Source organism: Sabethes cyaneus, chromosome 1, assembly GCF_943734655.1.
Source record: "Sabethes cyaneus chromosome 1, idSabCyanKW18_F2, whole genome shotgun sequence".
NCBI classification, from domain to species: domain Eukaryota; kingdom Metazoa; phylum Arthropoda; class Insecta; order Diptera; family Culicidae; genus Sabethes; species Sabethes cyaneus.
The window spans coordinates 128513212-128581368 of record NC_071353.1 but is presented as its reverse complement, the minus strand read 5'-3'; the positions used below and the strand labels follow the sequence as shown (position 1 = coordinate 128581368).

General features: G+C 41.6%; 1 protein-coding gene across 1 annotated transcript; it reads left to right on the top strand.

The window, feature by feature from the left end:
- Positions 1-20427: 20427 nt before the first annotated feature.
- On the top strand, positions 20428-40598 carry LOC128746220 (SET domain-containing protein SmydA-8). The gene is made up of 7 exons (XM_053843268.1): positions 20428-20568; positions 30317-30508; positions 30602-31118; positions 31305-31489; positions 31559-31841; positions 40029-40249; positions 40497-40598. The coding sequence occupies exons 1-7, from the start codon at positions 20428-20430 to the stop codon at positions 40596-40598; spliced, it is 1641 nt and encodes a 546-aa protein (XP_053699243.1).
- The last annotated feature ends 27559 nt before the right edge of the window (positions 40599-68157 follow it).

The following is a 68157-nucleotide window of genomic DNA, read 5'->3' as shown; positions in this document are numbered from 1 at the left end:
CTTGGCCGTCTACTTCAACACAACACAAGATCTTTCCGACACGATGTGATTCGTAAAATTTTCTGAAGGCGAATCCTTTTGGAAATACGTTGCCCATGGATACCTTTTTTGTGGTGAGCTGCATTTGATGTTGAGGCAAAATGCCATCCACATTTGGTGCAAGCGATGCAATACTCGTGGATTCATCCAGGCTAGGCAGTCAACATCTAAGTGTACTAACGCAGGCTTAATCTTTTTAACAAGATTTATGCCAGATATGGGCTCTCGTAATGCTCGGTTCATGTATTTAGGTCAACATATGCCTCAGAAGATAAAATTTTATTTAAGGTGTAATTCGATTCTGCCAATTTCAAAAGAAGTTTTTTTTGTTTGAAACAAAAATTCTGTCCATGAAAATTAATTCGCTGTGTTCAGATTGGCAAGAAGAATGCAATATTTACGTGTTTATAAACAGAATCCCGCTTTTGGGCCTAAAAACTGCTTCCGAAATTGGGCTCTCCGACGAAAAGCTAATGACTGCTAATTTCCCGTTAAGCTCAAAAACAATCACTGATCAATGGTCAATGTTTTTAATTTCTATTTTTTGTAGGAAAAAAAACTTGTCCACGTGGACATTTTCCAGACCCCCTCCCCCCTTCCGTGGACAAGCGTGGACATTTTTATACCCCCCACCCCCTCTAAGCTGTCCACGTGGTATATGGATGGCCCCTAAGTTCTGTGCCTCCGGAGCACACTTGTTGTACACAGAAGAAACCTCAAAGTTACCACCATCGTTAGCACTAATTCGGCATAGATTTTAACACCGCCATGGTTCGAGTGAACGACAAATATCACATTTTTTCAAACAGTGCGACTGTTGGTTCTGGCCTGGTTCCAGTACACAACCACTGTACACTTCCCGGTTGGCCACTTTTTCACCAAATGAAATCTAAAACTGCCCAATCGCTCTGACGGACACTTTTTTCATTCTTATATCTGGCACTGTCTTTTCCCTAACCCACTGACACTAATCACTTCGAGTGACGACCACTTTCTGTTCATTATATCGTGTTGCGGAAAAACAATTATTGAAACGGGATATTCTTTGCCAGGCATGCCGTACAAGAATATACCATTTTATCACACCATTGACCGGTCTTAGCTTTACTCCGTCTGCTGCACTGCACGAAACAGATTACTGCCTGATCATGATGCCTTCGAATCAAAACAAAATACGACGCGCACACTGGACTGGTGTGCCCTGTACCGTTACACACTTAAATTTTTTTTACCGAACTCTAAGCAGCCGAACCTTCGGTAAAATTCGATGGCGCCAATCGACGTTTACGGATCATTAGTATCAATAATGTTTGGCATCATAAAAATTTTTTACCGAACGTTCTGCTGCTCAGAGTTCGGTAAAATTTACGATAATATACCGAACTCGGTACTTTTTTTTAAGTGTGTATCAACTTCTGCGTTGCGACTTGCGAACAGTTGTTTTCCTTTTCACCCGGAACAAGTAGTCTGCTTCGTCCTTCGTGTACCAAACAAGTTCGTTTTACTGACTGTTTGTCCTAGGAATGTCCAGCTCAGAGAAAGAGCGTTTAACCAAAAACATTCCATGAAAGAAGACTGGTATCTCTTCCTCGCGCCCATAATGACAAGAAACAGAAGCAACAGCGCACCCCTCCCGACAAAAGTTGAAGCTGTGTATACATGTATTGGTGGGGAAAGATGTGTGCGAGCTTGGCAATGCCTTGCATGCGTGTTTATATACACCTTTATTTTGATTTACACACACTAGTATGTGTTAGTTCAACTTTAACTCGGCAAATAGCGTTGCTGTTACTGAATCTCGACTATTGGCAGAGGTGCCAGTCTTCTTGATGGTATGGTTTTTTGTTTTACTGAACAGTTATTGAAAAAAAAACAACACGGTTCTTCAGCAGGCGTACCCGAGTGTGACACCAGAGAGAACTGACATCCATTCAGGAACAAATGTTTTGGTAATTCATGGAAAAAATTTCAATTTAATAACGCCTAACCATTAAAGTTTCCGAACTAAATCATTCTTTTCCAAACTAAAATGATTTGCACACTGACTTCAGGTTGCCATTGGCGCTAGTATATATGAACTTTTTACTTGGATCTATGTTCTGTGTGTCGCAACATCACCCTGCAACCGTTCGAAAGTCCTATTACGTATTTTATTGTGTAAAACGGTGAAAAGTCCCAGCTCCAGTTCCAGTTCCAGTTCCAGTTCCAGTTCCAGTTCCAGTTCCAGTCCCAGTCCCAGTCCCAGTCCCAGTCCCAGTCCCAGTCCCAGTCCCAGTCCCAGTCCCAGTCCCAGTCCCAGTCCCAGTCCCAGTCCCAGTCCCAGTCCCAGTCCCAGTCCCAGTCCCAGTCCCAGTCCCAGTCCCAGTCCCAGTCCCAGTCCCAGTCCCAGTCCCAGTCCCAGTCCCAGTCCCAGTCCCAGTCCCAGTCCCAGTCCCAGTCCCAGTCCCAGTCCCAGTCCCAGTCCCAGTCCCAGTCCCAGTCCCAGTCCCAGTCCCAGTCCCAGTCCCAGTCCCAGTCCCAGTCCCAGTCCCAGTCCCAGTCCCAGTCCCAGTCCCAGTCCCAGTCCCAGTCCCAGTCCCAGTCCCAGTCCCAGTCCCAGTCCCAGTCCCAGTCCCAGTCCCAGTCCCAGTCCCAGTCCCAGTCCCAGTCCCAGTCCCAGTCCCAGTCCCAGTCCCAGTCCCAGTCCCAGTCCCAGTCCCAGTCCCAGTCCCAGTCCCAGTCCCAGTCCCAGTCCCAGTCCCAGTCCCAGTCCCAGTCCCAGTCCCAGTCCCAGTCCCAGTCCCAGTCTCAGTCCCAGTCCCAGTCCTAGTCCCATACCCAGTCTCATTCCCAGTCATAGTCCTAACCTCAATTTCAGTGTCAGTGTTAGTCGACGTAGTAGCACTGCAGAAAGTATGCTCCAATCAACGGCTCAACGTTCAGGTCATATCGTTTACTAAAACTGCAACAAATACTACACTGGGTACAGCGTCTTATCCAGCAACTCCTATCCTCCACGTGGTACCAACCGGAATACGAGCAACCTTAGCTGAGATCGAGTAACCAACCACGGTTGGAACGTCACAGGGAAGGAGGCACAGTGTTGTCTCAACACTGGAAGAAGCCAGTCCCATCACGAGACTCGGTGGCGTAAGCCGTAGTACGGCTACCTATCTTAACTCACCTCACTAAAAAGAGTCAAGAAAATTCTACTCGGAACATTCGGCATGGAGAAAGGCGACGAAATAAGGACATGGAATGGAAACTTGCTACCTAAAATTGAAGATCGCCAGATTTCGTTGGTGGCAAAAAGAAGGTCAGTTAGTTCCCCGAAAGTTTGGTATCGTGTCACTGTAGGAGATCTGCCGCAAAGGCGAGAAGATGTGGAGGATTCGTGGTGGTAAAGCCCAATTTTACCAGAGCGGTGGACCGACCAACGAGCTGGCAACGGGCTTCGTTGTAATGGGCAAAATGCAGGATTGCGTAATGGACTGGAAACCGTTCAACGAGAGGATGTTGAGGATAAAAGACCGTTTCCTTAATTACACCATCATAAACGTGCATTGTTCACACGAAGTAAACTCGACGACGTGAGGGAGCGTTCTATGCGCTGCTGGAGGCAACGTACGTCAGCTGCTCACCACGGGGCATCAAGACCGTCATCGGGGATATGAACGCCCAGGTCGGATGGAATGCGAAGTATAGACCGGTGATCGGGTCCCATAGCCTGCACACCGACACGAACGATAATGACCAGCGATGTAGCCACTTTGCAGCTTCCCGTGGTTGGGTAATCAGAATCACTTTCTTTCCCCACAAAGATATTCACAGCCACCTGGAGATCACCTGACCAACGAACATCGAATATATTCTCATCGAGGGCCGATTTTTCTCAAACTTCACCAACGTACGTTCGCTACGGGGTGCGGAAATCGACTCGGACTGTTACCTAGTAGCGGTACAATTGTGCTCAAAACTATCGACGGTTATACCTCGCGACAAAGCCACACTTTTCAGTTAAACATTCGGCAATTAGACAACCCACGAGTTGCAGAAAACTGCACGCACGTACTGGATGAAGCTCTGCCTATCTGTAAAGCTGTAGAGCTAGTTGCTTCGACCCTCGAAACCCGATGGAGTATGATACGCTCGGCCGTCAACGGGGCCGCAACCGCGGTGCTAGGTGAGGAAACCTCGAGCGCACGAAATGATTGATTTGACGAGCAATGCTAACAAGCGATAGGAAGAAAAAAGAGCTCTGAAAAACTATCTAAGCATATCCACGAGAAAGAATTTGGTCAAGTATCGACGAGCGCGGAATGAGTTGATCACGATTTTGAAGAGGAAAAAGCACCAGAAGGAGTCCAGAGATCGTGAGTAGCTGAAACAACTATTCCGAGCTATTGATACGCGCAAGTTTTACGAGAAGATGAACCAAACGCTCAAGGCCTAAACCTGATATGTATGTGTAAGGACAAGGGAGGGGATCTAATCACAAACGAGCACGGGGTGGTCGACAGGTGGAAGCAGTTCTTCTATGAGCACCTCAACAGCGATATAGCAGAAGGAGACGCAACGGAAGTTAACCTCGGAGTGCCTACAAACGACAGTAGCGTGCCGGCTCCCGATCCCGAAGAGATCAGGCGAAAAATCGGTCTACTGAAAAATAATAGTGCCGTCGGAAAAGACCGACTCCCGGCAGAACTCTACAAAAATGATCAAGAACCGCTATTAATTTAATTTCAAGAATTTGGCACGAGGAAAAATTAGCGGAGGAGTGGATGGAAGGTGTAGTCTGTCCCATCTACAAACAGGGCGATCGGCTAGATTGCTGTAACTACCGCGGCATTACGCTGGTCAACGCTGCCTACAAGATGCTGTCTCAGATTTTGTTGCATCGTCTATCCCGAATGGCTAGAGAATTCGGTTGCGGCGAGGGAATGTACTGTCCTGTATGTTATTAAATATCGCTATTGAATCTGGCGTGCGGGCATCGAAACGAGAGGTACGATCTTTAACAAGACTGCTAGCCTTTGCAGACGACCTAGACATCATTACTAGAAACCTTGGGACGACGAAGGCAATTTACGCCAGATTAAAAACTAGGAGGCTAGGAAGATAGGGTTACAAATCAATGCCTCGAAAACCAAATATATGGCAAGGCGAGGCTCCAGAGAAAGCAATCTTTGCCTTCCTCGGATAGTGACTATTGACAGCGATGAACGGCAAGTGGTTGATAAACTGTATATTTGGGATCTCTGGTCACCGCCGGCAATAATACAAGTAAGGAGATTCAATTATGTATTCAAACTGGAAATCGAGCCTACAGCCTACTTTTTCCTCCGCAAGATGCTTCGATCAAGGAGCATTCGTTGCCGCACAAAGCTGACGATGTACAAAACGCTAATCAGACCGGTGGTCCTCCATGGATTTAAGACTGTAACTTTGCTTACGGAAGACATACGTGCATTGGCCGTATTTGAACGAAAGGTATTGCGGACTATTTTTGGCGGAGTACAAACGGCGGAGAGTGGCGCAGGCGTATGAACCACGAGTTGCAGGCACCGCTTAAAGAGATTCCCATCGTACATCTGGCAAAAGGCACCTGGATACTAGGGTGGGCCGGCCGCGTCGCAAGGATGCCGGACGACTGTGCTGTGAAATCCGTTCTCTTCAACAACCCCATCGGCACCAGGAATAGAAGGGGCTCAACGTGCCAGATGGCTCGACCAAGTTGAAATCGACAGCACATCAAACGAAGAAGTTATGGCAGCCCCTACGCTGAAGCAGCTGTAGAACAATAAATCGGCTGAAAAGGACGGCATCTGAGTGGTGCTTATTAAGGCCAAGCCAGCGCACAAGAGAGAGAAAAAAGACGAGGCAAAATTTTAAATGAGAGTGCGCTTTTATTAGATGGTTTTGAATACACAACTGTAGTGACATATCATATCTGGTTATTTAGGAAATATTTAAGATTTTCAAAATGCTAACTTTCTCGATCGCATCAACGCTGTTTGATGTTTGCGCTGCTTCGATCTTAAGATGAGCCCAGAAAAGCTGACCAGTTGTTTGCATTCAGCCTTACAATTGATCTCGAGATTCGACACTCGTCTAACAAGCCAGTCATCGCATGTTCGAAATTCGACTGGTAGAGGCGTAAAGTAAGTAAATAAGATCGTAGCACTAGTCCTGTACAGCTGACTGCAAAAACTGTCGTATAAAAATAGAAGGCCAAATTTCAAAATCGTAAGATATTGCGAAAAATCCACCTTCTTAGAGTCCCACGTGAAAATTATTAGCGTGGTTGTTTTCTGCGTCTCACACACACATTTGCAATTTAGCAATTTGACGTCTCAGTTTACCTCCAATTTGACACTTCTGATACACCTCTTTGTTTGGCAAGCATCTTCAATGTATTGTTGAGTACAGTATATGTAACGTCCAAATATAAATTTGCGTAGAAAGGCGACAAACTGCACTGTGAAAACTATCTTGCGTTCATCATTCTCAATGCCGCCTACAAAGTGCTCTCTCGAATCATTTTCCTCCAAGTATCAACAACTGTGAACAGATTTGTGGAAATTCATCAAATTTATCTTCGTTAAACGATGAACAATAATGTGGGATCAAATCTTGAGGCAGCGGCAGGTCATCCAAAAATGAATAAAGAGTTCCAAATCACTACTTGTTCGTTGACTTCAATAAGCTGCATGAATATGACACTATCAACCGAAAAGAGCTATAGAAAATCACGGCTTCCCTAGGAAGCTGATTAAACTGATTACCTGTCTTCATCAAGGTGACGTTCTCTCATGTCTACTATTCAGTGACGTACAGAAGAACAGAATATGAAGGCGAAGGATGTACCATGAGCTCGCGCAGTTCTGCGGGAAACCCAGTATTCATAAGGTGGCTAAAGATAAACGAATACGGTGGGCAGGACATGTTGCAAGAATGCCGGAGAATTACCGTGGGAATATGGTGTTCGCTTCGAATACGGCTGGCCTAGGATAGTCAGAATTACAACAAGCAAGATGGTTAGATCAGGTTGAGCGAGATCTGACGGTTCAACGGCACGATGTTCAAGAACTTAGTAAACAGTAGTCACCAACCGAATTGGAGGTTTTCTGTTCATTAATCTATATTGTAAGATGGAAAGCCAATTAAATATATAAACATCGAAGGATTGTAGGTCCAGCACTCAAAGTCTAAGACGTTATTTGCAACAATCTTGACTATGTCTTCGGTTCTTATACTGGAGGGAATTCGGGAAAGATGTAATCAGAACAGTTCTTTTGGGTGAGACACGGTTAACATAGCCCCTCTATATCATGAATCGAACCTTTTTCACAAGTTTTTTCGTTCTTTCAGAACGTACATCAAACCGATTGTAAGCACACGTCAAAAGTCCAGAAATGGCAATGAAAAAAAAAAGATTTTAAACTGAGTTTAAAATTGTTACTTGTTTGATTGACATTTTTAATTCACCACATTCCTCAAAAAATTTGAAAACTGAATGTAAATATAAGCGGCCGTCAAAACAATTCTCTTCAACCCAATTATAATTAGCTAAGCTAATTTACCGATTGTCTCGGTGCAAAATTTTGTGCAGCGTACTCATCCAGCGCCGTTGCGAGAAAAGTGAAATTTCTATTCTGTACAACAAAACAAAATAACAAAGCTGAGCTACGTACATTGTGGTTTTCTGATAGACATAACGTTTACATCAAACAAATAAAACCGCTACGGCGGTCAAGTGAAATGTTTTCTTCTCTTCAAGTACCTTGCAAATACTGTCCATCCATCCATCCATCCATATCGAACGCCAGTCAGCGTGCTGGACATTTCGAGGTTGATAGGAGAGTTCTACTTTCATGACGAAAATAACGATGAAATCATTAACTAGAGCTTATACACTCTTGAACGGACGTTGCTGGATTGGATTGGGTCAAACACCCCCTCATAGTCATTATAATTTATAGTGCTATGCATTCCACAATTTATGCGTGAAAAACAGGTGGCAGCTTCTTGGCCATAAATTAACGCTTGAACTTCGTTCACCACCGTTGGCACATTAAATGTGGTTTTTACTAACACGTGTTGACTGGCATTGATTCTGAATTTGATTTTGGATTTATTTACTGGGTTGAATTTGCGGCAAATGGTCAGTAGAGGGTTTTAACGTCGATATCATTGAAATGCACAAGTTACATCAAAATAAATTGCACAATTCCTGTGCGTTCTGCTGCTGCCCGGAAGCCAAAACAGCAAAACAAACCCATCATCATGTTAAAAATATCAAAGCCATGCGGAAAACAAGCGGGTAGAGAGTACATGAAACTGCTGTAGGTACTTTTGATATAGACATTATCATCACATTCGTTAACGCAGTCATGAACAAGATAAATAGCCAGATTCCAACTGAAAAAAAGTGTTTTTATATCCCGTTCGGCGAGATACTATAGCGCTATTCAGTCTCGAAAACACTCGACCATCATCGTTGTCGACCCTTTCTGAACGTTCAATTATGCTAGCAAGAAGTGATGCACACCACCCAGATGGCCTTGAAAATAATTGTCCAACTTGTCAGGAAAGTGAAAGCAGCAATTTAGCAAAGCGCACTCCTTTTCACCGTTTTTCCACCGCCGGCCGACAGTGCGCGCGACCACCGGCCACCGGCAAATGTTTGGCGTGTTTTTATGTGAATCGAGGGGCCAACGGATAGTGTGTTGTTGTTTATTCATCCTCATACATAAAACTTTTTGGCGAAGGTGAAAGAAAATAAGTTAATTTTAAAAGATTCGTTTCTTTGCAGTTTTCTTTTCGCCATCGACCAGTATTGCTTAGTATTTACAGCGACGCCGTTGTCGTTGTACCCAGGGCTTGAAAAGGGATCGCAAGTTGACTGTGACTGTGAAAGCACACCCTTTCTGCATTCAACTTGTGCTTCCAAAACGATCATTTGACTGTTTTTTGAATGTAGCCAATCTGCCGATTGCGAGACTGCAGCCTGCAATCCATATGTGGCCTCTCAAGAGAATCCAACAGTCGTTCTCCCGCTTTGCGTTCATATTGAAGAGTGTAAACTGCAAACTAGCTGGGAGCATAAGATGACGTATTTCTTCTTTTTGTCTCCAAATCGGCTATCTACAGTAAAAATTTGTCGCTCGGAATCGGTCCGACGCTAGTCAAATGTTTGTTTGTCTCGGACGGTGTCCGACTGACTTTTTCCATGCACATGGAAAATATGGGAGAGGCCAGGGAGAGTCAGTAGGATCAGGGCCGGCGCTAGCCAATTTGTCACTCTACGCAAATTCTCAAAATGGCGCCTCCAAAATAAACGAAAAACAACCAGCGGTGATGTGTGCAGACATTTTACTACCTACACAATCGAAAACGCACAGTCGCCTAGCGTCTTTCTGCATAACCACTTACGAGGCAAGCAATTCATGAGCAGCCAGCTGCCCGTGAGGGCTAGCGGCACACTGGGACATAGATTTTGCATTCCTTTTTGTTTTCTTCTTCATCTAACGCCCTCGATTCTACACGCGAGTGGGAGTGCGAGTCCTCGCGAATGATCGGTATCAGTTCCTCAGACTGCAATCACGTGCGAGAGCGACGACCGTGGCTAAATACACACTCGCAAAAGTCATTGCAGTGCATGAATAAACAAGCGCGGGAGTCCGAAAGGAATGCTTATGCCGGCGTGTTCATTAGAACAAGTACGCGTGTGCGAGAAAATTAGCCCACACAAGTACGGGCTTTGCAATGCTGGTCACAATCAACTGCCATTTCATTTGAATAATTGTCGGTTTCTTGAAACCCATTATTAGAATGATAAACCTTCAAAAACGAAAAAGTTCGGTTCATATTTCCTGTTACTTCAGAAACTTCGTCCTCATACCTTGCTACTTCATCGAAGATGAATCTGCTGATTACGGATTCTGAAGAGATTCGAAAATCTCTCCCGAAAAATTTCTAAATAATTTAATATCATTAATGCCACTTTCCCACCACGTCTATCTGAGTGTTTTGATTGTTGTGTTTTGTTGCGAATCTGGAGGAGGCGAAGCGCAAACGGAAAGCAAAGAATGAGCCATGCACTGCAGGCACTACTTAGAATGATTCTCAAAGTACAATTGTCGCAAGTTGGAAGAGTACGATGGGTCGCTCTCGGTCACGTTGCAAGAATACCGGATGACCGTGTAGTGAATCTGTTGTCTTCTAGACCTTCATCAGCCTTAAGGGACCCATACACGTACGCATATGTTGGGTTGGAAACGAATAAAATGTTGGCAGATCATTCAGGTCGAGCAACAAGCCCAACATCTTCTTTTGCTAACTTGGTTCGTGGCGCTCATACACAGGCAAAAGTGTTGACCGAACATGAATTCACCAACATTTTCGGCCAATATGTTCGTACGTGTATGAGGGCCTTTAGGAATAAAGAGACCCAACTTATTAGACTCAGGCCAGGTTGAAGCCGATTTGCTTGTGTCGAGATAGTATAATCAATATATATAGCATGCCAGTGTCGCTGCAGTGCGCGTGGTAAACATCACACATGGTCAGATAATGTATTTACATTATATTCGCAAATATGTGTGTGCCTGAGATTCATCAAAAGGGGAATCTCATTGCCAAACTTTGACAACCAGCTTAAAATTTCAAATATGGTTACCAAGTAAAGTGATTGGAAACTTCGCTTGCTTTTTGAAAAAATCGGTGCAAAAGAGCGCAGTTGTGGGATTCTATTCATCCGAACGTAAAGAAAAAGAACGTTTAAAACCATTTCACTGGCATAAAAACACAGCGGAGAACGCACTGATGACAGCACCAACCAGCGCACAGATAAAGAACAGATAAATAACAATGAGCAACTTTGACAATGAAGTTCCCGATTCACAGACTTGATACAAATTGTTAGCATCAAGTTTACCACAATGAGTCCTATAGAAAAACAGCGACACTGGCATTCTATATATATTGATTCTACTGTCGAGATGCTCAACGAATTGGCGGCAAATAACCCAGGACCCAATACAGCGGAGAGTAACTCTAGATACACCACTTGCCATTCCGATTTTATGCTGCTAAAGGAGAAGGAAGAAAGTTTTATATTACCCACTTATTTATTTAATGCTAGTTTTTTTTAATGTAGACGAAATAGTGCCCCCTCGAGCGCGCTCCAAGCAGCTGCTTGTTTTGCTTAAAGGAAGCGCTGGCCCTGACCCAAGTAACACACTTGGTTTTAAATAAGAATTGACAACGGATTTAAAACAAATCGAATTGCTAACCTTTCGTTTCCACATACTTAATTACGACCGGATTAACACTGAAACAGCGCAAGAAACGAGCTAAAATATAACATGTTTGTGAAATATTCCAAAGTGACGCCTATGCATGGTTATTGTACTACCAACTAAAAAGCTTAATCGCGCTGTTGACAGGAATTTTTTTTTCTGATATTTCCCTGAAGTTATATTTACATTTACAAGCAAATAATGACAGACATTTTTCGCAAAATAAAATGGCTAAAGTTATATTTCGGTAATTCATCAATCACTCAAAGCAACATTGTAGCCTTCAAATAACCCAAACTAAAGTGCAATTTTAAATTTATCGTGAACTTTGCCATTCTACTTCCGAAAAATTGATGCGCTCAAGATTTACTTTTATAAGCAAAAGTTGAGTGGAATCGAAATAAATATCATTTTTTGATAATCTCACAAAACATGCTAATCTCTTTGATAACCGGTGGGATATTTTATATTAATTATGTTATATGTCCCTTGTATATATAAAATCATTCTACGACACAAAAATAATGATCTATTACATTATATTTTGGCGCTGTAATCGGCCATGTTTATACAAGATTGCGTTCAAATGAGCACACCGATAACCGAAAAATTCGAAACCAATAAAAAGCTTTACTGTATGCATTTTGTTTTGCGTTAACTTACAACTGATTCACAGTTAATTTTTATTTGTGAAAGAACTTAAATTGCGCTCAAAAAATACCCAGAATACTCATAAATTGGAGCATTTAAGCTCAATAAAATATTGCAATGTTGCGAAAATGTGTCAAAGTTATGGATCTGTGCTGTACGCATTGTCATCGCTTCGCCGCTGTTCAATGCCGGCAATTCGCCACTACGAAGTTGCTGATATTGGTTTGATTTTTGTGTGAGAAAAAAAGAGAAGGAAGTATTTTTGCTTTTGTTTTCACTTAAGTTTTGACAATTCGGCATGGAGTTTCGTGTGAGTGCGATCAGGCTTAGAAATCTCTTTTACTTTCGTAGTCGCGAATACTCAGTTGTAAATGTTCAATAAAAACTTAGCTTTACAACCGAAATGCAACTTTAACCTGTCATTCTGGCTGAAAACATCGGCGTTAGAAATAAAACATTTTTATAACATCTTGTTTTCCATGAAACTTATTTATAATTTAAATGCAACTGTTTTCTGAATATTTTTCTAAAAAACATGTTGCAAGTGTTACTTGGGGAGTAGGATCGTATCACTATAGCCCCGTAATTATCAGGTACTCTAGCACACCTAACTCCTGAAGTCAGAAGCAAGGTTAGTTAACAGAGGATTTCTGATGTTCAAATTTCACCCCCGCTGGGTTAACCTTGACGATCACCGAAATTTTCAAAGCGGAAACTGTTGAATGTGTGAACAACGTCGATGGTTGCTAACCAATCGTTCCGCGCACTTCTGTTCTACAAACTGTGAAAACTAGATCACCTATTTTAACTCACCTTGGTCAGAAGTATGTCAACTAAAAAACAGAAGCTTAAATTCAGACTGTGGAGTCTAAATCCAGTCTAAAACCAAATGAGCCCAACTTCAAGTAAAATTTCGAGTTTCATTTCAATTCTAATTTCAAGTCCTTTCATGTCCGATTTAGCATAGCATAGCATAGCATAGTTTGACCGCCCGTGAGTTGCTCGCGATTGATCTAAAAAAGCAAAGCCATGGGTTTATACCGTCTTTAGACAATATCCTTCTTTATCGACAGACTTCGCCGCCGGCTGTTAGAGTACAGGAAAATTACGGGGCCAGTGCAACTATCCTATTGACTCTAACAAGCAAGCCCCGCCTAGCCGAGATTCGAACATACGACGACTAGCTTGTTAGACCAGCATCGTACCTCGAAGCTAACTGGGCGGGTCGCGATTGATCTAGATCAGCTAAGATTGCACAAAGAACCATCAGAATGATGCTTGGGAGTAGCAGATCATGCTCAGTGTGCATTTTCTGGTGATCTAATTCTTTGCGATGATCAATAGCAAGCCGGCCACGCCCATACAGGTCAATTTGGGAGGGAAAGGAATGTTAGTCCGACACTTGCTGCTAGTAGAGACCGAGGAATCCTCTGCATCATCCAGAAGTGTCACAGGAAGGAGTTGTTGTTAGTAGAAAGGAATTGATCTGGATCCACCGAGGCAGGTGGTGCGATCACTGTCCTTCGAGCTCGCGTACGATTTGAGGACGTTTTTGGTTACGTGGCCAACAGGTTGTGGAGATCCGACATACCGATATAAGAAAAAACTATGAGAAATCAGTTTACTGCACTGAAGGTTATGTGCTATCAACGTAGTCGATTCGTTCGAAATCGTGCGCGGTCAGTTATTAAATACCGATAGACCTTTGTTACTGGGCACGAAAGCTGTCCAAACGTGTCTATTTGCCAATTAATCAAAAACATTGACTGCGCGAGATATCATTTGGGCATCCTTTGATCATAGAACTTGCTTAAAAGCTCTGACTACTCCCCAAGCTGTATAAAAGGTATTAAGCTTTTGATATTGGGATAATGGGAATATTGATAATGGGAAATAAACAAACAAATAAACAAATATTTGATAATCATATGATAGAAATAACGCGCGATGTTCCTAGGTAAGCTAAGCGATTTAACGATTAAAATGCACGTTTATAAGATTTCAATAAAAGTTGCGGATTGTCAAGTCCTTTCATGTCTGATTTCAAGTAAAACTCTAAATTCAATTTTAAGTCTAATTTCGAGTCTAATTATTTTCCAATTTCGAGCTCAATTTCAAGTTCTAGGTAGGGTAAGGAACGAGTTAAGCAGTGTCACCTGTTTTAATCAGTTGAAAACAAATGAGCCAAAAATGCACTTTTTTATTCATATTTTCCAAATCTTTTGATAAGAACATCATCATGAATCACTTAACCATAGTTTTAATATTCATAAGCATAATTTACTGTGTTTCCGACAGGAAATATGATAAATTCAAAATTGTTGTCCAAAAAAGTTTTGTTACTAACCGAAAATCTTGTTATTTTATAACAAAACTGAAAATAAATTCAGAATTGATGGGACCTGTTCAGCAGTAGTAGCAACGGCAGTGAAACTCGTAAACTATCGTGTTGCCAAAAGACTGACTCGATTCTGGAAATAAGAATTATAGGTTTGAAATTAACTAAAACCACCAATGGTGAAAACGTGGATCAATACTTTCAAGAGAAATGTAATTAATTAATTAATTAATTAATTAATTAATTAATTACAAACATAATTAATTTTTCTTTATTAAAAACAAGAGAAAAGATAGCTTTTTCCAAAATTTCCGACGATTTTCTCAGTGATTTAATGAAGCAACGATGTGTTTCAATGTTATTTGCTTTGACAACACTGTTTTGCAGTCGGACCGTGTGCGCTGCGATGTTTGCCTCTTTTATTCTGCCACCATCCTTATGAACAGCGAGTGAGACGTCAAACTCGCAGTTTCCCATAAGAACGGTGCGGTGAGTGTATGCCCCGATAAACAATTTAGACAGAAAGCATTTTACGCATCTACCGACCAAAAATATCAAATCTATTAATGCAGATGCCGATTAGTACAGTCAAAATATTCTGCACATAACTAATAGTAAATTTCCATATGAAATTACATATGATTATCATGAGCCGCATATAAACACAATCCTCCCAGAAATATACATACAAATTATACGCGTATGAATAGTATGTGCAATTATACACATAAAAATTGTGCGCATATGAATTTTTCGCTTGCACATAAATGATAACTGTTTGGCACATAAAGATCATTTACTGGGCATATTGCAAAAATCTATATTTGGGACACACAGAAACTATACGAAAATTTTTCTCAGTGTAGGTTGCGGATAGGAACGCGAACTTACTGAATAGGGGGAAAAGTTCAAGGGATTTTTATGGGGGTGAAAATATGTTCGGTTTGATCAAAATTAGTTCCATCGCTCCAACTTTTAAAGCGAAAAATCAAAAGTTTAGCTCAACATTAGTGTCTTCCAATGGTAACAGCTTGAAGAACTAAAAGTAGCAAGAAGATTGGTATGTTGATATCCCCCCACGGTGCTCCAAATAGTGTTTTTATAAAAAAAAATTCTCCATGAAATCTGAGTACACCAGCCGGTTTGTAGCACTTACCACTACATTTGGGTGAAATTTAAAAAAAATCGTAGGCACGGTTTTGGAGATATGCCCTTTTAAAATGAAAAGAGCATAAATCATAAGAAAATTGACGCAATAGCTATACAAATACGCTTGTTTAGTGCGCACAAGAGTACCAAATATTTTAATATTTTTGAGATGTGCTGCATGCAATATAACGGAAATATGAATGACTTAATGAGTTTTGAATAATAATAATAAATTATTATGTAAAGTCGCTTGCCACTCACTAAAGAAGGCTACAAGCCGTTTTGGCTAGGACTTGTAGCCTTCTTTAGTGAGTGGCAAGCTTTAGACATAAAATATTGTAGTACTAAAAGAAGTTTTCCAATTTTTTCTTGTGTATTAATGAATTTTGCTTTAATTAACTGCATATTTGTGAATATATATAGAGTAAAGAGGGGCAAAAGTGTGATTCAATGGTTTATCAGTGCAGATTGCGCGTAATTTGACAACATTAGTATGAATAGTCGAATACTGCAGTAGCTATCTCATGAGACAGCTTGAATTTATCGTAAACATTTATTGTTTATGAAGCATAATTGCTGCATTAAGTGTAAATGTTACTTTGGAGCGGTTTTGATGTAATATTTCGTTATATGGCAAATACGGCTCCTGTTGATATGAAGGCTATTGCTCAGTGGCGACTCGTGGTGGTTTAGCTTACCTGTTCAACCAGCGAAAAATACAAATTAATAAGCAGCTTTTTTATTATCGAAATTCTATATTTTATTCATAAAACAAACATTAGGGGTATTCACGTAGCGCTTGCTATGTTGCGTAAACGGTGTATTTCGTGTATATGCTGCCGCAATTCGTATAGCAGTTCCGGTTTCTATGGAAGCGGCAGAGTAGCGGCAGTATAAATACGCAATACTCCGTATACGCAAGCGCTACGTGAATACCCCTATTATTTAAATAACAACGGAATACGGCGGTTTACTTTACCAGCAAACTCGTCTCTGAATTTTAACTACGAACCTAAGACTTTCCGTTCAATTTACCTATTGAACCAAATTCAAGAACAACCACCACACGCACCACAAGCAATATGCGTAAGTTGTTCAATGCTAAAGATGAACGAGTTAATGAGAAAATTTGGCGAATAATGCATGCCATTCCCTTCGTACCAATACATTGTTCCTGGTGCTAATCTCTAAAGTAACGTTCAAGCGTCGTATTGAACGTTTTGCTCATTAGCTGCGTGACTAGATAAAATGGAATCAAAGCGCTGGCCATAGGGATATGTGGTAGTAAGTTGTTCAATGCTGAAGATGAACGAGTAATGAGACAATAATGCGCCCGCGCTTTCGAGTAAAAGCTGTTTCACATTCTCTTTTTATCTCCTTCGTACCCAGAATCAACACCAGGAATAATGTGTTGGTAATTGGTATATGCTTGTGCATTGAGATCAAAGCAACGTTCAAACGTCGTGTTGAGCGGTTTGCTCAGCAGCTTCGTAAACTAAACTAATAATTTACCGAATTATTCGTATTGCATATGCGTCGGTTCAAACGAAATCATGAACTAGTGATGAAAAAAAATTTGACGTATTTGATCACTCAAATACCTTTTTTAAAAATGCGGTGAGAGAAATTCTCAAAATATATTTCTATTTCCATAATTTGATCAAACCCCTTAAAACGTCTTGTAGGGCAAAAATGCGATTCATGGACAAGTTTTTTTTTATTAGATTATAGTCACTTTAACCAGCTTGGGTCATTCGTGACTTCTGCGGGGTTGGGATTTGAACCCAGGTCCTCGGCGTGAATGCTAATCACTACGTCGGGACTAACTCCTCATGGACAAGTAAATAATGCTTTGGTAATTATGAATTGGATTCAAACGAACTTTTGCCACGCTAGTGGGCATTTTTATTTTTCGTAAAACTTTCCTACGATTTTCTTCGTGATTATCCATTAGAGTAAGGTGGGGCATAAGTGCGACATTTGAAGTTGTCTTCAATTTTCATGAAATGAAGCACAACAGTAAACTATATTTAATATTGATGTAACAACTCAACATCTTCACATTCAGCTATAAATCATCTGGAGCAACAGTATTAAAATTCATCATTTTTCTGATCAGGTGCCGAATCGCACTTTTCCAAATTAGCACGGAAAAAGTGCGTTGACCGCGAGGCAAAAGTTCGAAGTTTGAATTTATGAAATTAGTGCACTTGCTAATACACTAATTGAATTGCACTTTTGTCCCATTTGGTGCTTGGCGGGATTTGATTAAATTATGTAAAATAGAAATATATTTTGTAAATTTTTCTCATCGCATTTTCAAAAGAGATGCTTGAGTAATGTGAAATGCTGCTTCAACTATGTTTATATTGCGTTTCCCGTATTACGAAATAAAACATCCAAACCGCACTAATTGAACATTTCCATTTAACTCTGCAATTATGATTCGTAAATAGTAAATGTATATGATGGACTTTAAGCTGTCAAAGCATGTCAAGTCCATATAAATGGTGTCAAATTATGCGGAATCAGCACTGATAAATCCTTGAAACGGACTTTTGCCCCACCTTACTCTATCTCAAAAAAATAAATCTTACATTAACTTTTGTTGTAGTGCAGAACAAGGTCTACTATGTTCTTTTTATGATAATGGCAGCAGTATGATTATTTCAAATCATTGTGTGATAAAATAAGCACAATTGTATATGTATTTTGTCTTTTGCTACGAGATTTATGCCTTTTTGACATTAAATGGCCGTTTCTCCAAAACTGTGCCTACGATTTTTTTAAAATTTTGACTGAAGATGGTGGAAAGTAATACAAATCGACTGGTATACTCGGATTTTATGGAGAATTTTGTTTGATAATAATGCTATTTGGAGCACCGTGCCCCACTTAGTCAACCCATCGCTTGTAATAAGGTAAAAAAAATCAGTGACCCGCTTAGACTGCTTAAAACCGGTTCTTTACCCTATTTCAAGCCCAGTTTCACGTTTAATTTGAGTTCTACGTTGAAGTCTTAAATTCAAAACCAGCTTCGAGCTTAAGTTCGAATTTTAATTTTAAGTTCCATTTAAAGTCCAACTTACAGTTCAATTTGAAGTAAAGCTTTAAGTCCAAATTGATGAAAAATGCAACACAATGCACTGTGCAAATCGATCGAAAAAAACGGAACTTTTTGTAGCCGCCGTTTTCAAGCGGTAAAAAAGTAACTTTTCTTTTGTATAAAATCACAAGGAATCGATTGGTAATGGTCTCAATCTCAACGCGCGAAAATGACGAGAAGTAGCCTATTTTTCTCAATTATTTTTTGGAGAAATCATTTACAAACTCGCTCTGATTTGAGATAATTTTATAATTTTTGCTCATGCTATTAATTAATGGTAAAATTTTTCGTGTGTCCGGATTTTTTCGTTTTGTGTAGTAGACAATATAACTAGAATACATTTTACAATCTTAGAGTTTTGTGGTCGAATCGATATTATACATTATTCCATATTTTTCTTCGCCTGACAATTAGGTAAATGTATATAGAATATATAAGCTCCCGCGTCAATTGCCAATCAAAAGAACTAGTGTATGGCTTTATTGGTTAAATCATTCGTCTTCAGAGAGTTCTCTATCCATATGTTACGATAGTGATACCTACGCATAACCAAGTATATTCCCGTCAATCTCTGCAGGAGAAAAAATATTTGCTAGTAGAACCGATATTTACTTTTCCTTGTTGGGGCCATTCCACTGCGACCAAGAACCAATATCGATCTTATACATCGTTGAATTGATTGGAAATATATTTTTGCTCTGCATCCACAAATTACGTATTCAAATACATATTCGTGCTTCTGTTTTGTTTGATTTGATTCCAATCAGATATAGTTTGCTGAAATGAAATGCTGACAACAGTACAGTGCTATTCAGTTAATCAATATTCGGCATACACCATTTAATATGAGATTGATGGCAAATTAAACGTTTCTTCTTTTGTGAAATTTGGCATTAAATTTGTTGTAATCAATCTTGTTCCTAGATTTTTTGCATGTTTGTCGTTGTCGCTTTCACCTAAGAAGGCTTTTTTTATATTCCAGTTTCACGTAGAAAACCTATAAATTGAACTTCTAAGTTGCTCTTTTAATGCTATGTCGTATAACACAAACCCACCATTATGCGTACTTTTACCTTAAGAGGAAATGAACAGTCATTAACTTTTCGTCGGAAAGTCCATTTTCGGAAGCAGTTTTTGGGTCTAAAGCAGTGGCTCTGTTATTAGAAATGTAGTCACTACATTCTTTTTACCAATCTGAACACAGAAAATATATTTTCTTGAACAGAATTTTGGTTTCTAACACAAAAACTGCTTTTGAAATTTATAGAATCAATGACGACTCATTTCTCCTTAATGCTACACATTTTAATCACTAAATTTGAAAAACCAAAATATACACAAAAAAATCATTGCCTTGCAAGAGAGTCAAGAGGTGACAAAAATGATTTTTGAAATCGCGAAAGCGACAAAGACTACAGAATCAAAATCTGAAATGAAAAAATAATGACATTTTCAAAAGTTTTTGTCGTTTATGTCCCCTTAACAGTTAAGTTTTATCGGATTTTCTATGAGAAAAAAAGGAAATTAATTGTTTTTTAATTATCGCCTAAAATTATAAAATTACTTAACAGTTTGGAAAAATGGAAATTACCTTTTAATAATTTTCTTTTGTCTAGTGAGCGTCGTTCTAGCTATAGTCTCACCCCTCGATTAGAGGCGGTAAACAAGCTATCCAACAGAAATGAACCATCATAGACGGTGCACGCACGGTTTCGAATCCGTCCATTTCTGCGGCCAGTTTTGTGCATCGAAAGTGCTTGTTCGGATCTGTTTGCGATCACCAGTCAGTCGGTATCAAATCTGTATCGCCCGTGCATCCTCGTAATCCGGTTATCAGTGTCCCAAAGCGAAAGTATAGAACAATGCCTACAGAACTATGTGCGGTCTGTGGCATTCCCGCCGGGCAACGATGTTCCGGCTGTCAACAGGTGACCTATTGTGGGCGGGAACATCAGCGGCGTCACTGGAAGGATGCTCATCGAGCCGAGTGTCGCTGCTACAAGGTAGCGTGGATGAACTGTAATACACTGTGCGTGTCTGTGGTTTTACTTTTAGAAACTATAGTTTGCAACAAAGTTGCTTAGTGATATAAACTGTAGTGAACTGGTGACATGCAGATGGCTTTGAACATTCCACCCAGCGACGATGGATGATTTGATTGCAACAAAATTTTAAAAATAGATCATACTAAAATGAATTTAATCTAGCCGTTAGTCAATATCGATTCCAAGAAGCCCAACCTATTTTAAAAGTGAAGAATTTAATAATAATTCTTGTCTGATAACGACTATAACAGTATATAAGTAGGCGAGGAACAGAATGAATATTTGTGCCACGCCAACGCAATCAATAGTTGACAATGCTCTATTAGAATACAAAGAAATGTTGTGGGTGTAAAAGTTTCTCCTGGCTGTGCAAACTCTGCCTTATTAATGAAGAGTTGTGTTACAGATACGACCGTATCATTGATCTAGGACTGTTGGGCAGGCTTTTGTTATTAGACCTTGAATAAGAAAACTTTCCGTTCGACTTTGACCCATGTACAGCCGATATAGCGTAAAACCCACAAAGTGTAAAAACTCGATTTAATTTTACATCGCATTGTAGGCTTTTTCTTTACGCTGATTTAACAAACTTTTTTAGTATATAATTATACTTATAGTGTATAATTGTATTCAATCCCCGTATAGCATTTAAAGTTAGCATCAAATCCCAACAACAATCGAGGGCGTATAATTGTCTTCCAAGGTATCAATTGAATTTTTCGGCGATAATTCGCTTATGGAAACTATGCTCATCTAATTCTGGAGACGATTCCACGTTTCTCGGTATTGGGCTGCCGCGCTCCAGTCGCCCCTAACACCCACTGCTCTTACAATCCACGTCAGCAGCGCTCATCCAACGGGTACGTGGTCTGACAAGAGCTCCTCGCCCGTCCTCTGACGCTTAACTTTGAACCATCAAGGACAGCACGTATCAGTCTATTCAGTTTTATTGGAAAACCATGTTCAAGCGTAATCTGTCACAACTCATTTCGTTTAACTGAATCGTACGCCGCCTTGAAGTCTATAAACAAATGGTGGGTCTGCAAGTTGAATTCCCGGATTTTATCGAGGATTTGTCGCAAGGTGAAGTGTTTACATTTAGTACGTCGTGGAGCGTCCTTCTCGATAATCGCACCTACGTACCTACTTGTGTCTGCTCAAATTTAAGATGGAAAAGTCAAAGTGCCCACTATTGTTAAAACCATTGGAGAAACACAGCAATTTCTATCATCGAAATTTAATAGTATAATACCGGATGTTCTTCTTCTTCTTCTTCTTCAGCATAGAGCCGGGGTGGCTCGTGCTATTTCAAGCACTCGTCTCCATCCAACTCGGTCTTGGGCCACTCGTCGCCAATTTTCTAGTTGTCTCAGAAGTCGCAAATCGCTTGCGACCTGGTCGAGCCATCGTGCATGTTGGGCCCCCTGTTTCTGGTGTCGGTGAGGTTGTTGAAGAGGACTATTTTCGTCGCACTGTCGTCCGGCATCCTTACGACGTGTCCGGCCCACCGTAGCCTGCTAACTTTCGCTATATTTACGATGGGAGTCTCCCCAAACAGTGCCTGTAGCTCGTGATTCATACGCCTCCGCCACTCTCCGCTTTCAATTTGTACTCCGCCAAATATCATCCGCAGCACTTTTCGCTCGAACACGGCAAGGGCGCGTATGTCCTCCGTGAGTAGCATCACGGCTTTAAGTCCATAAAGAACTACCGGTCTAATAAGGGTTTTGTACATTGTTAGCTTCGTGCGGCGGCGTATGCTTCCTGATCGTAGCGCTTTACGAAGGGCAAAGAGGCCCGATTTCCCGCTTGGATGTGCCGCTGGATCTCCTTACTAGTGTTGTTGTCCGCGGTCATCAGCGATCCCAAATACACGAACTCCTCTACCACTTCTAGTTCGTCGCCATCAACGGTTACCGTCCGTGGGAGATGCGCGTTTGTTTTCTTTGAGCCTCTTCCTTTCATGTATTTGGACTCCGGCGCTTTTATTTTTAGCCCAATTCTCTTAGACTCCGCTTTCAGTCTGGCGTAGATTGCCTTCGCTGTCGCAAAGTTTCTGGTTATGATATCGAAGTCATCTGCAAAGCCTAGAGGTTGGCTACCCCTGGTAAAAATCGTGCCTCTCGTTTCGATGCTCGCTCGTCGGATCCTTGTCTCAACCCTCGCCGCGTCTCGAAGGGACTGAGAGTGTCCCAGAGATACGTACGAAACACATCACTCGATCCAATGTAGCTCTGATCAGTCGGGTTAGTTTGTCTGGAAAACCGTGTTCGTGCGTTATCTGCCATAGCTTGTCTCGATCAACTGTATCGTATGCTGCTTTGAAATCAATAAAGATGTGATGCGTGGGCACGTTGTACTCCCGACATTTCTGCAAGATCTGCCAGATAGTAAAAATTTGATCCGTAGTTACGCGAGTCCCCATGAAACCCGTCTGATAATTCCCTACGAAACCTTGTGCTATCGGTGACAACCGGCGTAACAGGATCTGGGAGTACCTTGTAGGCGGCGTTTACCAGCGTATTACCGCGATAGTTAGAGCAGTCTAGCCGATCACCCTTTTTGGGATGGGATAAACCACTCCTTCTATCCATTCCTCCGGTAGCTTTTCCTCCTCCCAAATCCTCGAAATAACCCAGTGTAGAGCCTGCTGGATTGAAAGAACTACCGAGCGTTCACTGTCCTGAATACCGCCCGCACAGTGTTTCTCCAAGTCATCTTCCATCGACTGTCGCCAATATCCGGTAGATTCGTGAGAAGTTATCATGCTAGCTTTATTACAACGGTTTACAACGGAATAAATCTTCACCCAGCAGCAGATTTTCCAGAACTGCAACTAATTCCGAGTTTCCACGCACTTGTACACCAAGAATTCGTTATTTAAAACTGCATATTTCAACTATTATACTATACTATACTATTATATTATACTGGATATGAACCAGTGATTATTGTACTACAAAAAAATCGTAGTTCTCAACGCAATCAACAAACAGAACGTTTAATAATTGAAGTGTACACATATTAAAACATGGTGGAAAAAGCGGTATTTCTACGATGGTGTCCCGTTACGAAATGTAAGTTGTTATACCCACCTAAATAACAATCTAAATCAAAAAGTAAATACTACGTTAGAAAGTTTATTTAACAGACATAATTTAAAACTTGTTTAATAACTTAGTCACAAACGTAGTTTTTGCTAGCGGGAGCAAAATGTCAATAAAATTCGGGTTCTCGTCATAAAGGAATGTGTCGTATACAGTTACTTATTCATCCGAGAGCCAGAGTGGCTCTTGCCGTATTAAGAATTCTTCTCCATTGTACTCGGTCCTGGGCTACTCGTTGCCAATTCGTTGCGCGTCTCGACACACGCAAGTCGGCTTCAACCTGGATTCCTGGTGCCGGTGGGGTTCTTGAAGAGAACGGATTTCACTACACAGTCGTCCGGCATCCTTGCGACGTGGCCGGCCCACCGTGATCTCCCAACTTTTGCCAGGTGTACGATGGGAATCTCTCCAAGCAGTGCCTGTAGCTCGTGATTCATACGTCTCCGCCACTCTCCGCTTTCCGGTTGTACTCCGCCAAAAATAGTCCGCAACACCTTTCGTTCAAAAACGGCAAGTGCACGTATGTCTTCCGTAAGCAAAGTTAGTGTCTCAAGTCCGTAGAGGACCACCGGTCTTATTAGCGTTTTGTACATCGTCAGCTTTGTGCGGCGGCGTATGCTCCTTGATCGAAACGTCTTGCGGAGGGAAAAGTAGGCTCGATTTCTAGCTTGAATGCGTCGCTGGATCTCCTTACTCTTATTATTGTCGGTGGTGCCCATAGATCCCAAATATAAGAACTCATCAACCACTTCCAGTTCATCGCCGTCAATAGTCACTGTCCGTGGGAGGCAAAGGTCTTAAACCAAACGATAGTCTCTGCTTATAACAGTAATTGTCCACTTAAAAGGGTTACTTCAACTAGGAATGTTCCCTGGTGGAACAGAAGGCTCGATCGGCTTCGCAAAATGGCGCGAAAACTGTTCAATAGAGCAAAGATTACTTCGGACTGGACTCAATATAGGAGAGCTCTAACCGAATATAGCAAAGAACTAAGACGATCAAAAAGGAAATCTTGGGTACACAATTGTGAAAGCATTGAAAGTACTCCAATTGTGGCAAGACTTAACAAGACTCTTGCTAAGGATCATTCGAACGGACTCGGTACTTTCAAGAAAGATGACGGTTCGTTCACAAAATCTCCGACTGAAGTACTAGACTTAATGATGGGGACTCACTTTCCGGGATCTTCCTCAGTTCATGCTGCTGCCAGCTCGGACTCTGATTGTGACATAGGATGTTCTCAAAGAAACTCTTCGGGATCTGAGAGAACAAAAGAGATTGCAACCAGAGTCGCAGGGATGGCTTTCACTAGGGCTAGGATGGAAAACGCAGTGAGATCCTTTCAACCTTTTAAATCGGCAGGTGCAGATGGGATTTTCCCAGCGCAGATTCAAAATGGAGAATCAGCGCTAATTCCATCTCTAATCGAGATTTTTAAGGCAAGTCTGATACTAAATCATATTCCGTCTACATGGAGATTGGTAAACGTTGTATTTATACCAAAACCAGGAAAACGTGACAAATCACATCCAAAAGCCTTCAGACCAATTAGTTTATCATCAGTATTGTTGAAAATTATGGAGAAGGTATTATATGAATACATTAAGTCTGAATAAGAGTTTCGCTCCATTATCGAAACACCAGTTTGCTTACCAAGCTGGGAAATCTACAATCACAGCACTACACACGCTCGTGACAAAAATTGAAAAGTCTCTTTCAACGAAAGAAACAGCATTAGGCGCGTTTCTCGACATCGAAGGGGCGTTTGATAATGCTTCTTATTTATCAATGGCAAATGCGATGAAGAAAAGACAGTTTGATAACTGTATAATCGAATGGATCCACAGTATGCTCACACATTGCCCACAGGTTGACCACAAGGAGGGGTTCTTTCACCCCTTCTTTGGTCATTAGTAGTTGATGATCTTCTGAGAAGCTTAGAGGCTAAAGGTTTCGAAGTTGTGGGCTTTGCTGATGATTTAGTCATCATGGTTCGTGGAAAATTCGACGACGTGATATCGGATAGAATGCAAAGGGCCTTAAACCTTACACTATCTTGGTGTAGTAAAGAAGGCCTGGGCATTAATCCTTCAAAAACAACCATTGTTCCTTTCACTAGGAAGAGAAAACTGAAGTTACAGTCTCTGCACCTTGGGAAAGAAGAAATTAAATGTAGCGTCTCAGTTAAATATCTGGGAGTAATCCTAGACGCTAAATTATCTTGGAACGCACACTTAGATTCAATAATCAGCAAGGCAAACACTGCCCTATGGGTATGTTCAAAAATGGTGGGAAAAACATGGAGCCTCAAACCAAAAATGGTGTTGTGGGTCTACACCGCCATTGTGAGACCTAGGATAGCTTATGCTTCGTTGGTATGGTGGCCAAAAACTTCAGAAGCCACGGCTATTAAAAAGTTAAACAAACTTCAACGATTAGCATGCATGGCCATAACCGGAGCAATGAAAAGCACACCTTCGAAGGCTCTAGAAGCTATTCTCCACCTGCTACCTCTGAATCAACACGTTCAGTTAGAGGCTAAGAAAAGCGCCCTAACACTTAAACGATGGAAAACAATACTCGACGGGGATAAAATCGGACACTTGAGTATCCTGAAACTTCTACCTGTTGGCCCAGTTGCGGAAATGAACAGTGATTGGATGGAAGCTAGAACCAACTACGACATCCCATACACGGTGAACGAACCATCACGTTCGGTCTGGGACGAGGGGGGACCTAGCGTCCGCAGTGGTTCAATCAAGTTCTATACCGACGGATCAAAGGTGAGAGTCAAAACGGGTGCTGGAGTGTACGGCCCCAGAACTAGAATATCTATAGCAATGGGAGATTGGCCAACAGTTTTCCAGGCTGAGATAGCAGTTATAATAGAATGTGCAAACGTCTGCCTCAAAAGGAAATACAGACATGCCAATATCTGCATTTTCTCTGACAGTCAAGCGGCACTAAAAGCGCTTAAAGCTTTTAAGTGTTTCTCAAAACTTGTCTGGGATTGCATTTGTCTCTTACGGCAACTGAGCCAGGTAAACTCGGTAAACCTGTACTGGGTCCCTGGTCATTGCGGAATAGATGGAAATGAAGTCGCAGACGAACTAGCCAGATGTGGTTCTAACTCTCCATTCACAGGTCCGGATCCATTCTGCGATATCTCGGACTGTGTGATGAAGAGTGGGTTGAAAGAATGGGAGAGCCGAATGATTATGGCCAATTGGATGGCTGTACAGTCGCTCAAACAATCAAAGTAATTTATAATGCCTAGTATTAAGGTTACTCACAAGCTGCTGAGTCTCAATAAGAGAGACCTCAGCACGTTTACCGGTCTGGTGACAGGACATTGCCCGAGTAAATATCATCTTCGGAATCTCGGTTTCGTGCAAGATGATATTTGTCGCCTGTGCAATACCGAGAGCGAAACCTCGGAACACTTACTCTGCAATTGTGGAGCACTAATAGGACGCAGACTGCAGTATCTCAAAAAGGCCCTACTAGAGCCTAGGGAGATCTGGTTTGCGTCGCCGATCAGGACTATAAGGTTTATAAACCAAGTCATCCCTGATTGGCACCTGTCTCGCTCCAGCTACCAGCCTACCACTTCTTCAAGTGATAGGTAAGCCTGAAGCGTACAGCAAAAGAAACAATGGGGCATACCACAATAGTTCAAAATAATGGACGCAGTGGTGAGAGTACCCAACAGAAGAAGAAGAAGAGGTAAACGTTACTATCTCGGGAGCCTCTTCCTGCCATATATTTGATTTTCGACGCATTAATTTATAACTCTATCCTCCTAGTCTCCGTTTTTAGTCTGGCGTAGATTGCCTCCGCCATCCCACGGTGTCTCATGTCGAGGTCATCTGCAAAGGCTAGGAATTCGATGCACGCTCGCCGGATCACACTTCACACCTTCAATAGCAATATTGAATAACATACTGGACAGTTCATCCCCTTGCCGTAACCCTCTGCGCGATTCTCAAGGATTTGAGAGTGTCTCCGAAACGCGCACGTAGCACATCACTCGCTCCAGAGCAGCTTTGATCAGCCGCGTCAGTTTGTCCGGAAAACCGTACTCGTGCATTATCTGCCATAGCTGTTCGCGCACAACAGTTTCGTATGCTGCTCTGAAATCCATGAAAATATGATGCGTGGGCACGTTGTACTCTCGACATTTCTGAAGGATTTGTCGGAGAGTAAAAATTTGATCCGTAGTAGCACGGGCCCCCAAAAAGCCCGCCTGATACTTCCCTACGAATTCTCTTGTTACTGGGGCTAGACGACGCAACTAAATCTGGGAGAGCACCTTGCAGGCGGCGTTGACCAGCGTAATGCCGCGGTAGTTACAGCAATCTAGCCGGTCGCCCTTTTTGTAGATGGGCATACTACGCCTTGTATCCACTTCTCCACTAGTTTCTCTTCTTGCCAAATCCTTGAAATCAGTCAGTGAAGTGCCGTTGCAAGCGGTTTTTGGCCATTTTTGAAGAGTTCTGCCGAGAGTTGGTCCGTCCCGGCGGCTCTATTATTCTTCAGCTGACGGATTTTTCGCCGGATCTCTTCGAGATCGGGAGCCGATATGCTGTTGTCGTTTGTAGGCACTCCGAGGTTAACTTCCATTGCGTCTCCTGCTGCTATGTCGCCGTTGAGGTGCTCATCGAAGAACTGCTTCCACCTGTTGCCCGCCTCGCGCTCGTTTGTGATTAGATCCCCTCCCTCGTCCCTACACATGTCAGGTTTTGGCGTGTGAGCCTTGCGAGTTTGGTTCACCTTCTCGTAAAACTTGCAGGTTTCATTAGCCCGGAATAGTTGTTCTAGCTCCTCACGAACTCTGTCCTCCTTCTGGCGCTTTTTTCTCCTCAAGATCGTGGTCAACTCATTCCGGATAGTTTTCCAAAGCTCTTATTTTCCTCTCTAGTGCTTCTTGGCATTCCCCGTCAAACCAATCATTTCGTGCACTTGAGGTTTCCACACCTAGCACCGCGTTTGCGGCCTCGTTGACGGCCGAGCGTATCCTACTCCATCCGTTTTCGAGGGTCGAAGCGAGCTAGAGCTCCACAGCAGAAGGCAGTGCTTCATCCAGTACGCGCGCGTAGTTTTCGGCAGTTCGCGGGTTGTCTAGTTGCCGAATGTTTAGCCGAGGAGGGCGACTTTGTCGCGAGGTATAAACCATCGATAGTTTTGAGCGCACATGTAAGTACTGCTACTAGGTAGTGGTCTGAGTCAATATTCGCACTCCGTAGGGAGCGTACGATGGTGATGTTCGACAAAAACCGGCCCTTGAGCTTACTAAACTTACCATGACTACGATACATCGGATGGAGTGTAGTGTGTGAATTTCGACAATACTCCCTTAACTGTACGTACATTAAGATTTTTCAACATTTTTTTTTATTTAGGGTATTGTCGTTATTGTCGGGCCACTGTTATGGTCGGACCATCACGATTTTACAGTTTTAGTAACTCATGATATCTATGATCATACAACCATTGTAAAACTTCTTACTGTGATTGCTAACTTTTCACAATATTGTGAGTTTCAATCGTGTATTCAAAACACCTCAGCGTAGGTGACTAAATCTTACAAAAAAAGTTTTCCAGGCGCAATGAACTTTACTTCAAGAAATGCTTCATGAACTGCAATTAACGAGATAAATTTTGAAAATGTATGAAGTGTGTTGTGCTGCACCCGAAGACTATAGAAAAATCCCCTCCAGTAAGGTGTTTGGGAAGGCTAAGGTGAAATACTAGAAAAGCGCTATTTGTAAAGGTCGGGCCACTTGAGTAGTTAGGCCACCATAATTTTAAGCGCAGAAGCGCAATAATCACTAGAGGATGTCAGTCACGTAAAATGTGATGAAATAAAGCAAAATTAACCTACGATAAAAACCTAGATTTTTTTGTTTTTTTTTTTTCATTGTAGTTGTACAGTTTAGAAAAGGCAATTGTAGCAATATTAATTTTACAAGATCGCCAAAATTTCGCAAAAATGCAATTAAAAATAGGATATTTGTACCTATATGAGCCGTTGTTCACGGAATTCATTCTTTTCATGTCTCTATATAGAATTTCAATACGTATGTCTTAGATTTTCTGCGGTGGCCCAACCTGTACAGCATGGCCCGACTATGACAACATTTTTTGTCTTCACGTAAATGCCAATAATTTTTTTATTTTTCAAGCAATCATTTCAAAACTTGGCGGAAATATACCTTATTCTTGGACCTTTGCAACGATGTATCAAAATTGCTTTTGAAACGAAAGGTAAGGGCGAATATCAAAATGTGTCCCAACCACGACGACACTCCCCTACTTATAAACAATGTATAAACGACTTTAATATTAAGTCAATACCGTTGTTAAACCGTTGTTGTTCTGCCCTGCAAATGTAAAATTCCAAAAATAAATTTGTGTATAAAACGATTTGTCTAATAAAAAGCACCAAACTAATATTCCCTCTGTCAGCACGAAAACTATTCACATTATTATGTACTAGTTCATTGTTGCTAACAGAACAGGTTATACGAATAAACACATCTGGTTGGCGCCACTTTTTTACTCCTTACTTAATCAGCATGATATATTTGTTTTCGCAGGTCTCCCGTAATGCCATCTTGGGTCGCCACCTAGCGGCAACAAGACCAATCCGTCGCGGAGAGATAATTTATCGCGATCCACCGATGCTGATTGGACCGAAAATAAATAGCGTCCCACTGTGTTTGGGCTGCCACAGAAATCTTGCTCCACAATTGCCCGCTCACAATGAACAACAACCCGCTAGTAGAAAGGTAAGGCTGATATCCGTTACTTTTTGTAGCCTAATAACTGTTACTTGCGCAGAATTATCACCGCTTCACGGGAAACTCTTCCTGTTCCTACAGACGCTGTACACTTGCCGCCACTGTGGGTGGCCTTTGTGTGGCCCATCCTGTGAAAGCTCTTCCCTGCACACCGATGAGTGCCAGCTGTTTCGTTCCAGAAATTATCGACCGCATATCGTTCTTCACGAGAATGAACCGAAACGTAAGGATCCCGCGTATTGCGTAATTGTTCCGTTGCGTGCAATTATGTTAGCGAAAAAGGATCCCCGTAAATATGCGAAAATGCGTACTTTCGAGTCCCATCTGGAAACACGCACCAGCACTCCGCTTTATGCGGTGCTGAAATCTAATTTGGTACCATTTATTCGCAATGTCCTTGGCCTGCATGAGTTTGGCGAGGATGAGTTACTGCAACTGGCCGGCATCATGGACACCAATAGCTACGAGATACGCGTGCCGAAAAGAGATATTAAAATTCGTGGCATCTACGAGCTTGGTGCGATGATGTCCCACGATTGTCGGCCCAATACCAAACACTTCTTTGATGAGCAACTAAATATGGTGCTGGTAGCAGCAGGTAAAGGAACGATTCTCATGATAAAGTAAGCCTCCATTCTAATGGACTGTATGTAGGCGCCTGGTTAATTACATTGTGTTGTTCGGAAACACAAATCACACTCATTTCATGAGAAAAGCTCTTTGATGATTTCTATGCTATTATTTTCTTCTAATTTTGCACTCACTTACCCTAATACTTTTACAGTGGACATCCGAAAGGACGACGTAATTTGCACATCATACTGCCAGCCACTGTTGCCAACGATCCAGCGTCGTTACGTTCTCAAGTTGGCAAAATGCTTCGAATGCCTTTGTGACCGTTGTCGGGATCCAACCGAACTGGGCACCTATCTAGGTTCTATTATTTGCCCCAAGTGCAGTCAAGCGAAGGTAAGTGAATATGTGATCTTTACCTGTGCAGCCTTTTGTAACCCATCCATATCGATTGTCCCGGAACAGATGATTGCCACCAATCCGTTGGATTTCCGTTCCGATTGGCAGTGTCAGCGAAGTAGCGAACAGTGTTCCTACCGCGAATCAGCTCAGCGTTATGTTCAACGAAACGAAACATTTCAGGCGGAAATAATGGCGCTTCGTAAAAGTGGTACACAGTATTTTGAACGTTTTCTCGACACGTTCCAGGAAACGACGTTGCATCCGTGGAATGCCAATGTGTTGCAGGTGAAGTACGCTCTCTGCCAGCTGTATGACAGTCTACTAGAGGGACCAGTTTCAACTCAAGGTAAGCTCCAGCTTCAATTATGGTAACTCAACACATAACTATTGTTTGATTTGAATTGCACGACCTAAACAAATAGAACTTTATACCCCAAGAAAGGTGATATACTGTATCCCGAGTGCTAGACGCCTCAGATGTGTCGTTAGGACATTGCCATGGAATTGGATTTGCCCAGGCAGTGGTACGCTCAAGTGCATAAACATGAGAGTATTAAACAAAAACGGCCGGCAGCCTGACCGTGTTTCGGGCGTCTAAAGCGAGTTTGCATCAAAGCTCTGCTGTAAATTGAAACCCGTCCATCAAGAATTGAACGTTTTCGAGATGAATTGCTCACACAACATTTGAACATTACAACTTGATATTATAGGCACGGAATAAAAGCGTTACCCATGGAAATGAGATGACCACTGGTCTTGAAATTTTGTCGCATTACACTTTCAATGCCAACATTGCGAAACAGTAGGCACACCGCACACAGACTTTACTGTAATAACGATATTCGTTGTTTAGTTATCCGCTTTATTGCCATTGTAATTCGGTTTTGTTCGGACATTATCCTGCCAATCAATTACAGTATCAGTGTGCGTTTGACAGTTACAATTTTGGGGCCCTTTGTTATGGAGCAATTTCAGAGGAAATGAGTAAACGGTTCAACTTGATTCGATTTATATGTACTTTTCAATATGTGTTGTTTTTAAAACGACTGCATTTGCTTGTACAGGGTGCGTGACAAATTTTTGCAGTGAATTTCAAATAGCAATTTCTCATGCTTGCGAAAACACGATATTCAGATATATCTGGCAGCACGGCTGTTGGGTGTCAGATGTAAACAAACAGTGGTGAGTAAACTGAAAGATGTCGAAATAAGAAAATAATCGGCTAGCCGTCGTCGTTTTATTGCACGCCAGAGCAAGCGTATAGGAGATAGTTCCGTCGGTAAAAGTGTCGGAAAGAACAGTATACTATATAATAAAGGCTTGTGAAAGTGATAAGCTATTCTACACACCTACCCGGAAGGCATACAAATGCCGTTCCATTACCGCTGAACGGAAGTGGTTCAAAAAAGTGGACAGAATGATTTAAAAAAATATCCAGCGAGGTCAATGAGGTCCATGGCTCCTGAAATCGGGTGTTCGGACTTCTCAATTCGGCGAGTAATGGCCAAAAACCATGGTTATAAGTCGTATGCGCTACGCAGAGGTCAATTTAAGAATACTGCGACCAAATCATGATGATTGGAGAAAGCTAAAAAAACTTCTGAGTCGGTTGAAGCTTCCTCATAATAATGATTCCGTCATCTTTTTCTCTGATGACAAAAACTAATCAGGATCAAGAGGTGAATCAAAAGAATGACAGGTGGCTTACACAAGATCGTAGTCAGTCAGTCAGTCAGTCAGTCAGTCAGTCAGTCAGTCAGTCAGTCAGTCAGTCAGTCAGTCAGTCAGTCAGTCAGTCAGTCAGTCAGTCAGTCAGTCAGTCAGTCAGTCAGTCAGTCAGTCAGTCAGTCAGTCAGTCAGTCAGTCAGTCAGTCAGTCAGTCAGTCAGTCAGTCAGTCAGTCAGTCAGTCAGTCAGTCAGTCAGTCAGTCAGTCAGTCAGTCAGTCAGTCAGTCAGTCAGTCAGTCAGTCAGTCAGTCAGTCAGTCAGTCAGTCAGTCAGTCAGTCAGTCAGTCAGTCAGTCAGTCAGTCAGTCAGTCAGTCAGTCAGTCAGTCAGTCAGTCAGTCAGTCAGTCAGTCAGTCAGTCAGTCAGTCAGTCAGTCAGTCAGTCAGTCAGTCAGTCAGTCAGTCAGTCAGTCAGTCAGTCAGTCAGTCAGTCAGTCAGTCAGTCAGTCAGTCAGTCAGTCAGTCAGTCAGTCAGTCAGTCAGTCAGTCAGTCAGTCAGTCAGTCAGTCAGTCAGTCAGTCAGTCAGTCAGTCAGTCAGTCAGTCAGTCAGTCAGTCAGTCAGTCAGTCAGTCAGTCAGTCAGTCAGTCAGTCAGTCAGTCAGTCAGTCAGTCAGTCAGTCAGTCAGTCAGTCAGTCAGTCAGTCAGTCAGTCAGTCAGTCAGTCAGTCAGTCAGTCAGTCAGTCAGTCAGTCAGTCAGTCAGTCAGTCAGTCAGTCAGTCAGTCAGTCAGTCAGTCAGTCAGTCAGTCAGTCAGTCAGTCAGTCAGTCAGTCAGTCAGTCAGTCAGTCAGTCAGTCAGTCAGTCAGTCAGTCAGTCAGTCAGTCAGTCAGTCAGTCAGTCAGTCAGTCAGTCAGTCAGTCAGTCAGTCAGTCAGTCAGTCAGTCAGTCAGTCAGTCAGTCAGTCAGTCAGTCAGTCAGTCAGTCAGTCAGTCAGTCAGTCAGTCAGTCAGTCAGTCAGTCAGTCAGTCAGTCAGTCAGTCAGTCAGTCAGTCAGTCAGTCAGTCAGTCAGTCAGTCAGTCAGTCAGTCAGTCAGTCAGTCAGTCAGTCAGTCAGTCAGTCAGTCAGTCAGTCAGTCAGTCAGTCAGTCAGTCAGTCAGTCAGTCAGTCAGTCAGTCAGTCAGTCAGTCAGTCAGTCAGTCAGTCAGTCAGTCAGTCAGTCAGTCAGTCAGTCAGTCAGTCAGTCAGTCAGTCAGTCAGTCAGTCAGTCAGTCAGTCAGTCAGTCAGTCAGTCAGTCAGTCAGTCAGTCAGTCAGTCAGTCAGTCAGTCAGTCAGTCAGTCAGTCAGTCAGTCAGTCAGTCAGTCAGTCAGTCAGTCAGTCAGTCAGTCAGTCAGTCAGTCAGTCAGTCAGTCAGTCAGTCAGTCAGTCAGTCAGTCAGTCAGTCAGTCAGTCAGTCAGTCAGTCAGTCAGTCAGTCAGTCAGTCAGTCAGTCAGTCAGTCAGTCAGTCAGTCAGTCAGTCAGTCAGTCAGTCAGTCAGTCAGTCAGTCAGTCAGTCAGTCAGTCAGTCAGTCAGTCAGTCAGTCAGTCAGTCAGTCAGTCAGTCAGTCAGTCAGTCAGTCAGTCAGTCAGTCAGTCAGTCAGTCAGTCAGTCAGTCAGTCAGTCAGTCAGTCAGTCAGTCAGTCAGTCAGTCAGTCAGTCAGTCAGTCAGTCAGTCAGTCAGTCAGTCAGTCAGTCAGTCAGTCAGTCAGTCAGTCAGTCAGTCAGTCAGTCAGTCAGTCAGTCAGTCAGTCAGTCAGTCAGTCAGTCAGTCAGTCAGTCAGTCAGTCAGTCAGTCAGTCAGTCAGTCAGTCAGTCAGTCAGTCAGTCAGTCAGTCAGTCAGTCAGTCAGTCAGTCAGTCAGTCAGTCAGTCAGTCAGTCAGTCAGTCAGTCAGTCAGTCAGTCAGTCAGTCAGTCAGTCAGTCAGTCAGTCAGTCAGTCAGTCAGTCAGTCAGTCAGTCAGTCAGTCAGTCAGTCAGTCAGTCAGTCAGTCAGTCAGTCAGTCAGTCAGTCAGTCAGTCAGTCAGTCAGTCAGTCAGTCAGTCAGTCAGTCAGTCAGTCAGTCAGTCAGTCAGTCAGTCAGTCAGTCAGTCAGTCAGTCAGTCAGTCAGTCAGTCAGTCAGTCAGTCAGTCAGTCAGTCAGTCAGTCAGTCAGTCAGTCAGTCAGTCAGTCAGTCAGTCAGTCAGTCAGTCAGTCAGTCAGTCAGTCAGTCAGTCAGTCAGTCAGTCAGTCAGTCAGTCAGTCAGTCAGTCAGTCAGTCAGTCAGTCAGTCAGTCAGTCAGTCAGTCAGTCAGTCAGTCAGTCAGTCAGTCAGTCAGTCAGTCAGTCAGTCAGTCAGTCAGTCAGTCAGTCAGTCAGTCAGTCAGTCAGTCAGTCAGTCAGTCAGTCAGTCAGTCAGTCAGTCAGTCAGTCAGTCAGTCAGTCAGTCAGTCAGTCAGTCAGTCAGTCAGTCAGTCAGTCAGTCAGTCAGTCAGTCAGTCAGTCAGTCAGTCAGTCAGTCAGTCAGTCAGTCAGTCAGTCAGTCAGTCAGTCAGTCAGTCAGTCAGTCAGTCAGTCAGTCAGTCAGTCAGTCAGTCAGTCAGTCAGTCAGTCAGTCAGTCAGTCAGTCAGTCAGTCAGTCAGTCAGTCAGTCAGTCAGTCAGTCAGTCAGTCAGTCAGTCAGTCAGTCAGTCAGTCAGTCAGTCAGTCAGTCAGTCAGTCAGTCAGTCAGTCAGTCAGTCAGTCAGTCAGTCAGTCAGTCAGTCAGTCAGTCAGTCAGTCAGTCAGTCAGTCAGTCAGTCAGTCAGTCAGTCAGTCAGTCAGTCAGTCAGTCAGTCAGTCAGTCAGTCAGTCAGTCAGTCAGTCAGTCAGTCAGTCAGTCAGTCAGTCAGTCAGTCAGTCAGTCAGTCAGTCAGTCAGTCAGTCAGTCAGTCAGTCAGTCAGTCAGTCAGTCAGTCAGTCAGTCAGTCAGTCAGTCAGTCAGTCAGTCAGTCAGTCAGTCAGTCAGTCAGTCAGTCAGTCAGTCAGTCAGTCAGTCAGTCAGTCAGTCAGTCAGTCAGTCAGTCAGTCAGTCAGTCAGTCAGTCAGTCAGTCAGTCAGTCAGTCAGTCAGTCAGTCAGTCAGTCAGTCAGTCAGTCAGTCAGTCAGTCAGTCAGTCAGTCAGTCAGTCAGTCAGTCAGTCAGTCAGTCAGTCAGTCAGTCAGTCAGTCAGTCAGTCAGTCAGTCAGTCAGTCAGTCAGTCAGTCAGTCAGTCAGTCAGTCAGTCAGTCAGTCAGTCAGTCAGTCAGTCAGTCAGTCAGTCAGTCAGTCAGTCAGTCAGTCAGTCAGTCAGTCAGTCAGTCAGTCAGTCAGTCAGTCAGTCAGTCAGTCAGTCAGTCAGTCAGTCAGTCAGTCAGTCAGTCAGTCAGTCAGTCAGTCAGTCAGTCAGTCAGTCAGTCAGTCAGTCAGTCAGTCAGTCAGTCAGTCAGTCAGTCAGTCAGTCAGTCAGTCAGTCAGTCAGTCAGTCAGTCAGTCAGTCAGTCAGTCAGTCAGTCAGTCAGTCAGTCAGTCAGTCAGTCAGTCAGTCAGTCAGTCAGTCAGTCAGTCAGTCAGTCAGTCAGTCAGTCAGTCAGTCAGTCAGTCAGTCAGTCAGTCAGTCAGTCAGTCAGTCAGTCAGTCAGTCAGTCAGTCAGTCAGTCAGTCAGTCAGTCAGTCAGTCAGTCAGTCAGTCAGTCAGTCAGTCAGTCAGTCAGTCAGTCAGTCAGTCAGTCAGTCAGTCAGTCAGTCAGTCAGTCAGTCAGTCAGTCAGTCAGTCAGTCAGTCAGTCAGTCAGTCAGTCAGTCAGTCAGTCAGTCAGTCAGTCAGTCAGTCAGTCAGTCAGTCAGTCAGTCAGTCAGTCAGTCAGTCAGTCAGTCAGTCAGTCAGTCAGTCAGTCAGTCAGTCAGTCAGTCAGTCAGTCAGTCAGTCAGTCAGTCAGTCAGTCAGTCAGTCAGTCAGTCAGTCAGTCAGTCAGTCAGTCAGTCAGTCAGTCAGTCAGTCAGTCAGTCAGTCAGTCAGTCAGTCAGTCAGTCAGTCAGTCAGTCAGTCAGTCAGTCAGTCAGTCAGTCAGTCAGTCAGTCAGTCAGTCAGTCAGTCAGTCAGTCAGTCAGTCAGTCAGTCAGTCAGTCAGTCAGTCAGTCAGTCAGTCAGTCAGTCAGTCAGTCAGTCAGTCAGTCAGTCAGTCAGTCAGTCAGTCAGTCAGTCAGTCAGTCAGTCAGTCAGTCAGTCAGTCAGTCAGTCAGTCAGTCAGTCAGTCAGTCAGTCAGTCAGTCAGTCAGTCAGTCAGTCAGTCAGTCAGTCAGTCAGTCAGTCAGTCAGTCAGTCAGTCAGTCAGTCAGTCAGTCAGTCAGTCAGTCAGTCAGTCAGTCAGTCAGTCAGTCAGTCAGTCAGTCAGTCAGTCAGTCAGTCAGTCAGTCAGTCAGTCAGTCAGTCAGTCAGTCAGTCAGTCAGTCAGTCAGTCAGTCAGTCAGTCAGTCAGTCAGTCAGTCAGTCAGTCAGTCAGTCAGTCAGTCAGTCAGTCAGTCAGTCAGTCAGTCAGTCAGTCAGTCAGTCAGTCAGTCAGTCAGTCAGTCAGTCAGTCAGTCAGTCAGTCAGTCAGTCAGTCAGTCAGTCAGTCAGTCAGTCAGTCAGTCAGTCAGTCAGTCAGTCAGTCAGTCAGTCAGTCAGTCAGTCAGTCAGTCAGTCAGTCAGTCAGTCAGTCAGTCAGTCAGTCAGTCAGTCAGTCAGTCAGTCAGTCAGTCAGTCAGTCAGTCAGTCAGTCAGTCAGTCAGTCAGTCAGTCAGTCAGTCAGTCAGTCAGTCAGTCAGTCAGTCAGTCAGTCAGTCAGTCAGTCAGTCAGTCAGTCAGTCAGTCAGTCAGTCAGTCAGTCAGTCAGTCAGTCAGTCAGTCAGTCAGTCAGTCAGTCAGTCAGTCAGTCAGTCAGTCAGTCAGTCAGTCAGTCAGTCAGTCAGTCAGTCAGTCAGTCAGTCAGTCAGTCAGTCAGTCAGTCAGTCAGTCAGTCAGTCAGTCAGTCAGTCAGTCAGTCAGTCAGTCAGTCAGTCAGTCAGTCAGTCAGTCAGTCAGTCAGTCAGTCAGTCAGTCAGTCAGTCAGTCAGTCAGTCAGTCAGTCAGTCAGTCAGTCAGTCAGTCAGTCAGTCAGTCAGTCAGTCAGTCAGTCAGTCAGTCAGTCAGTCAGTCAGTCAGTCAGTCAGTCAGTCAGTCAGTCAGTCAGTCAGTCAGTCAGTCAGTCAGTCAGTCAGTCAGTCAGTCAGTCAGTCAGTCAGTCAGTCAGTCAGTCAGTCAGTCAGTCAGTCAGTCAGTCAGTCAGTCAGTCAGTCAGTCAGTCAGTCAGTCAGTCAGTCAGTCAGTCAGTCAGTCAGTCAGTCAGTCAGTCAGTCAGTCAGTCAGTCAGTCAGTCAGTCAGTCAGTCAGTCAGTCAGTCAGTCAGTCAGTCAGTCAGTCAGTCAGTCAGTCAGTCAGTCAGTCAGTCAGTCAGTCAGTCAGTCAGTCAGTCAGTCAGTCAGTCAGTCAGTCAGTCAGTCAGTCAGTCAGTCAGTCAGTCAGTCAGTCAGTCAGTCAGTCAGTCAGTCAGTCAGTCAGTCAGTCAGTCAGTCAGTCAGTCAGTCAGTCAGTCAGTCAGTCAGTCAGTCAGTCAGTCAGTCAGTCAGTCAGTCAGTCAGTCAGTCAGTCAGTCAGTCAGTCAGTCAGTCAGTCAGTCAGTCAGTCAGTCAGTCAGTCAGTCAGTCAGTCAGTCAGTCAGTCAGTCAGTCAGTCAGTCAGTCAGTCAGTCAGTCAGTCAGTCAGTCAGTCAGTCAGTCAGTCAGTCAGTCAGTCAGTCAGTCAGTCAGTCAGTCAGTCAGTCAGTCAGTCAGTCAGTCAGTCAGTCAGTCAGTCAGTCAGTCAGTCAGTCAGTCAGTCAGTCAGTCAGTCAGTCAGTCAGTCAGTCAGTCAGTCAGTCAGTCAGTCAGTCAGTCAGTCAGTCAGTCAGTCAGTCAGATCAGATTGGATATCGAACAAGTGCTTGTTCAAGTCGTTAGATCCGTTGTTAAAATAAATGAATGATTTTATCAAGACGACACTGACAGACTGTGTCGTCTACTGTGTCGATTTGCATAAGCGACTGTGCACCCTTTTTGCTTTGATTAAATGTTTTAATCTTACACCGAATTTGTACTCTTTCCCATTGAGCAGAACTAAGCAGAACTGCAGTATAATCTGAAAGTTTAACAAAGGATCCCTTCGTTAAGTGATAGTTTAATGAGTTGTAACAAGCTCTGCTGCAACTGTCTTCCAGTAGACAGCTGGAGCTTAGCAGGATGAGTGCAAGTACTGAAAGAAAAGCGTCACGTGCAGAAACCATTGAAACCACATCACATGTCCTGCAAACGTTAAAAAAGATGGAGAAAAAATAGAGATCTTTTTCCTGCTTTTTCCGGAGGTTCCATTTGATGTGCTTGCACAACGTAACTAGATGCTTTTAATTATACTTTTTCTTCCGCTTGGAAACAGGTAGTTTTATCATCGTTGATTACATATCTTGCATAATTTACTTTTCCCTACCTTTGCTGAAAATTCTTTTCGGTTTGAGCTGTTTGTGCAACTTGTACAGATTAGTTTATTATTCTGCGGTGATTAAAAATATCATGAGTTTAATCGAAAAGACCAAAACGTCTCTTTTCACTTTTCCCGTCGCGTACATAATGTAATTAATGTTTAAGATACTTTCATGTAAATAGCAAATGGGACGATACCAAGAGAAAACTAGTTTTACTCATTAGCAAGGCAAATCATGCTCAAATTCAAACTGTACAGTAGGGTTCTCATTAATAAATGATTTAAATTATTCCCAACAGCTTTAACAGAGCAACAGAAGCGCCGACAGGTTGAACTCTGTCGGGACTTGTTGGCGGTGGCCGAAATTCTCGAACCCGGTCAGAGCCTTTTCCGTGCCAAGCTACTCCTACATCTTCGTGCTGCACTGATAGCATTACTTCCCACCCAGGTACAAAGTAAGCAGCCGAATCTGGAAAATCCTGCGCCGGAAGTGCCAACCGGAGCCAAAACCAAACAATCGGTACGTTTTTAAATTGGATAAAGTTGGGTGGTGTTTGATATTTTAATTCTTACACTTTATATTTATTCGGATAGGAATAAATTGTTTACAATTTGTTTCGCACGCACACCCTCATCAGTCATTCAAAGTAGCAGCTTACGTTCTGCTCAGTCAGCTTGCTAAAAGGAAACATTATCTCTCAATCAGCTTCGCAGATTAGAGGTTAAAAACTAATTAAAAAGCTCATCAAATATTTGCCATTTTTCAGCTTGCTTCGGATCGCACCGTAAAACGTCAGCAGCTGGAACGGGTTCAGCAGGAACTTGAAGAAATGCTCCGGTCTGACCCGACACTTGATGGGTTGCTGTAGTAACCAACCAACAATGTCAGCAGTTACGGTCACAGACACAGCAGCGTAGCGTAGCGTAGACGAGACAAGGACAAAGAAAGTATACTTGAATTAATAAAGCATGACAGTGTTTCGAAATGCTCCATTCTATGCTATCTACATTAATGTATCACGATTCAAAATGGATGGAAGGTATTTTCTCACTCGCTGTGGAAGCTAAGTTTATCCGTAAAGTTTCTTTTGTCAACCAGGTCCGATCTTGAATGGTATGTATAGATTTCATTGGCGTGGCCAGGCTGGATCACACTGCACAGAGGAGTGTTTGGGTCAAAAAGTTGGTCAAAATTATTCAATCGCGTTTTCGTGCTTGAATCCATGTATAAGATTGAAAATTTTTAAAGTAAGACTTTAGATGACTGAATATTGGATTACGTTTATCTAAAAGTGATATTCTGACTTTTTAACTCGTGTATTATTTGAGAAACAACAAATTATTCTGTAACTCAAGAGTCTGTTTATTTGAAAAAGTGATGTCGTCGGTAAAGTTGTCGGAAGATTTGACCACTGCGACCATTATTTTGATCTATTGTGGTAGTCGGTAAAGTTGATCTGTAACTGAAGAACTGCTAAGTAATGCTTAATTAATTTGAATTTTTTGTATAATCTTCATATTTATGCTGCAATTGGTAACTATTTTATGGAAAAATGATGTTTGGAGAAGTCAGGAAATGAATTGGATTGTGTTTGGAATATTTTTAGTAGACTGTGCTAGTAAATAAACATGGCCTCTCAGGCCCCTCATTTTACCCTTCTTACATGCTGAATTCTATATATTTACCCACTGAAACCTCTGACAGTGCAGAAGTCCCTAGAAAGTAAGTGTACAGGTTAGTGGAACGAAGGAGTCCTCACCAGGGACGACTACAATAGGGCTGGCAGCGAGGAATAAGCGGGTAAAGTAGATCAAGCTTTGAAGGAAGGGCACGCATAAAATTTAATAAGCATAACGCTCACTCAATAGCCATTATAGCAAAAAGAACTGCAGTGCAGGTCATACAGCAAACATCCGCGCGTTATTACAATAGATCAACTATACTGGTCGCAGTAATGGAAAACATTATAACATTACATTATAACATGGAAAAAATAAATAAATATGTATTTTAATTTGTTCCGGCTTTCAGTCATAATAAATTACGCCGTTTACAAGGCATTTATTGAGACTGAAAGTTAAGAAACTAACTTTTTACATTTTCAAGTATAGTTATATATGCGAGTGCAGTAGGGTGCGGCAGTAGTTTAGTCAGTAAAACATTTAAGTATCAACCGAAAGAGCGAGGGTGCGAGCCATTGAATGACCCAATATACTTTTGGCCTATATACCGAAATTTTCTAGATCTCCAGATTTCCAGATATTTACCTAATTCAAAAATTCATATTTGATAAGCCAAACAGCGTAGAGCAAATAGTTTTTTATGAAAATGTAAGTAGTGACAAAAACGGAAAAAACGGGATAGAAAAAGAGGGAGGAAGATATAAAAACTAAGAAACACTGGAAGGAAAAGAAAGAATAGCGAAAGAAAAAAATCCTGACAAAATGGGATGGAAAACGAGGCAAAAAAGAGGAGACTGGACATAAAAAGAGGAGGAAAACGGAATAGAAAAGAGAGTAAATGAAAGAAAAGAAGTAAAAACGATGAAGGAAACGAGGAATATGAGAAATAAAATGAGGGCAAACTGGACAAAAACGAAACAAACGGCACAAAAAAGAGAAAAAAGGGGTGGGTAAAGAAGAAAAGAAATGAAGAACATACTTACTTCCTTGATTGGCCTAGCGTCTTACGACAAGGCCTGCGCAGTATAATTTCTCCATCTATTTCGGTCCATGGCAGCTGGTCTTTAGTTTCGCGGGCACCCAGTGCTCGCCAGATCTCGCACCACCTGGTCTTGCCACCTCGCTCGCTGTGCCCCTCTTCTTCTTGTTCGTACCGGATTCGATGCGAAAACCATTTTTGCAGGATAGTTGTCCGGCATTCTAGTAACATGTCCTGCCCAACGTAACCGACCAGCTTTAACCTCTTTCTGAATACTTGGTTCGCCGAAGAGACGCGCGAGCTCGTGGTTCATTCTTCATCTCCATACACCGTTCTTTTGCACTCCGTCAAAAACGGTTCTTAGCACCCGCCGTTCGAAAACTCCGAATGCTCGTAGGTCCTCTTCTAGCAGTGTACACGTTTTTGTGCTCGTAGAGGACAACCGGTTTAATTAGCGTTTTGTACAGTGTGCACTTTGTACGGGGGCTCAGATTGTTCGACCGCTAGTGTTTGTGGAATCCGTAGTAGACCCGGCTTCCGCTGATAATACACCTTTTAATCTCACGGCTGGTATTGTTGTCCTCTGCTGCCAATTAGCCAAGGCATACGAACTCGTCGACTACCTCGAACTCATCCCCGTCGATTACCACGGCTCTACCCAAGCGGACCCTGTCGCGCTCGGTCCTGCCTGCCAGCATATACTTCGTTTTAGAAGTATTTATCTTCAATCCACTCTTCTCTGCTTCGCGTTTTAGTCTGGTGTACTAATCTTCCACCACCTCACCGACAGCAGTTCCTCCTTTACTCACCGACAGCAGCACCGCGTCGTCAGTAAAGCAGATAAATTGACTGGATTCGTGCCTCGCATTTCGATCCCTGCTCGTCTTATAACACCTTCAAGCGCGATGTTGAATAGCATACAGGAAAGACCATCTCCTTGTGGAAGTCTCCTGCGAAATTCGAATGGGTCCGACAATCCACCCGAGATTCTCACACAGCACTGGATCCCATTTATCGTAGCCATGATAAGTCTAGTAAGCTTACCTGGAAAATCGTTTTCGTCCAAAATTTTCCATAGCCCTTGTCGGTTGACGCTATCATATACGGCTTTGAAATCGATGAACAGGTGATGCGTGGGGACGTGGATTTCGCGGCATTTCTGGAGGTAGGGTGAAGATTTGGTCCGTTGTAGATCGACCCTCTATGAAGAACATATGGGAGCATCAAAAATTGGAAAACCAGAACCGAAAACGAGCAACGTGTGTCATTTCAGGAGAAAACACCTATAGTGGACCTTTTACCTATAATGGACCTCGGGTACAGTTTCGGCATTTATGAGCTTGTGCATCTTATTTCCGAGGATATATGATGTGAAACAGAAAGTACTAAACATACTAAACAGTTCAGTTTATCAAATTTTAGCTGAATTTAATTATTAATGCCTTAAAAACGACATTTTCAACAAGTTATGGTCTATTTTATGGTCAACAATGCGAAATGTCGCCATTAGTGGACCGTCTTCATGCAAAATACGCTAGAATTCCTATAATGGATCCGGTCGCTATCCTATTATAAACCACAAGGTCCATTAAAGAAAAATGGACATTCCAATCTGTTTTAAAACATGTTTAATATATACAGATTTGCAACATAAATTGATTGAATTGAATAAATTGAATAAATTTTAGGCTGAATCGAAAGTTACTCGTATTGTAAGTGCCATCGGTTGCGTGTTTAGCGTTATCAGTTTAAAATAATTTGTGGAAGAAAACTGCTCAAGTACTAACTGGTCCACTAATGGTAAATTTACCCTAATAGGAGGAAGAATGGCGTGGACGAAAGGCACGCCTAACAAATCTGTCGTCATATATTCGAGTCTCGGCTGGGCGTTGTTGCTATAGAGTCAGCATGATCGTTTCACTTATCCCGTAATTGTCCTGCACTCTAAAAACCGGCTGCGAAGTCAGTCGATAAAGAATGGTCAAGTTCTAAAAGGACATGTGTTTTCTTTTAGGAAAAGAGTTAACGGGGCAGAAAATAAGAAAAATCGAAAGAAAAAAAAAGAAAAACTGAGCAAAAAATGAAAACAAGTGGCAAATTAGGACTGAAAGGTTAGAAAAATCGAACAACGTGTAGAAAACAGAAAAAAACGAGAGAACAATGGAGCAAAAACGAAACAAATAGAGTATAGATAGCAAAAAGAAAGAAAATAAGGTACCGGGAAAGGTGGAAAAACTAGAAATAAAGAGGAAAAATGAGAGAAGAAATGGACTTCGGAACAGAAATCAATAGATACACTCAAATCTTGTTTTACGTCCACTATTGGGGGGTCGTAACAAAAGGACGTTAATTCAAATTTCGGACGTAAAAAAGTGGACGTGAAACGAAATCACGTAAAATGAATAGACGTAAAATAAAATGAAATGAAATAGACAAAAGAAGAATAGTAAAAGAGATACAGGAACCCCGAATAGTTAAAACGAGGAAAACGGAAAAAATAAACCTAACAGGATGTAAAAGGAAAAAGATGGGACAAAGTGGATGGGACAAACAGAAAAGCAGAAAAAACGAACCAATGAATGCGGTAAAGTGGGAGAGAAATAGACAGAAGAACGAGACATAAAACAGGAAAACCGGAAAACAAAGGGAAAAACGAGAGTCAACAACAGAATACACGTGACGAAAAAGTAAACAGGGGACAACAAATAGAGGAAAACGGTACAGACGGAAATAAAAAACAAGATGGAAAGGGGATCAAAAGAAAAAGATGAAAACTGAAACGAAAATAGGAGAAGTGAAGAGAAAAGGAAAAAAATACAAAAAATAATAATGAAAAACAGGAGAGAGGAAAAGAGGACAAGACTGAAATAAGAAAAATTGGGACGCTAAAATAAAAAAAAAGAACAATGAAAAAGAAAGCGCCGGACAGAAAAAAAGAAAAACGAGAGAGAAAGAGGAAAAACGGAAGGAAGAAGAAGATAAGTGAGAATCCAAAAAGAAAATGATACAAAAAGGAAGAAAAAGCGGAACAAAAAGTGGACAAACAAAACTGAAAAAAAAACAGAAAAGAGGTAAAATGTTTAAGAGAGTAAAACAAAAAATGTCATTCCTGATTATCTAATTTCGTGTCTAATCATGTAATCAAGTCCAATTTCAAGTTTAACTGTATGTCTGATTTTAAGTCCAATTTAAAGTTAATTTCAATATTTTATGTTCAATTTGACGTCAATTTTAATTCCTGTTTTCAAGTCCAATTTCTAGTACAGTTTGAATTTCAATTTTAACCCTCTAACGGGCAACATCGTAAAAACGATGCGATCAAGCTAATGACTATTTTATCATGTACACTCAAAAGAACCTTAAGTTCTGATTTTCATACAATAATAATTATCTGGAGGAGCGCTAGCTTACAGAAAGTCCAATTTCTCTTTTTCGTTTTTCATGTCTAACGCTCTACCCAGATATTTTTTTAATTCATATACATTACAAAATTGAAATAAAGCATGAAATTTACTCATAGAAAAAATTTAAGGTCAATCATTTTGTACTAGATATCCTTTTTCTCCAAAAGTAAAAATGGGAATATTCGCGCATTAATTATTTTAGAAATTTTTCGGAATTTTTGTTTTTGAAAGATGATAACTTTTGAATGCATAGTCAGGATGTTGTGATATTAATATCAAAATGCATATTGTCAACTCAAAACAAATTTCGTATGCAACTCTGGAGCATCCAAAGCGAAGGCCGTCTACAGACGGCCTTTCCCGTTAGAGGGTTAAGCCAAATTTCAGAGGTAATTCCAAGCTTGATCTAATTCAAATCTAATTTACAGCCACTTTACATTCCGATTTCATGTTTAATTTCGAGCATAATTTCAAATCCAATTTCAACACCAATTCCAAGTCTAATTCAATTTCAATTTCAAATAAAAATTTTAAATTTTCTTTTAACCCTTTATAAGGCCGTGGCAATTATTTTGCCACCAGCGAAAAATATTTGTTTTGTGTCTATAATGACATCAATATAATTATAGAAGCAAAATAAAAAATATTTGTTGGTGGCAATATAGTTGCCACTGCCTTATAAAGGGTTAAGCCCGATATCATGTCTAATTCCAATTCCATTCCAAAGTACTTCAGATTTAAGTCGTACTTCCAGTTTAATTTGAAACCAAGCTTCAATCCCAAAATAGTCCAAATTCAAGTCCTTATTCAACTTTAATTTGTATACCAATTTTAAATATAATTTTCAGTCCAATTTCAACTTTGATTTTAAATCCAATTGCACCCGAAAGTCCGAAGTGTCAAGCAGATCGTTCGGTATTTTTGTGACGCCATCTCCCGCTTACTCAATTTTCCAGGTCAAAACATTACTCTGAAAGTTGAGGTATCCCATCATCCGTTCATATCTGGGCACGCTAGTGATACATTTGGTAGCGTACCAAAAAACTAAGAGACTCGAGAGAGTTAAACCTTAAACCTCATTCAAATGCTAATTTTTCTGTTCGATGCCAATACAACAGAAAAGAACTTTGATATGAAGTGAACACAAGATTTAAACTAAAATAGACTCACGAATCACGTCATGACTTTCAGGAAAGCCTTAGAGCTCCAGTGAGCAGCAAAAATAGAGCAAATTTGAATTGAAAAATATATTTTCAAACAAGAATAATTACCTAAATCTACAGTTCATTTGCTGGCCTACTGAATTGTATTGACTTGAAATTAAATTTTACAATTGAGATTTTGTTTCGAAACCAAAAAAGCTTTCAGTTTTCTAACTTCGAAAATGTTTTGTCCTATCTAACGTTTATCACATTAATAGCATCAACTTCAGTTGAACGTCAGGTTGATACCATCGATTTTATATTAAAGCGGTGTTTGTAGCAAAAACTAACGAATGGAAACCATGAAAGAGATGTTATGAAGTATGGAACAATAGTTGATAGCTTAATAATGACGTTCGCTTGAAGAAAATCAACAGGGAATCCAAGAAGCCTGAAAGCTGAAATAAAGTGAAAGTCAGCTTCTAGAAGGTTTTAAATTTCTCAACTTTATAATCATAGTCAAACCACCAATGTCAAACCATCCCGACTATTCGTTGTTACGATAGAAGCGTTCCCCAAAATGTTTCCTTTCTTTTGGTATTATACTCTACCTTACCCCTGAATCGCTGCATTCGGATTAACATTTTCCGATTTTCCGTTCGTTCGTTTCATAAAGCATTTCCAACATGCTTGCTTACCTATCGGACTGAGAGCTTTTCGAAAGCACCAGTTTTATGGCATTTCACTGATATGGTAGTCTGCGGCGGGTGCTTCCCCCGAGTGGTGATTTGTTGCTTTCCCAAAAGGAATTAAATCCGAGAGAAAAGGGTTTAAAATTGCCCCTTTGTCAAGATAATCATAATCTCTGATATTAAAAATAAAAAACTGCTTTGGCCATTCCCAACAGGTCGGATTCGAGGAAAATCGATTCGTTAGACAAAGGATTACATTGGTATACTTAAATCGGATAATCAACGAAGACCATTCTGTACCGGAACAGTTTTCAATCATTGCGCATTAGTTTTTGACAAATGTCGGTAAAGTAGGTCTGGATCTACTCTGCACTTGGGTTTAATTTATTAGAATTTTTTATCACAAAAGCACCAAACGGCCTGAGTAAGAAGTTTTTTTTTTCAAATCAGTCGTAAACCCCGCGACTCATTTACGACTTTTGTAATAACGTCTACACAAAAAAAAATATTTCTCACCCATCGAAAGCCACAAATCCCTTTGATCATAAAAATACAGCTCGTTGTGTTACTTTAATATTTGGTACTCAATCATATCATCAGCGCAGCGGTAAGTACTGAACAGAAATCAGAATGATTCGGATTTTTAATGCATGCAGAAAAACAGTAAGCACAACCGGAAAGTCAGAAACCAAAATAATTTAAATGCAATAAGTGGTGGGAAGTGGAATTCGCGTACTAAGTTTTGTTTACATAAGTACGCTTGAATATCCATTCCTGAACCACAAAAAATTATCGCACATAAGGACAATACGCGCTTTTGTACATACGTCATTACATAGGACCAAATAAGGGTTTATGGTTGCAATATTACCATTGTGGTTGCATTTAATTGAAAACCGCTTCGTGAAGTGTGCGGCAAATATTTGCGAATTAAATTGATCGATCGGAATACCAGCTGCATGCCGGGATATTTAATGAATTTGGTGAAATTGCCTGACCAAAGCGTCACGTTCAAGTCACGCCACCTGTAGCTTAAGGCGGAACCGAAAGTGGCTCACGTTATTGTGTTAGTGCGACAAACACTGTACTGTACATCTCATGTGTTCGTTAAAATCCTAAACGTTTATTTGAATATTACATTAGTATTGGTAATATATGTCAAATAGCGGAGCTTGCAAACATAAACAGCTGATTCGCAGCCAACCGCACTGACTACAAACATGCCGAAAAAGGGTTTGTTTTCTTTATCAAGGCATTCCGATTCAATCAAAATTAACAGCAGCAACTGAATAATGCGTAGGATCACTAGGATGTTTAATTAACCCGCTTGCATCGGATTGCGTTTTTGATTCCTGCGTTTGCGTTTTGTTTGTTTACTTCACTCTAAGCTCATCGATGCGGCGAAAGTTGAAAGCTCTTCAAAAGCTCATTGATGTGACGAAAGTTTGATACTGTGTTGCTGCTTTTTCGGAAATCGCTAGTTCAACGAAATATGTGCGTAACCAAATATCTATTAACTAATTCTAAATTATACATTGGTCGCATTTATGAACACGTAATGATCGATATGTTCAGTTAAATTTATTTTCCATGAGCAATTATGTTTTGCTAAGCATTTATTGATACATAGCTTACTTACTTACTTATGTGTCCATGTCCGCCGGTCCGGCAGAACAAAGGGATGAAATCAGAGATCTCCACTGCTGACGGTTACCCGCCATGGCTTTTACCTGTCGCCAGGACAGGTTCTCGTCTACAGCCCGGATGTCGTTGGCTAAGCTCCGTCTCCATGAGCCTCTGGGTCTGCCTCTTCTACGCTGTCCTTGTGGATTCCAGTCGAGTGCTGCTCTGCAAACCTCGTTCGCTCCTTTCCTCAAGGTGTGTCCGATCCACTTCCACCTACGCTCACGAATTTCTGTGGCTATCGGCCGTTGATGACACCGACGATGGAGTTCCTCATTGGATACCCAATTATCAGGCCACCAGGCACGAATAATATATCGCAGGCACCGGTTAATGAATACCTGCAGTTTTTGCGTTGTCTCCGCTGAGACGCACCACGTTTCGCAGGCATACAGCAGTACGGAATTAACGTTTGAATTAAAGATTCGGGTTTTCGTACGTAGAGTGATCTGGTTTGAGCGCCAAATGTTTCGCAGACCTGCAAAGGCACCCCTGGCCTTCCTGATCCGTGTGGCTATATCAGTCTTGGTACCACCATCGGGCGTTGTTTGGCTACCAAGATATTGAAAGACGGCTACCTGCTCAACTTGTTGTCCCGCTACTGTAAAGTTGGTGGAATTGTCAGTGTTCACTACCATAGACTTAGTTTTCGCTACATTGACTGTGAGACCTGCTGCCTGGGAGCCCTCGGAGAGGTCGTCTAACTTGCTCTGCATGTCGTTTCGGCGTTGTGCGAGCAAGACAATGTCGTCGGCTAGGTCGAGGTCATTTAGCTGCTCCATCGTTAGAGGATTCCAAGGCAATCCTCGATTTGGTCTACTGTCAATTGCTCCAACTAATATCTCATCCATAACGATGAGAAACAGAAGCGGTGATAAAATGCAGCCCTGTCTCACGCCAGCAGTAACCCTTATGGGGTCGGACAAGACGCCGTCGTGCAAAACCTTGCACGAGAACGCCTCGTACTGAGCCTTGATGAGATGGACTAGCTTATCTGGAACTCCTCTACGCCTAAGTGCGCCCCAGATGTTTTCGTGATTGAGTCGGTCGAACGCCTTTTCGAAGTCAACGAACACCAGCAGAAGAGAGTCCTGGAATTCGTTGATCTGCTCCAATATAATGCGGAGCGTTGTGATATGGTCTACACATGATCGGCCAGCACGGAATCCAGCTTGCTGCCGCCGGAGAGTAGCGTCGATCTTCTCCTGGATCCGGTTGAGGATTACCTTACAGAGTACTTTGAGAGTAATACAGAGCAACGTGATGCCACGCCAGTTACCGCATTCCGTTAGGTCTCCTTTCTTAGGGACTTTGACCAATATGCCCTGCATCCAGTCCACCGGAAAAGTTGCGGTTTCCCAAATATTGCTGAAAAGCTGATGCATCATCTGGGCTGACAAAGATGGGTCAGCTTTGAGCATTTCGGCTGAAATACGATCTATCCCTGGCGCTCTATTGGATTTCATACTCTTGATGGCTGCTACAATTTCATCCAGCGATGGCGCCTCCGAGTTCAGGCGATTTATTCGACGAACTGTAGGCGTCGTACGCTGCTGGTTTTGTTGGTCTCTGACATTTGAAACTCGGAAGAGTTGTTCAAAATGTTCAGTCCATCGCTTAAGCTGTTCTGTACGGTCAGTCAATAGCTGACCAGCTCTGTCCTTTAGCGGCATCTTTGTATTCATCCTGGCACCACTAAGGCGGCGAGAAATATCGTACAACAAACGGATATCACCATTGGCGGCGGCGGTTTCTCCTTGTTCGGCTAGGGAGTTAGTCCAGGCTCTCTTGTCCCGCCTACAAGCACGTTTAACAGCCCTCTCTAGTTCGGCGTATCGTTGACGGGCAGCTGTCTTAGCCGATCTGGTCCGCGCTCGCTCAATGCCGACTTTCGCCTCTCTCCGCTCGTCGATCTTCCTCCAAGTTTCATCCGAAATCCACTCCCTCCGCCCACTGCGCGCTTTGCCGAGGGTTTCATCACTGGTCGTGATGAAGGCGTTCTTGATGCCGGTCCATTGCTCTTCGACGGTTCCACCAGGTGGCAACTCCGAGGCTAGAGATTCAAGTTGTTCAACAAAGGCCCTTTTCACCTCAGGATTCTCCAATCGGCGGACGTCGTAGTGGCACCCAACTTTCTCCTCCCGTCGTTGGACACGTGCGACGCGCAGACGTATCTCAGCGATAACAAGATGATGGTCGGATGCAATGTCAGCGCTGCGTTTGTTGCGTACATCAAGAAGGCTCCTTCTCCATTTCCGGCTGATGCAGATGTGGTCGATTTGGTTTTCTGTTCGGCCGTCGCGGGAAACCCACGTGACTTTATGTACTGGTCTATGGGGGAAGAGCGATCCACCAATGACCATGTCGTTATTACCACAGAGTTCTGTAAACAGCTCCCCGTTTTCGCTCATCTCTCCTAGGCCATGGCGTCCCATGACGCGTTCAAGGTCCGCGTTGTTTGAGCCAATCTTCGCGTTGAAGTCGCCCATGTGAATTTGGATGTCCCCCTTCGGGATTTTCTCAACCACGCTGTTCAGCTGGCTGTAAAAGCTCTCTTTCTCCTGCAGGTCGGCAGCATCTGTTGGCGCATAGCACTGGATTGCCGTAAGGTTCCTAACCCGTGTTCTAAATCTGGCAACGATTATTCGCTCATTTATTGGTTCCCACTTCATCAGGGCCGCACGTGCCCCTGGGCTCAGTAGGAATCCAACTCCTCTTTCTCGAGTAGCATTTTCACCTCGTATGCCAGAGTAGAGCAAGACTTGCCCGGATGATGTCCTGTGTTCGCCAGTACCCGGCCAGCGGACCTCGCTCAGCCCCAGGATTTCAAGCTTCAGGCGGCTAGTTTCCCTTGCAAGTTGAGCCAGCTTGCCCTGCTGGGCAAGGGTCAGTATATTCCATGTTCCGATTCGTGTCCGTGTTTTCATGCTAAAGGTCGTTGCCAATAATCCGGAGAGATTTCTTCTTTCATTTTCATTAACTTTTTGTGTGTTCTGGTACAGTAGGCTGTTAACCTAAGGTCCTTATCCCGCTGATGGGGCTGCCATCTTAATGTGGGCGGGAGCCACTGTGCCCCCTTTCCTGTTAGCATACGACAACCGAAGTTGCGTACCCCAGCCGGCACCTCGTGGAGGTAGGAATAGGAGTTAATGAACAGAGGTTATGGAATGCACATGTTCACCCTTTGCCAGCCATCGATATAGCAGATCGATAAATTGAATTACAAGTTTTAGGAAATTATAACAGCGCTGGAAGCACTGTTTACGAGGCGAAAGCGTGCTCTGCCAATACAGATGCATTTTTAAGGCGCAAAACAATACATGCTTCGAATGGTAGCCATTTATCCAGCCATCTTTGAGCCACTTTCGGTTTCCCCTTAACATTCCATCGCTTAGTACCGTCTACCGTGTCGAGAAATCGTACCGCAAACAATTTCACCAAAGACACTCGCCAATCTTCTATACCAAGAGCAGTATTTCGGTATTGGTGCACAAACTACCGGTAATACACCGGTACCGGGAAAATTTGTCTGACAGTTAAGGTGAAGGTCGTCAGAGTCCAGTTGCATTTTTTTACTGATTTCAGTACTTTCACGACGAGAACAGAGTTGCTAGTAGTAGGTTATAATCTGTTATGAAAAATTATGAAACGTAGAATCGCGTATCTATTTTTGCTGTTGAACGAGATCCGACAGTAATTCTATCACATAAAATACTGTTTACGATGAATTTTATTATCAGTGAATTTTATAAGTATGTTTTCGACACTCTATGACCGTTAATTTAATAGCTAAAATTGTTGGTCTACTTCATGCTTAACGTAAATATGGCATCACCCCACATTACACACCCGTTACCTGGGTAACGTACAACAACAGCGTTCGCGGATTCGGAATTGCAATCGAAACGAAGTAAAGTTTTTCACATCAATTAAAGTGAACAGTTTGGGCAAAATCATTATAATATCTTACCAAATAACTGTTCGGGTGGTAAATTAAAGTTTTCTGTGTCTCAAGTTAAGTTTCGCGAGTGATGTGACGATTGGAACGGCCGAAAAAAATTAATGAAAAATCGACGGCGAAAAAGTGAAAATATAGTGATGAATTTTAATTGGGCAGAAATCTCAGTATTTAGTGTAATTTATGCCCCAAAAAGTAATAGAACCTATAGAATGCAATGTTTAGTGCTTCGAGTTGCAAGATCTTATTATGGCTAGCAGGTTAGTTGAACTAATTTTATTTTTTGTGATGGTTTCCCGTGTCTATGGGAGCATGTTGGTACACTGAAGAAGGGAAGGGAAGGGTGATATTCAGTGCCATACTGATTACCATAAATGGACTCTGACGACCTTGGCGTTAAAGCAAATATATTAATATTGACAATATAGTTCACGCTTCTATAATCCTGAAAACACGACATAAATGGTTACCAATGTACACCGTAAATTCGACACGTCTATCAGAAACAACTTAACTGACTGTATAGAGTTTAGCCATTGATGCGCTATACAGCGCATTACCTGCGACGTAGTTGCGACACACAGGACAAGAATAAAACCGAATGTCGCACGTCGATTATTACGGTTTTCAACTGCAACAGCAATAACGGTACTGTATATTAACATACACAATATTCTGTTATTTTATGCTATTTAAACAAATTTGAATATATGTCCCACTTACCCCGTTGAATGAGGCAAGTGGGACCTGTTGCCATGGTTTTGTAAATTCTCCTTAGATTCATTTCATGTAAATCGACAGGCCTTTTTTGTAATTAAACCTTCGAAGTGATACCACTCTGTGTAGATTACACAGTCGAATAAACCCTAACTATGCATTTTTAGGTCCCACTTGCCACGGGTTACCTGATATAAACGTATCTATTTATATAAGAGCATTATCTGTAGCCAAAACCAGGTCTCTGACAGGACGTCATAAGAGGCTTATCGATAGTTAAAAACAGGCCCCGACGTCATGTTTTGGAAGCAATGAGTTCTATTCTCAGCCACCTCACTGATCGACTACTGGACTGCTCGATTGCTCAACTGAACTGCTCGACTGGACTGCTTGACTGAACAGTTTGATATCACTGCTCGACTCAGCTGTTCGACTTAAACACTCGATCTGACTTCTCGACTCAACTGCTTGACTTAACTGTTCGATTCGACGGTTCGACTCAACTGATCGATTCACAACTGCTAGACTGGACTACTTGACTCAACTGCTGGACTAAACTTCTCGACTCAACTGCTTGACTCAACTACTCAATTGGACTATTTGAATCAGCTGCTCGACTTAACTGCCCAACTCGTTTGCTCGTTTCAACTGCTCGACCTGACAGCTAGATTCAACTGACGACTGGACAGCTAGATTCAACTGACGACTGGACAGCTTGATTTATCTGCTCGACTAGACTGCTCGACTTAACTTTTCGACTTAGCCACTCGACCTCAATTGCTTGACTTAACTGTTCGATTCGACTGTACGACTCAATTACTCGATTCAACTACTCGTCTGGACTACTAGACTAAACTGATCAATTCTGCCGCTCGACTCGACTCGACAGCTCGATTGAACCACTTGACCCGACTACTCGACTAGACTGCTTGACGCAACAATTTGATTCGACTACTCGACTCAACTGCTTGACCCAACTGCTCGATTCAACTACTCGACTGGACTACTCGATTCAACTGCTCGACTAGACTGCTCGACTCAAATGCTCGATTAAACTGTACGACTGGACTACTTGATGCTCGACTGGACTGCTCGATTCAACTGATCGACTTAGCTTCTCGACTCGGCTGCTCGACCGAATTGCTCGACTCAACTGCTTGATTGAACAGCTTGATTCAACTGCTCGACTAGACTGCTCTATTTGACAGCTCGACTCGGCTGCTCAACCCAACTGCTCGACCCAGCTGCTTAACTCGACTGCTGGACTCGACTGCTCGACTCGCCTGCTCAACTAGATTGCTTGTCGCGATATTATGTGGTCGGTGTTAAATCAAACCGGATGGTAAATGGTGGAATCATGCGCTCCAGAACCACCATGAGGTTTCACAGCCTCTTATTCAGCAACTGCTTTCTCTTCCTCCTCGTGGTACCATCCGGGATACGTTCCTTAGTGGAAATCGGACAACCAGTGGAAACTAGGGTCGTATGCAGACAGAGATGTGGGCATGCATGCGAAGGCTGAAGTGTAAACTCTCCGCCTGCAGGACGGTTCTCTTGACTCCCAGGAACCAAAGCAGAGGGTCCAAAGCCCCTAAAGGAGATGGTTGTAATAGCTGTTATCCATGGCTATTATGTAAAAACTTGAATGGATAAACCCCTAATCCAAGGTGTGACGCGACCCGTGCCGAGGGATGAATGGTGGAGGGGGGGTCTACAAATTCTCTCGCCGCAACGGAGCCTGTGGAGTACCAGGGCGCCCTCCACAGCAATTTGCCCTTGCTGCATCAAGCCGGTCACTGATGGAGTGGACGATTTCTTACCGTGCAAGCTCTCTCTGCCGAAAAACAAAGAAACGAATGAGGTGGAGAGGAGAGTAGGGGAGGAACAGGACTTGAACGATGCGCTAGCTGAGGTTCAGTCCTGATCCTCGTCTATCCTCAACACGCCGACTCGTTGTGAGTCGACAAACGAAGATGTGGCTCCAACTCTCTACTCACGGGTCGAGATTCACTCTGCCTAAGCTCTGACTGTGTGCTGGAGGGTGGGCTGAAACAAAAGGAGAGCCAAACAGTTATGGCCAGTAGGATAGCTGTACAATCGCTCGAACAATCTAAAATTATAAAAAAAAAGTTGCTGAGTCTCAATAAAAGAGATCTCAGCAAGCTTACCGGTCTTGCGACAGGATATTGTCCTAGTAAATATCATCTTCGGAATCTCAGTTTCATACAAGATGATATTTCACCTCGAACGCTTGCTCTGCAATCGTGGAGCACAAATAGTACGCAGACTGCAGTATCTCAAAAAGGGGAGATTTGGTTGGCGTCGCCGATCAGGGTACTAGGTTCAAAAACCTAGTCATCCCTGATTGGCACATGTCTCGCTCCAGCTACCAGCCTGTCACTTCCTCAATAAGTGATAGGTAAGCTTGAAGCGTATAGTATAATAATAAAACGGGGCATACCACAATAGTTCAAAGTAAAGCACTTAAGCTTCGTATACTAAACCGTTCAAAACGTGTTAAACCAGAAAATTTCAATCAAGAATCGATTGTTTTTTTTTGCAAGATTATAGTCACTTTAACAGCTTGGGTCATTCGTGACTTCTGCGGGGTTGGGATTTGAACCCGGGTCCTCGGCGTGCGAGGCGTGAATGCTAACCACTACGCCGGGACTGACCCCTAAGGATCGATTGTATTTATTGTATGTCTGTATGTATATATGCATGTGTCTAGGTTTGTATGATGTGTGTACAATTTGCAATTTTGCAATTGGCATTGAAATACAGGAAAAGTGACGAAACGTTTCCACTTGCTGTTACTCGCAATCGGACTATTATACAAAAAAAAGCAATTTGTTTAATCCACAATGGATCATTAGAAAAGCTGAAAATTTTCACAGATGGCTCCAGTATAGACATGTTCTGTCAAACATGCTGAACGAAGGTCTGTGCATGACTGTCAAACTGCATTTCAACCTGATTGGTCCACCCAAAAAAGCCGATTCAGATTACCCGTTAACAACAACGGAACGGTGTCGGTGTAATCTTTATCAGCCTTAAAGTTTACTCTAAATATCGCACGTGGCGCTCTAGTGTCCATCTAGCGGTAAGCACGAGCAAAACCCAAGCAACAATGTGAGTTTTATTGTACTTTTATGGCGGTTTTCATGGCCAATTTTGGTCTTAAATGGCATCATCAGAGTGCAATAAAACCCAAATTGATCCTAAAATAAATCCATTACTCGCGTTGTTATATGTTGTACAACGGCTGTCGAACGTGAACTTTATCTCGGTAGGGTTTATTTCTAATTCCCGTCGTAGTAAGTAAAGCCATTCTAATTTTCCTCATTTGTTGGATGGATTTAATGAATACTCCAAAAGTTCTTGTACTGATTTGACTAAAACACACTTACCCTCCGATCCGGGAACTTTGAAATTACTGAATAGCGATTATTAAAGCATGTTATTGAAATTACGCCACTGACTTTATTTCTTAAGTTCGGTGTACCGTTTTAAAATCTGTCCATCAAAATTTTTCATCGTCCGTACTAAAAATCACAACAATGTTTACGAAGCTAACGCGCATGTATTTGTGTAGGACGGCATGACAAATGTTATTCTACAAAATTTCTGCATGTCAGGCAAGTTTTCCTAGCTGTAGAATAACGACAATGCCTTGCGTGAGTTATTTTCATTTATGAATGACGGAAATTAAAACGATTAGTAGACATTTTCTTCTTCGTCGCACAAAAAAACGTAGGAAATTTGGCTGGTAGGACTTCTTTAATGATAAAAAGCATTTAAATAGATCTCAGCTCACTTTGATTGATCGCGTATGATAGATAACAAACTAAAATATTAGGGAATAACTCGTTTTGCATTGTGTGTCATAAAAATGCTGATATTTTTAATAATTTGTGTTGGATAGGACGGAAATAGGCAATTACTACGAAGCTACAACATACCCTATATCTTGGGATTCTGGCAATAAAAAAAATGTCTGTTTTCAGCAAAGTTGATCCGCAGACCAGTTCAATCACCATTTAATTTTCGCAATTTCTTGTGAATAACTGTTAAATAACGATGTTGATAACTAATCATTAAAAATATAGTCAGCTTAAATAAATGATCGTGCGGAATTGAAAAAAAATTATTGTTGCAGGATAAAGGCCAGGTCACACCGCTAGGTGGATTTATTAGGGTTTTTCCTTAATTGTTCGTCTTACCCGCATTTTACTCAGTTTCATTTTCCTTTTTGCTTTGAGACGCTCAACCAAAATAACAATCACCAAGGAGGAATCACAATCTACCTTAATTTGTAAGAATGGAATGTACGGACAGAGAACGTCTCTTTGAGTCTTTGCTTAACATACAGAATAGGTACCTCATACGTGTCAGCCGGAATTCATAATGGATGACATAAAATTTTAAAATGAAGATGGGACACGTACTCTAGCGTATCACAGTTTGGCCTCGTCCCAGTGCTTTTTCATCATCATTTATTATCATTTATCATCGTGTGATGGGCTTCGAGATAAGTACCTGTTTAAAATGAACGCGCAAGAATTTATTGTCAACATTGTTTAAAGTGTCCTACTCAGAAGTAAACTGAATTTCAACTAAATATTGTCAGGAAATTTCGAGTATCCGATGCAACTTTGCAAAGATGAAAAATAATTATAGCGCGTACTGTTTGACAGCTTCCGGTCAATTATGTTTAAGTACTATGTTTGTTTTCGTATTGATTTAATTATTAATAGAATCAGCAATTAAGCAATTTCGTTTTTTACATGCAATATTTTTTTTTGTTTCCTTTTTTGGTAAAAAATAGAAAAGGTTGCTTTTTGTATTTCAACGGTAAATACGCAAGCCATTTTTTATGAACAAGTTGAAGTTTTTGGTATTTTATTTATTCTACAATAAATACTAAACCGTTATTATTCAATTTCTTCGAACAATTAGCTCTTTGTGTACCCAAGGAACAATTTTGTTTTATTGCAGCTTATCAGACGCTTGTTCCATTGGCTTTAGCTATACAATAGTTAAATAAACTACTCTTAAACAAAAATGTTTGTTGGGTAGTATTTTCAAATACAAGCATGCGTACGAATTTATTATTAGTTTTATACAAAACAAACAAGTTCAAAGTCGTCGAAAAAGCCTACGTGCTATATTCCGTTTTCGAAACTTGTTATTTCTATCCAGCAGACTTCTAGCCAATTGTTAGAGTACAGGACAATTGCGGGGAAAATGCTACGATCCTATTGACTCTTTCTTATAAGTTCCCCGAGCCCAAATTCGAACATATGACGTAGCATTGGGCGATACTGCGAGAAGCATCGATATTCGAATATCGATACAAATTTTTTAAAAGTATCGATCCGGCTGAAATATCGGGCGGCAAGTATCGATACCAGTAGTATCGATATCGGTATCGATACACTGACAGGGTGTACGCAACCACAACGAAAACCATACTTTTGTTTATTATTTAGCTTAATTTTCATCCGTTTTTTCAGCAAATCCGTTTTCTTAAGTCGGTAAACCGACTTTTTGCCAGATTGACCGGTCACCAGCTTTGCAAGTGAAAAACCGGCCGGGCCGGTCAGAAATCGAGCACTCAGCAACCTTACAGACAAAAATGCTAGAAATGGAACCTATGAATAAAAGCGAGGTGACCATATCGGTCGAACTAAAAAATCAGAACATTTTCTGCCCAAACATGCGGATGAAGATTTAGATTCGACAAACCAATTAATTTAACCCCCTTCCACCTCTGTTTACGCTACAAAAGGTACAAGCCATACAAAACTGGACAATAATGATGACCGTGAGAATGTACCTCTACAATCATACAGATAACTAAATTAAATACTTTGCTCTACAAATTGTAACACCAACAGGTAACAATGCTCCTAATGGCCCTTAACACCTAATACAGTAAACATCGAAACATTGAAATAACTGTAGAGCGTAACACTTGCTGAGACAGATGAAAGTCAAACACTGCTGAAATTTGGTTGAATGCATGTTGCAGACCAGTGATGGCGCTATCAGCAAGAGAGACAAGAAAAAAAAATGCTACGTTGTAGCGACCCGGGGTGGATTGTGCTATATCAAGAACTCCCAAGTCAGTTTCATCCTGGTGCCAATGGTGCATTCGTACAACATGCTAGCCGTGTACGTGTACGATGGGAATCTTTCAAAGTAGTGCCTGCAGCTCGTGGTTTATATGCCTGGACCGCTCTCTGCTTCCAGTTACCAACACCTTGCGTTCAAATACGGCAAATGCACTTATATTTTGCGTACGGTTTATGCTCCTTGATCGAAATCACTTACGAAGGCAAATGTAGACCTGACATAGCTAGAATGTGTCGTTGAATCTGCTTACTCGTATTATTGACGGCGGTTGCCAGAGATCCCTACTTTATGAATTCATCAACCCCTTCCAGTTCATCTCCGTCAAAAGTCACTCCATGCAGGGTTTCTTCACTTAACAACGCGGTTGCGGCCTCATTGACGGCCTAGCGTATCCAACCACATCCATTTTTGAGTGGCAAGACAGCTAGCTCCATTGAGGAAAGCAAAGCTTCACTCAGCAAGTGCGCGTAGTTCTCAGCAACTTGCGAGTTGTCTAAATGATCGCATTTGAAGATTATTTTAAAATCGGAGCTGGAATTGCACTTGAAATTTTACTTAAAATTGAACTTGAAATAGAAACTGAAATTTAACTTAGAATTAAGCATGGCATTATGCTAAAAATTGAACTTTAAATTGAACTGGAAGTAAGACTTTAAATTGTCCTTAAAATTAAACTAAAAGTGGAACTTGAATTTGGACTTCAAATTACACTTAAAATTGGACGCGAAGTTAAACTTAAGTTTGGACTAATTCAGACTAGAATATATAAATAGGACTTGAAATTACACATGAAATAGGACTTAATGAGACATGAAATTGAACTTGAAATTTTACTTGAAACTAACCTGAATTGGATGTAAAATTATACTAGAAATTTTACTTACAACTTCGCCAGAAATTGGAGTTAAATCGGACTTAAAAAGGAACTTCGAATTGGACTTGAAATAGGATTTGAAATTTAATTTAATTTTTACATCGCCCAAGAAATCCGACTTGAAATTGGATTTCAAATTGAAATTAAAGTTTTATTTAAAATTTGATTTAAGACTGGAACTAGGAATGCATCTATTTTTGCAGCGTTAGTACATTTATCGATAAAAATAGCCGCCGTACTTTTAATTAGGTACACCTCATATTTTAATTTCTACGAGTTCGAGGTGGTAAACTAGTTTATATACTTCGGGTCGTTGATGACGTCGGATAACAACTGCAGCAGAGAAACACACCTCACCATTCTTGCCGGAAGTCGTGCTTACTACGGATTCAAAAGGACCATAAAATTTGACCAACTTCAACCCTGTATCAAATGTACCATGTACAAAGCGCAAATAAGACCGATAGTCTACGGGCACGAAATGTGGACAATGCTCGACGGAAACTTGAAAGCGCTGCAACGGCCATGGCAACGTTTGGACGTTGTGTGCTTAGAATCATCTTTGGTGGTGTATGTGAGTACGGTGTATGTGAGTACGGTGTATGGAGAAAAAACATAAACCACAAGCTGGCGCAGCTTTTCGGCGAACCCAGTATTCAGAAAGTTGCTGAGGCTGTACCCTTCCTTGGGCGAGACATGCCGGAAAACAATCCCGTAAAAATGATGTTTGCCTCGAATTCGATTGGTTCCAGGCGCAGAGGTACGCAGCGTGCTCGACGGTTAGACCAAATGGACTCCATTTAATGGAGCAAGTCCTGGAAAGTGTGGGACATTCGAGAAATTGGAGACGGGCAGCCATGGACCGTGTTTGTTGGCGGAACATTGTTATGCAGGTGAAATCCTAATGGACATCGCATTAGGATAAGCAAGGTTATTAATTAGGATAAGTATTTTAGTTTCTCTAGCTTTTACTATATAAAGGTATCGATACAAATATCGGCGTTTTAGCATCGATACTGGCCGGTATCGGGACGCTCAGTATCGATCCAAAATATCGATGTATCGGCCCAAAAGTATCGATTTTTTCGATACAGATACAGTATCGCCCAATGCTACCTTCGTACCTCGAGGACAACTGGGAGGACATATAATAATAATCTGCTTGCCTATTTGCTCGCTTTAACCTTCAATTATCAGCCTCCATTCGTTATCTTAGTTAAGCAGTAGATTACAAAATCACTAGCAATTCACTGTAATTAAATAACGTACATGGCGAACGCAATTAATAATTATATTAAACACTATCCTGTTACCACAAAGCTAACATAAGATGTAATTATCTTCCCCCGCAGAACGATTCCCTGCGGGAGATATCATGATGGCTTCAAAAGCGCACTGTAGTAGGGTTCTGTATGGTTTGAAAAGCGGTGCCCACCATCATGGGGGTTCACTATTTGATTTAGGCTTTCGAGATTCATTTGTAATTCTATAGAGCTCTTCGTGTAGGCTCACCACGTAGTATGAATACAAGCACACATTGTGCAAACTTTATTAATCAGATATTCAACTATTTTTTTTGCGAAAGGATTTTCGATCTCTTTGAATGAATAACAATGCTTGATAAATCATTTACCGATAAATGTACATCGCTTTGTTTTAAAACCATTCAGAGACTTTACATAAATTTTTTGCGTTTTAATAAAAAAAATTCGTGGAGGCCCATATGAATCGTCTACATTCAGGCAGAGCTGCCATAAATACAGATATTTGTGCACGCATAAATTTGGGAGTCTAGTACTTTAAGTACTTTAAAATCCAGGAACATTAGTAGAGCCCGAAATCACAGTAACTGCAATAATTGATGGGTCCCAAATTTATGCATGCACACATTTCTGTATTTGTGGCTCTGCATTCAGGACAATAATACAGTAGAGATTTCTATAACGCGGATTTGTAGAACGCGGATTTCTATAGCGCGGGTACCATGATATTTCTATAACGCGGTTTTCCGCGTATAACAAATACACGTAGCATATGGATATTGAGTTAATTGGGGCTAAACTCGAATTTTGAGCGTTTTTGAACAGATATGACCATGGTGTCTTTTAAGAAGTTGTAGGGCATATAACAGTTGACTCTCTAAGTGATATACGGAAACCACAAAGTTACGGGTTGGCCTGCTGGAGATTCCGGAATATCCGTTGAAATTATCTTATTGGTAAAGTTGATTAAAATTGGTAAAATATTTTTGAAGTAACTAAAGTAGGGTAATTGATACGAATTAAAAACAAAGTAATAAATAAGCGACCTTAGAAAGCCATAAGGTGGTCCTCCGAAAAATTCAGAACATATCGTGAATATTTCGAGTGTAATTTGACTACACTAGAAGTATATTTCGACTATTTGTGACTCAATTTGGCCATTGGATGGTTTACCGGGAAAAAATTCAAAGCTTACCTGAAATTGGTCACTGGAAATGCAAATTTTTTTAATTTGTAACAGATCAAAATGAAATGGAATATCAGCAATCCTCAACTAAATAGGCCGCTCACGACACGACACGACTCGACATAGCCGCCAAAACGTTCACTGGAAAATTAGGATTTGCCGTCAAAGTGAACAATAAGTGAAAATTCATGTTGAAGTCCGCGCTACAATTTGAAAAAGGTTTGTTACAAAATGTTCGCTGACAAATAAACGAGGTTATTTCGCCAGTTTGTTGAAATTTCGAATTTTGCTAGTGTAATTTGATAGATGTGGTAACTGAACTTCCGGTAACATTTACTATACTTACAAATCTAATAGCAAATATATCAACTTTTGTATAAACTCTTCACCAAGTATTGTGCATTTCTGGGAAAATTTTAACAGAAATCTAACCATCGTAGTTAGCCATGGCCATTCCGAAATCCGCGTTGACGGTATCTAATATTTTTATGGATTTTGCCTGAGAAAAAGTGAGAGAGAAGTGTTATTGCTTTTGTTTTCACCTTTTCCTGCACAAATTCAGAATGGGGCTTCTTGTAAGAGCGAACAGGCTACGAAAACTTTGTTGCTTTCGTCAACGCGATGAATTTATATTCCCATTTCATATTGTTCAATTCGAGGTTGGATAAACATAATTCCGAACTCAAAGAACAATTTCGCTCGTTGACCACTTTTACGGATGTTCCGTATTTGTCGGAGAATCGCATGTTGGCTTTGGAATAGCACGTATTATTTACTTTTCTTATATTACGCCAAATAATAAGCCATAGGAACTTTAAAAAGAATTTTGAAGCTATGAGAAGACTTCACAGAAATGAAAATTTACCGGATGTTCCGGAAGCTCTGGAAGACCAAGAGGCGATTTTTTCTGTCTCACCAAGCATCTGTAAGATGGAAAAATATATACTTGACATCTTTCCCAAAGGAACCATGGTCGTGTTGATTCGAAATTTTGTAAAATTCAGGTATAGCCCCAATTAACTCAATTTCCATATGCTACGTGTACTTGTATAACGCGCTTCTTATAACGCGGTCCCAATTACCCGCGTTATACAAATATCGACTGTATATGGATTGGGTGAATAATGGATAATGGATTGGTGCTTATTTCGTTGCTATGGGGTCACCCAAGGTAACATAACATGGCATCCAGCTTCGCTAATTCTTCGAGTAGCTTTAAATTTTTTTTGAATCATTATCCAAATTTAACTTTATTTTTAAGTATGTTTACATCCCAAGCTGGTACACTCAAATTGACAAAAGCAGCTGCGAAAAACTTCCTGAATGAATGAATAATTTTACACAGCAAATCCCTACTCAAAAAAAAACACTTAATCTGTTCTAAACTTAGTAAAATCTCGCAAACGCTACGAAAGCAGCAGCAGCAAAGTAAACATTATCATTCAAAATACTTCACTTACCACGCGGAAAACAGATTGGCCATTCGTGCGTGCGACAGCAGGAAGCAAAAGAAAAACAAAAACACCATCCAACTTCGCCTGTAACCCCAAACTTTTCCTTTCGACTGATAGCAAAGGTCGACCGAGAAAAATGTTTCCCACGTGAGTGACAAATTAACTACACGCAGGTGCGCTTCCTTTGTCAAAATTTTCCCAATTAGGACACCGGCATTCTAGCTCGTCTCATTTCATCACAAGCTAAAGGACGTACATGGGCTTGTGACTGTTTGACACCCAAGCATTATCCGTGGCCTTCAACTGGCTGCGCCGGATTCATCATCAGTAAAAAAGGTAAAAATCGACTCCGTCTGACAGATCGACAAGGCAATAACATGTGCACATATTGGCATGTTCGAATTGTTTATCTGCTTGCTTCATTTCCTCGGCAAAGGAGAGGCGAATGAATCGAGTGCCAATTGGCCAAACACTTAAGTCCATCATCCTGTCAGTCACCCGCAACGATAAAAAAATAACGGAACTAGCTGCTGCTTCTTCCGCCACCGCGCAGCCATTTGCTTCCCAGTTGGCGGTCGGTACGATGGTGTGAAGGCCGTAAAAATTAAGAGGTTCGAGACGAAGAGGTGCGTGATGCGATTTCGGAATGGAGAATTTCGGGTGACGTACAGCCGGATGTTATAAATACGTCTGAACCAATTAGTAATCAATATTTTTGGAAGCGTTGCGTTTGAGGTAATAAATTCGCTGGTTTCCATCCACCCCACGATTGAAGACGTCATTCGAGAGGGCTATTTCGGATTTTCGCACGGAGTCTGTGCATTGTCGAGCGATCGCATCAAAATTGATTGCACACAATAAATTTAATTCCATAAAGTGAGGAATATAACCTTTAATGTATAAATGTTTTTCATGCTACCATGGTCAGCCCTTTGGAACTAAAAATTGAAAAAAATCGTTTTTTTTTCTAACACACACCATGTTCTTTTATATTTTAATATTAATCTTACCATACGCAACCATATTTTCTTGGTTGAAAAATACAAATCAAATTTCAAAAAAAAACCTGAATAATGTCAAACAGGGAAACAGAACAACATCCTTTGGACAAAAAACATGTAATCTGTTTTATTTTCCTTCCCAACCTGCATGTTGACATTATCGCACGCTCGATTTACGAATGAAAAAAGATTTATAATTACTTTTCCTAGGTCTTACGTCAAAGAGCACAAACCTACCGACCGACCGTGGCCGTGGGTGGAGGCGGTTTACTGGATGGATTTGTTTGGTTTAGTTTATTTATCCGTTTCAACCTGCTAGAATCCACCGAGTCATTAAAAACAAATTTTGGTTGGGCTCAAACAACGTTCGGGCGATGGAGCATTTTAAAATTTGCAGAATATTTACCTATTATTTTGAATAGACACGATATTATAAACATGGTCAGGAAAGGGTTCCGCAGTTCCGCTTACCGTGGGCGTTTGATATTTGACTTTTCGTTCCGCTCATGTTGTTATTGTTCGAATGTGCTGCGCAAATAGAAGCAATGGCGTTGATGCTTAATGGATGTAATTAGTTAAAATGGCACCTTACAACTTTGTATACTGAATATTTTATTTTTGGATAGAGAATTTCAAATGGAAAACCCATAATTTATATAACAAAAAAATACAGTTAACTAGGCGACCCGGCAAACTTCTTACTGCCTTAAAGTTAACGATACAAATTGTAAATTTCAGACTGATTGAGAGAAATGCTGGCTTTTTAGAAAAAGGAGTGTACTCGAGGTATTATACAGTATAAGTTGAGTTTTGCAGTTTTTTTTTAGAAGTTCAGCGTCACACCACATATTCAGAGAACGTCTACATCTAATAACTATATTAAGCCATTAGTAAGAAATGGTGATCTGACAAAGTCCTAAAATTTATTAACCGCTACACGTTGGAAACCTGTCGGCAAAAAAGATGATTTGTCAATTTCAGGTACCTTCATGCACCTCAGATTACTCTTCAAAGGATTTTAGTATTGGTCAAAACAATGAATTTAACGAAGGACTTAAAATATTCTATCTTGGGTTTTGACGTAGGACTCTGTCTTACGGCAAGGCTTGGCTACATAGGGTGTCATTTCAAAAAAAACTTTGTCGAAAAGTGATCAGGTTTTGAACACTAATAGCTTAGCGGTTTCTCTGTTGATTTTCAATCTTTTTACGCTATTATTTCGTTAGTGTACAGTTTTGAAAAATTTAAAATAATGAAGCATTGTCCAACCCCCGCATCCTAATTGGTTGCAAAATACGCCATCAAAGTATGAACGTGTTTTTTTTGCAAAAAAGTGACCGAAGCTAGCCGTCCCCACAGGTCGAAGATTGTTTGCGACGTTTAAACCTATACCAATTTGATATCTGTGCTTGGGAAGTAGGACAGAGTACGAAACCACCCCTCCTTTTCAACCGATGTTATCATTTGAACATTTAAATGTCTGTTCAGAATTCAGAAAACTGCGGATATCTTCCATTGGCCAGTCTTTGCGAAGATGTTTAATCTTTGTATTAGTTCTTTGAGTTCTTATATTGCATAATATAGCTCTACGATGTTGTACATAAAAGAGTCATAGACGGAAACTGAAACAAATAGTTTTTATGGTCGTATTGGATTTTATTTAACTGAATAAAAACCTCTGGCTGTTTGCAGCATTTATGTAGTCTGATTAGAGTAAAATGTTGCTTAGAAAATTGTTGATAGTTTGATATCATTAATTAATTTTTTAAAATTTTGCGACTTGGTTCGGTCTGATTTAACACCGACCCACAGTGTGACCATTCTGGAAAAAGGCGGTCAAAAGTTTTTCTCGCTTTTCCTGACGTTCTCGAGCTTAGATGTCGTGGAAGAAGTTTCATAAAAAAGTATTCTGCATCTAATGACATGTTCATATAATTAAATATTAAGGGGATAATAAATTTGAAAAAAATAATCTCTTATAGGAACTAGACAGCATGGTCGTGTGTTTGGCAAAGTTGTAGTGCTTGTCTATATGGATAAATGTAATGCTTGATTATATGGAAACTATGTAAAGATTTGCCAGCAAATAACTGATGCAAAGCAGCAAATGAAACGTTCAAAACTATTCTCGGAGAGTCGCTGATTTTCCTCGCTTTGAGAATTCTGCGTCACGTCACATGCACAAATGCAAGACAACTGTTTCGAACAAATTCTTGCACCTATATGGATACAATCTGGCAAAAGGAAAGGATGGC

What these genes read in the sequence shown, in the direction of transcription:
- LOC128746220 (XM_053843268.1), top strand. Translation starts at nt 20,428, where the DNA reads ATGCCTACAGAACTATGTGCGGTCTGTGGCATTCCCGCCGGGCAACGA. An exon ending in CCGAGTGTCGCTGCTACAAG is followed by an intron (nt 20,569 to 30,316) that starts GTAGCGTGGATG and finishes TTGTTTTCGCAG; the next exon opens with GTCTCCCGTAATGCCATCTT. An exon ending in GAGCCAAAACCAAACAATCG is followed by an intron (nt 40,250 to 40,496) that starts GTACGTTTTTAA and finishes GCCATTTTTCAG; the next exon opens with CTTGCTTCGGATCGCACCGT.